Source organism: Eublepharis macularius, chromosome 4 (assembly GCF_028583425.1).
Source record: "Eublepharis macularius isolate TG4126 chromosome 4, MPM_Emac_v1.0, whole genome shotgun sequence".
Lineage (NCBI taxonomy): Eukaryota > Metazoa > Chordata > Lepidosauria > Squamata > Eublepharidae > Eublepharis > Eublepharis macularius.
In genome coordinates, this window is record NC_072793.1 from 183,653,079 (window position 1) to 183,723,931 (window position 70,853).

The 70,853-nt window shown below is 46.4% G+C and overlaps 4 protein-coding genes across 4 annotated transcripts in view; all 4 read right to left on the reverse strand.

Moving 5' to 3' along the window:
• The window catches only part of LOC129328012 (zinc finger protein 501-like), a 7,979-nt gene extending 4,206 nt beyond the window's left edge, over positions 1-3,773 (reverse strand). The window contains exons 1-2 of the mRNA XM_054976755.1: positions 3,755-3,773; positions 2,773-2,855 (exon numbers count right to left, since the gene is read on the reverse strand). Of these exons, the coding sequence (XP_054832730.1) occupies positions 2,773-2,855; positions 3,755-3,773 (102 nt within the window). The remainder of the gene's footprint in view (positions 1-2,772; positions 2,856-3,754) is intronic.
• A 4,354-nt stretch (positions 3,774-8,127) lies between these two features.
• Positions 8,128-13,020, reverse strand: LOC129329140 (zinc finger protein 501-like). The gene has a single exon (XM_054978579.1). It carries the CDS (start codon positions 13,005-13,007, stop codon positions 11,874-11,876), a length of 1,134 nt encoding a protein of 377 aa, XP_054834554.1. The 5' UTR covers positions 13,008-13,020; the 3' UTR covers positions 8,128-11,873.
• An 18,057-nt stretch (positions 13,021-31,077) lies between these two features.
• Positions 31,078-44,044, reverse strand: LOC129328013 (zinc finger protein 345-like). Its single transcript, XM_054976756.1, has 6 exons — positions 43,923-44,044; positions 38,810-39,233; positions 38,521-38,623; positions 37,549-37,631; positions 36,467-36,593; positions 31,078-34,078 (listed from the first exon to the last, which is right to left on the reverse strand). Exons 1-6 carry the CDS (start codon positions 44,042-44,044, stop codon positions 32,490-32,492), a joined length of 2,448 nt encoding a protein of 815 aa, XP_054832731.1. The 3' UTR covers positions 31,078-32,489.
• A 2,388-nt stretch (positions 44,045-46,432) lies between these two features.
• LOC129329130 (zinc finger protein 85-like) lies at positions 46,433-60,964 on the reverse strand. Its single transcript, XM_054978566.1, has 5 exons — positions 60,916-60,964; positions 59,015-59,097; positions 54,425-54,551; positions 53,523-53,621; positions 46,433-49,818 (listed from the first exon to the last, which is right to left on the reverse strand). Exons 1-5 carry the CDS (start codon positions 60,932-60,934, stop codon positions 48,092-48,094), a joined length of 2,055 nt encoding a protein of 684 aa, XP_054834541.1. The 5' UTR covers positions 60,935-60,964; the 3' UTR covers positions 46,433-48,091.
• Between the last annotated feature and the right edge of the window lie 9,889 nt (positions 60,965-70,853).

Consider the following 70,853-nt stretch of genomic DNA (forward strand, 5'->3'; position numbering starts at 1 on the left):
CTGGCTCAGAGACAGAGTCCTGCACCTGGGTGCCAAAACTCAGACGAATAGAGTTGGTTTGACCAGGCAGAATATTTACTCTGAATAATGTCAAAATAACCAAAAGACAGCATTGGACTGGAATATGGATTTGGAATCAACCCAGCAGCCAGGCGGCTTTGAACAATTAAAAAAATTCTTTTGTTTTTAATCATTTGAATTTGTATTTCCCATATTAGAAGGTTTCAGAGGGAAGAAGGCGGTAAAGCAAACCAGGTAAAGCTTAAAGAGCTAAAGATGCAAATTATATTTGTAAAGGTGAATAATAATAACAACAACAACATTCGATTTATATACCGCGCTTCAGGACAACTTAATGCCCACTCAGAGCGGTTTACAAAGTATGCCATTATTACCCCACAACAATTACCCTGTGAGGTGGGAGGGGCTGAGAGAGCTCCAGAGAGCTGTGACTCGCCCAAGGTCACCCAGCTGGCTTCAAATGGAGGAGTGGGGAATCAAACTCAGCTCTCCAGATTAGAGTCCCGTGATCTTAACCACTACACCAAACTGGAATGTTAAAAGGATAAAGCTTGTCACGTATTTTGACTTACTTTGGGAAGAGTTTTGCTGAAGCTCACCTGTTGGGTATCTAACTGTTCTAGGTGGTCTCATTTTAAGAGTTTTTCCATACAGGGGTTGTTATTAAGGAGACAGAAAAGGAATGTGATTTGGATTGGAGGAAGATTATGCATCAAAACTGCTGGAGAGGCAACTTCATTCTATTCCACTTCATTTTCATCCCATTCTGTTAATTTTTGTTGTTATAATGTATGAATGTATTGTAATTATAATGTATGACTTGTTATAATGCATGTATTGTTGTTATAAGGTGTGAATAGTGATTTATTGGACAGCTGTGTGAGTCATTTATTTATTTAGTCATTGAAATATTTATATGCTACCTTTCCACATAGATCCAAGCATCTGATAAAATGGTTAAAAACTTTCCAAACAAAGATTGAGATTAACGTCCCTCCCTCTCACCATTAAAAGACCTCTGCCCTTCACACCCCCTCAAAAGCTAGGACAACTACGCAAGACTTGCAGCGCCTCCTGAAGATCGCCAAGGAAGGGGCTCCCCACCCCCCCTCATGGAGCCCAGTCCACGGAGCAGGAGCCACGATGGAAAAGGCCCGGGCCTGGTTGATGATTTTTATCTGTATTTTGCCTTTTTCATTACTCTTCGATTGTTTCTCTTGAGGATGCTAGTCAGATTCATTTTATATCTTTCCACTTTCACTATGTCTCCCTTTGTACTTAACTACTTCATTTGTTGGCAACTTGGAAGGCAATCATTTTTTTTTCTTTCCCCACAATATGCCAACATTTTCATGGCTGACTTGGAGCAGTGCTTCCTCATCTCCACGCACTGAGATCCCTCTTACACCTGAGATATATGGAGGACATTTTTATAGTCTAGACATGTGGGAAAGAAGCACTCCAGAAATTCCACCATGACATCAGCGACTTCCTCTCTACCACCACTCAATCCACACAAGAAGCACATTTTCTAGACCCCCCACTATACAAATACTGGATGGAAGCACAAGAACCACGTTAGAGCAGAAACCTGCGGTAAGGAGAAGGCCCTGTTCCCCCCAATACAGAGTCAAACTTTGGTTCAGCCCCATGTCTTGCAAGCAGTCTTACCAGGCCTGCTTGCTGAGAAAGGCACAGCCTTTGCTAATAAGCTGCACCTGCACGGCTTTTCCTTCCTGAGAAAGTGGCCTGGGGAAGCCCCCGTGTTCGGTGACGTTCTCAGCTCCTGCCACCCTCCCTAAACTTTCACACTGAGGCAACGTCCAATGAAGAAACGAGCCCTGATTGGTTCCTTTCAGTGGGATGAGGCCCCCTCCACTTTGAAGAAGCCTCTCCGTTTTAGGCACTTTACCATTCCACCACTCTCCACCATTCCAGACCAGTCTTGACCAGTTATGCTACTCTGTAGGCATTCAAGCTGGCATGAATGGACTTCGGCAAGACCAACCAGCTTTGGAACCAACTCAGAGAATGTTTAGTCAGTTAGCCAGCAAGTAGAATTTATCCAGTTAGAACATAAATAGACTAGCAAGCCGTTACTTGTTTTCTGCCTTGCCTGAATGCTTTCATGAGCGGTTTTTGCCTAGCACATGCTCCTATCTTCTTTCTCTAATAAACTCCTATATTTTACCAGCCTGTGTCCCCTGTTGCTTGCTAAGGGGGTACACACACTCAAAAGAACCCAGGAAGCCAGGGGGCTTCAAACAAGCGACCAGAGCTCTTAGAGGCCCCTAGGGGACCTGAATGGCCAGAGAGCCATCAGGGACGGGGGATGAGAGCCTCGGGGTAGATACACCTGCTGACTGCCAAATGTATCTGCATGTCTCCAGCCACCATCCGAAGCAACCAAAGAATCCATCGTCCACAGCCAAGCTCTATGCTACACCCACATCTGTTCCAATCCCAGTGACAGAGAGGCCCACCAGCAGCACCTACAACGGATATCAATCAATCCAGCTTCCTATACTGATTTATTTACAAGAGTTTGACATTTTTGCACCAGCCCTCAGCATTGTAAAATGGGATTCTGCCAGGCAGCTAAGAAGAATCTCTCTCTCTCTCTCACACACACACACACAGTAGGGTTGCCAATTCCGGCATGTGAAATTCCCAGAGATTTAAGTGCAATGTCTGGGGAAGGAGAAGGAACCATTCCTGCCCTGTGACACACACTTCCTCCCCTGCCCTTACCTGAGCTGGCTTCATGGCGGCTCTTTTCACTTCACCACATGGAGGAGAGGGTGGAGAAGGCATCAGGGGGGCTTCTGGGCTGCCTGCGAAGGTGAGAAAGATGACTGAAAAACTCTTTAAGCTACACAAACATCTTCTGCACCAACGTCAGTGAGGCTCTCTCTGGATTTGCCCAGCCATCTTCCCTCCCAGCCACCCGTTTTGCTTGGAGGAAGGTCCTCCCTTCCTCATCCCTCCACCCACCTCCCCTCCTGGTCATGTTTCCTTCCAAGCTTGCCAGATCCATTCCTGGGCACTGAGGAATCTCCGGTCCTGCTGGAAGCCACACCAGTCCCTCCTCCCCTCTGAGAGACCCTCTGGCCTGCCCCACCCCTTGAGGAGAGGCCAAGAAGGGGGAGAGGCCCTGAGGGGCTGGGACGGAAGTGGGAAAAGTCCAGCTGCGGACCTAGCGACTAAACATGTTTCTTTGCATGATGGGAAAACTCCTTCCTGCACGCAGAAAACTAGCTTGCAAAGGAGAAGTTGCGTCTCTGCTTGTCTGAATTAGGTCAGAGACTGACCTCTTCTAGGTGTGCCGAGTGGGGCCTGGTCTTTTTTCTTCCAACCAGCACCTCAAACTGCTGGCCCTGAAAAGATCCTGAAACTCTGGATCATAACCCTGGAACACAACTTCTCCCCCTCCCCGATCTCCCACCCCTCCGGCTGCTCTGCAGCCTTGACCCGTCGCCCCTTCCCCAGCCTAAAAAGGCAAACAGGACCCTTTCCTATTTGTCCCTCCTGCAGGTCTTTGTTCCCCAGCTCTTCTTTGCAGATTGCACAGAGTGGCTCTTACTGAGGCTGCAGGGGGACCCCAGGGCAGGGGGAGGCGTAAATGGAAGGGAGGGGCTCTCCCCCAAATTAACACCCCCCTCCTTTTGCTCCTCCTTTGCATTGCACCCCCCCCCCCCCATATCTCCTCCCCGCAAAGCCCCTTTGAGCTCACCGGATTCACTTCCAGCCATGCAAGCAGCAGCCGAGAAAGAAAGAAAAGACTTCTGCAGGAAACGCTCCCCCCTCCCATGTGCCTCTCTAGGAGTAAAGACTGCCTTGTTTTAACCCTTGGAGAGGCTCTCTCATCATGAAAACTGATTGAGGAGAGAGAAAGGAAAGCGGCCTGCGGGGCCTAGGGGGCTGCCTTGCTCCCTATGTTCCCCCAGGGCTGCTTCGCTCATCTGAACAGGGTGTCCTGCAGGTGCCAGGCTGCACATGGGCGAAATCAACAGGGCTTTCTCTGTGGTGGCCCCTACCCTGTAGAAGGGCTTGCCTGAGGAGGTCAGGAGAGCCCCCATGCTCCTGGCTTTCTGCAAACTATGCAAAACTGAATTATTCAAAAAGGCTTTTTACTCAAATAGGAGGGCTGTATTGTAGGGAGGGGGTCTCAGATGCCTTGCTGATGAGTTAGGGACCATAGACTTCACCACTATGTTGCTTTAAATATGTACTCCTATGTACTACCTGTGCTTCGTGTTGTGTAATGTCAGTCCTAGAATTGATTATGTTCTGTTTCTGTATTTCTTCTGCTCTGTATTGGATTCTTGCTAAGGCTATGTCTTTGTAAACTTGCATCTATTTTTTTTCCTGAAAATACTAGGTTTATTCACACCCCATTAAACTTGCATCTATTTACCGTATGGCATTGTTTATGGAAATGCCCTTGATGCTGTATGGAAATGTACTTGATACGGATTGTACTAATCTCATACTGTGTAATCTGCCTTGAGTCTCACTGAGAAAAGCGGATTATAAATAGTTGGAATATATGTTGCAAGGTCTGACATTCATTCATTATGGGGTTAATGTGCTTAGCTAGTGTTTCTGTTATTTGTGTTGACCTGGAAGAACACCTGGCTCAGAGCCAATAATCTGATTCAAAGCCCTGGAAACTGAGAGCCAAGCTACAAGTGACGCCTTACACAGATTGGACACTTGTCAGTTTGCTTCAAGTTTTGATGGGAAATGTAGGCGTCCTGGTTTTACAGCTTGGCTCTCCATTTCAGCTGCAAGACCAGGATGCCTACATTTCCCATCAAAACTTGAGGGAAGCTGACAAGTGTCCAACCTGTGTCAGGAGTCACTTGTAGCTTGGCTCTGAGATGAGTTTGTAAACTGTTATCGGTCATTAGGTCAGGTGACTTCCTTCCCAAAAAGTCAAGAAGAAGAAAAAGAAGAAGAATCTCCATTATCCATACCTTTTAAAGTTTGTACTCCATAGTGCTGAGATGTAGCTTATTTTGTAGGAACCCCATGTACCTTTTTCCTTTAGAAGTAAACTGTTTTTAAAAGTTAAAGTTAACCCATTTTCCCCAACATAAATAAATATCTAATAAATGGGGCATCCTACATGGAAGGGTCAGGTGATACTGTGCCTATTTGGATGGGTCAGTGGAAGATTAGAACTTTCCCTCTTTCCGAGTCTTGGTTTTTGGAGTCTCCAGGAAAATAAGCCTCAGAAAATAAAGTGAGGAGCCTCAAAATTGGCCTCTCAAAATGAAGGGCAGAGATTAGCCATGGAAGCAAAGAGTTGACTGTGCAAGCAGCACAGATGTGGAGGGTGGAAAGTATCTCCTCTGTGGGAAAATGCAGATGTTTAACCACTTCCCTGACCTATAAGAGCCTGTGTGGAGCAGAGGTTACAATGTCAGAGTAGAGTAAAGCAAATCCCGGTTCAAAGATTAATTCTGCGACCGGAAGTTGCTGTCTGGCTTTGGCCTACCTCACAGGGTTCTTGCAAGGGAGGGAGAAGAAGGGAGGCCACTTTGGCTCCCCACAGGAGAAAAAGCCAGAGTGTGACCTTTTGTTATAAATCTATTATGGCCTACAGTTTGTTTGGAAGGGATGATCTCAGAAGCCATTGCTTCATCTAGTGTTGCTGCGATGAGTCAGAACTAGGGTTGCCAATTCTGGGGTGGTAGATTCCTGGATATTTGGGGGTGGAGCCTAGAGAGGGCAAGGTTTTGGGGAGGGAGGGACCTCAGCAGGGAATCCTGCCATAGAGTCCGGATTACCAAGGAGCTGCTTTCTTCACTGGAACTGCAGTCAGGAGATGGAGAGTGGGAAGGGCAGCCATGGAGGAACGAGAAAAGATCCTCAGGGATAAGAAAGTGGTGCCAGGGATGACGATCAAGAATAATTCCTGTTGTTCTTGCACTTTATTTATTTTTATTTATTTATTTGTTTCAAATTTGTATTCCTCCCTCCCCGCAAGCAGGCTCAGGGCAGATACCAACATATTAAAATACAATTAAAAATGCACATTCGTTAAAAACTATATATTTAAAACAAGATGGTGGACAGCCTTCACAAGGAGGGTTTTCTTTTTCCAGGCTGGCGGAGGCCCAGCCTCAGCCATATGCCTGGCGGAACAACTCTGTCTTGCAGGCCCAGCGAAAGGATAGTAAGTCCTGCCGGGCCCTGATTTCAGCAGACAGAGCATTCCACCAGGTGGGAGCCAGGACCAAAAAGGCCCTGGCTCTAGTCAAGGCTAGGCGGGCCTCCTTGGGGCCAGGGACCACTAACAGCTGTTTGTCCCCTGATCGGAGTGTCCTCTGGGGAATATATGGGGAGAGACGGTCCTGTAGATACGCTGGCCCCAGTCCGCACAGGGCCATATAGGTCAATTCCAGAACCTTGAATCTGATCCGGTACTCCACTGGCAATCAATGCAGCTCACGTAAGAATGGTGTTATATGTGCCTTGTTTGGCACTCTCATAATAACACGCACTGCTGCATTTTGTACCAGCTGTAATCTCCGGGTCAGGCTCAAAGGCAACCCCGCGTAGAGTGAGTTACAGTAATCTAGCCTAGAGATGACCGTTGCTTAGATCACTGTAGTTAAGTCACGGGTTGACAGGTAACGGACAAGTTGCCTGGTCTGCCGCAGATGGAAAAAAGAGGACCTGATAACCGCTGTGACCTGTGCCTCCATTTTCAGGGAGGCATCCAAGATCACCCCCAGGCTCTTAACCCTTGGAACTGGCACTAATGGTGCCCCATCAAGGGCCGGGAGCCAGAGTCCCGAACCTAATCCCTCATGGCTCAAGTACAGGACCTCTGTCTTCGTCGGGTTCAGTTTCAGCTGAGACTGCTTCAACCAACCAGTCACGGCTGCAAAAGCATGTTCCAGGACATTTGGGGCTGAACTGGGCCAGCCGTCCATCATCAGATACAACTGGGTATCATCTGCATATTGATGACACCCAAGTCCGAAACTTCGCACCAGCTGGGCAAGGGGGTGCATATAGATGTCAAACAATAAAGGGGAGAGTATTGCTCCCTGTGGGACCCCACACACCAAAGGGTGGCAGGATGACAATTTCTCCCCAAGCGCCACCCTCTGTCCCCGACCATGGAGAAAAGAGACAAGCCACTGTAAGGCAGTCCCTCGTATCCCCACATCGGCGAGGCGGTGAGTCAGAAGATTGTAATCGACTGTATCGAATGCTGCCGACAGATCCAATAATATCAGCAGCGCCGAGCCGCCTCAATCCAGATGTCTACGAAGATCGTCTGTGAGGGCGACCAGCAATGTCTCTGTCCCATGTCCCAGACGGAACCCAGACTGGAAGGGGTCTAGGGCTGAGACATCCTGCATTATGGGCAGTTATTTTATGTATGTATGTATGTATGTATGTATGTATGTATGTATGTAATTTATGTTCTGCCTTTCTCACTGAGACTCAAGGAGGATTACATAGTGTGAGATTAGTACCATCAGTAGCAAAGCACAAGGGCCGACATTTCCATACTGTGTCAAGAACATTTCCATAAACAATGCCATAGGATAACTGAATCTAAGTTTACAAAGACATATCATTACCAAGGATCCAATATGGCGCTGAAGAATTGCTGAAATAGAACATAATCAGTTCAAGGACTGACGTTAAACAACATGAAGCACAGGTAGTATATAAGAATACATATTTAAAGCAACAGGTAATATGTAAGGCAAGTGAAGTCGATGGTTCCTAACTCATTTATGAGATATCAGGGACCTTTTCCCTACAATACTGCCCTCCTGGTTAAGAAAAAAGCCTTTTTGAATAATTCGGTTTGTCATTTTTGTGGAAAGTCAGGAGGGTGGGGGCTCCCCTGACGTCCTCAGACAGGCCATTCCATAGGGTAGGGGCTGTTAACTGGTATTCTATAACCACCCAACAGCTCCTGCTTGCGAGAGGGGAATCTTTTCTAGTCTGCTCTGAGAGTGTACGTCCGAGTAGAAGGAAAAGGAATCAAAAACAACTAATTCAGAGAACTATAGAATTTATTTAGAAGAAATCTCTTTAAAAATTGTAATACAAAGCTCTAAGGAACAGAACTGTAACATAAGGGAAAACGTGTAATGCATAAAGAAAAATTCTAGAACTTAACTTTATTTCTAACAGTACTCGTCCAGCAAAAGCAAAGGTAATAACATTTGAATTATATATTGTCATGGTATAGCATAATGTCTCACCAATCCAGGAGATCTGTATCGCAGAGAAAGATGCTTAGCTTTCTGTCTGGGGCACTTGCAAGCCAGGGGCTCGTGTTTTTCTCAGCTCTACACCCATCTTTTATACCCTCTTGGGCAAATCTGCCCACCTCTCTCATCCAATCGGATCCCTGGGATTTATCTCATCTTTGGCAAGGAAAGTACCACAATCAATAACATTTTGCAAAACAATTGTAACCTTACTGAATTTCCTTTGTTATGGGACTTGACTCGCCTGTGGTTATATAACTTCCCCTTTTCCCAGAACTATTTTTCCCTCCTGGGTCACTTTAACCCATCTTGGAATTTCCTAAAACATATCACTATCCAACTATGTTTCCATTGCAGCATCCCAAACCTTGTCCCTTAAATGAATAACATCTCTTAACTTAGCCATTACTTATATAACCATCTATCCTGACTACCTTATATGGATATGAACGTGCCTGATACATATATACCTCTGTGTGCATGTGAATATTCTTCTATATGAATACATGATCCTAAGAGCACTAAGAACTCATATCAGGATGAATAAATGAAATAGCAGTTTGAATAAATACTTGAGAGCATTAAACTTGAGAAATAATACTTGAGAGCGTTGCGAGAGTACTAAAGGTTATAACTGATTCCCCTATTCTAAATAGTGAACTAACCTCTTCCCTTTTAAGTTCAACTATTAACTTCATCTGAAAATCCCTGTACTTTCCTTATGAGGAATCATGTTTCCATAATCTCTCTAATCTACCCAATACAACATGAATATACAGCATCTTAAACCATCTGCAGGAGGAGGAAGCAATCTACTAAAGTTGTCCCCCCCCCATCAGTCTTCCTCTCAGCCTCAGTCACCAAATTGAGTAGGGGTCTTAAAGTAAAGATTTGCTAAGGTCAAAAATGGAAGTCTGCATCCTTGCTTCAGGAAAAAGACAGCACGAACTCTCTGTGAACTCTTGTTATTCTGAAAATTTAGCTCAAAAGGAAATCATAAACCATGTCAGCAAAAAGGAAATCATAAACTGTGTCCGACTGCCAAAAATTCAAACCACTCCATTGTGGTCAAGATTCTTCATGGCCCAACTGCAACCCAAACTTTCCAGATCATACTGCCTCTGGCTTTAATAATTGCCAGTGGTTTTGGCAGAACATCTTGTCTTTTAAACAAAGGCTGTTGTGAAATATCAGAGTTCAAACAAAAGGCTATTACAAAACCCCTTTCTCCAGCAAACATAGCTCTTTAACCGTGTGTCAAAAGGAACATGGATTCGAATAGGCCCAAAGCCCGTGTGCAGGCTGCTGTTGATTTCACCCATGTACAGGCTAGCACCTGCAAGAGACCCATTTCAGATGAGTGAAGCTGCCATGGAGGGGCATAGGGAGGGAGGTGGTCCCACAGGTGCGCCTGACCAAGGCCATGAAGAGCTTTGTATATAATAACCAATACCTTAAACTGAGCACAGTAACTGGTAAGTAGCCAATGGCGTGACTGTAGAATGGGAGTGATGTTCAAACTCCTGCTCGCTCCTGATAATAGTTGATCCACAGCAGTTTGCACCAAATGGAGGCACCTAGTTAACTTAGATGGGAGACCAATGTATAGAGCCATACAATAGGCACGTTTTTTAAATAAGAGACAGAATTTATTCCTTGTTGGAACTGTTTTGATGTTACCGTAGCATGGATCCAGGTGGCCAGGTCAGCTGTGCCAAGATAAGAAGCCGTCTTCCAGGCTAGAGTGAGACTGTAGTAAGCATTTTTTGAAGCTGCCTTAACTTGTTTTTCTAGTAGTAGCACGGGATCCAGTATAACCGCTAGGCTCTTCACTGAGTCTGCAAGGGTCAAACAAACTCCATCAAAAGTGGAGAGTACAATGTTTTTCAGTGGTTCACTTTCCAACAAGCATCACTTCAATCCTGTCTGGGTTCAAATTTAATTTATTTTTCACCCATTTCACTATGGCTGTCAGGCAGCGATCTAAGATTTCTACTGCATCCTGAGGGGACCTGGATAGTCAGATATAGAGTTGGATATCATCTGATTTTGATGACATCCAACTCCATAGCTGCAAATGAGTTCTCCTAAAGGTTTTGCGGTTGGGCGGGGTTGTGATTTGGACATGTGTAGCTGCTGCTCCAGCAGATTTATTTTATTGCTATTTCTCTGTTAAATACTTGTTATCTTAGTTATTCAAACATTTATAGGCTCTCTTGAGGCTCTAGCTCTTAGTTCTTTAATCTTGGTTTTTGTTTTGATAGCAGCTGACCTTGCTCGGCTTGAGCAATTACCCCCCGCTCCCCATCCTTTCTGAGATGCTGAACCATGCCTCCTTTTCTGGGCTGGCTAGTAGGGAAGGAGTTTGATTTCTCTCACTTTTTCTAGGTGGCAAACTTGTGTACTCTTTGCTGTTTCCTTTTAACTAGTTTGCTCTTCGTTCCTTTAGTCTCATTTCTGTTTTCGTGCCTAGCCGACTGGTGCTTTTAGTGGCCATTTTAGACTGTTGCTGTGTGTGAGTTTCTGCTTTCTTTCCTCAGCCTGGTTGTGGGAGGTTTTTATTCTATTTAATTGATTTCACGTATCTTATTGTTTGATTCTGATCGGGTGGGTGGTGGAGCAAGGGAAAGTAGAGAATAAGATTAATAGGGTGTAACTACTCTAATTAGTAAGACCTACTGCATCCTAATTACACAGCTGATAGCAATATTCAGCTGCATTTATTTTTCTAGCTGAATTGTGATAACTCTAGTAAGTGGAACCTTACACTACTGCTGTGTTATTATAATATTTTAACTTGTCTTAACAAGTAAACCTAAAGGTTTTATGTAGAGATGGAATAACATGGGAGATAAGGTTGCGCCCTGAAGAACTTGGGACAGAACCTGGAGATAGCTGATTTCTGACGGCAACCCTTTTGAGTCTAAGGCAGTCCAACGCGCATCCTTTGATGCCCACTTCTGTTTCTAAATGCCTCAAGAGGATGCATTGGTCTACTGTGTCAAAGGCTGCAGACAGATTCAGGAGGAGCAATAAGGAGGCGTGGCCTTTGTCTATGTTCAGACAGAGATCATCCACTAATGCTACTAGTGCTGTCTTTGTCCCGTGCCTTGGTCTGAATCCAGACTGGAAAGGGTCTAGAGTGCTAGAGTTTTCCAAGAAGATCTGGAGTTGGTCAGCTACTACTTTCTCAATCACTTTGCCCAGAAAGGCCAGATTAGCGACTGAATGATAATTGACCACATCAGTTTTGTCTAGAGATAGTTTCTTAATTAGCAGATAGATAGCTGCCTGTTTGAGTGGCCAAGTGAAGGTGCCCTGAGTTAGAGATTGATTTACATGAATACAGTTATGCGGTCTCTCATCTGTGTAAATTCTTTGGTGGGAAGTAAGGTGTATACTCGCATTGAACCTTTTGCCACACTACAGGCATTTATATTTCTTATCACCTCCATGAATTTTTTGGTGGAAAATAAGACTTCCAATATCACTGAAGCTTTTTCCTCATTTCAGACCCTTATATGATTTCTATCTTGTGTGAAGTCTGTGATGGAAGTTAAAGTCTCTATTGGTCCAAAGGCTTTTCCACACTCCAGGCATTTATATGGTTTCCCCTGAGTGAATTCTTCGGTGGGCAGTAAGGCTTTCACTACAACTGAAGCTTTTAGCACAATCCAGGCATTTGTATAGTTTCTCCCCTGCATGAATTCTTTGGTGGGAATTAAGGGCTGAACGGTGTTTGAAGCATCTCCCACACTCCAAACATTTATATGGTTTCTCCCCTGTATGAATTCTTTGGTGAACAGTAAGATGTGTACTCCCTCTGAAGCTTTTTCCACACTCCAAGCATTTATATGGTTTCTCCTCTGTGTGAATTCTTTGGTGAACAGTAAGATGTGTACTCCCTCTGAAGCTTTTCCCACACTCCAGGCATTTATATGGTTTCTCCCCTGTGTGAATTCTTCGGTGGATAGTAAGGTATCCACCCCCACTGAAGCTTTTTCCACACTCCAGGCATGTATATGGTTTCTCCCCTGTGTGAATTCTTTGGTGGTCAGTAAGCTGTCCACTCCGTCTAAAGCTTTTTGTACACTCCAGGCATTTGTACGGTTTTTCCCCTGTGTGAGTTCTTTGGTGAGTAGTAAGCTGTCCACTTTGACTGAAGCTTCTTCCACACTCCAGGCATGTATACGGTTTCTCCCCTGTGTGAATTCTTCGGTGGTCAGTAAGCTGTCCACTCCCTCTGAAGCTTTTTCCACACTCCAGGCATGTATATGGTTTCTCCCCTGTGTGAGTTCTTCGATGGGAAGTAAGGCTTCTACTCTCTCTGAAGCTTTTTCCACACTCCAGGCATGTATATGGTTTCTCCCCTGTGTGAATTCTTTGGTGGGCAGTAAACTGTCCGCTCTGACTAAAGCTTTTTCTACATTCCAGGCATTTGTATGGTTTCTCCCCTGTGTGAGTTCTTCGGTGGACAGTCAGTCTTCTTTTCTCACTGAAGCTTTTCCCACACTCCGGGCATTTATATATTTTCTCCCCTGCATGATTTTTTTGATGAGCCGTTAGAGTATGTTTCCATCCAAACATTTTTCCACACTCCAGGCATTTAAATGTTTTCCTTGTATCATGGGTATTCCCATGCATAGTCGTAGTCGTATCTGATGTTTCAGAAAATCCTTCCGCACCTCCTGGGCAATCATTGTTGTCTTTGTATATTTTCTGAAGGGGTGGCATTTCTTGAGAACTGTCACCTTGGAAACCATCACAATTTTCCCTCTCATTAAGTGGGTTTGTTCTCTCCACGATGCCCAATGTATCACAATATTCAATGTTCTCTTCCACATCTGAATACGTGTGTTCTCTCTCCATCACTGGATATTCAGTTGCCACCTCCCACACAACATCTGCGGAAAGAAAGAGAAACCTGGCATAAACACACATACAAAAAAGCCTAGAGCTAAACCAACTGACATTGAGAAGGGAAGAGTTCAAAGGACTGATGTCTGAACACTTTCAAGCCTATGTTGGGAATGCGAGATGGTATTGACCGATCCCTTGTTTGTGACAATGAAATAGAAAACAGCATTTTACTGGGACAATGATTGGCACAGATTTCCTTTTTTGATGTGAACTTCAAGTCAGAGGGACTGACTCAAAATGCAGCAAGAAGACACTAAGTTTGTACTCAGATAATGGACTGGTTGAATCTTTGCTCTTCCCAGGTCAATGGACGATGATGGAACTGGGGCAGTGCTGAAGGCCGTGTGGATTTTCTGCCTGAGCTATCTGATCCTCAATCTTCAATCTAGCTATAACTGGACAGATATGTCCTGCTGTCCTCAGAGGGGTACCTCACAAGTTCAGAACAAATCTTGATCACCATCTCTTTCCTTTTAGTACAACAAAGCAGCGGTGCCCCAATCAAAGTCTTCAGTCCTAGCACCTCTTTTTTTAGCAATACATCATAGGAAGAAAGCAGAAACAGGGGTCCCAAAACAGCCAGGATTGGGCCTCTGACAGGTGGTGGATCACTCTCCCACTCAGCAGTGGTCCGATCCTGACCATTTGGGGCCCCTTTTCGGCCCGTTTTTGCCATCGTGGGCCCAATTTCATCCCTGAATGGCCAGAATTGGGTCCAAAACATCCAGGATAGGTGATGTCAAGGGGTGTGGCATATGCAAATCAGTTATAAGAACATAAGAGAGGCCATGTTGAATCAGGCCAATGGCCCATCCAGTCCAATACTCTGTGTCGCACGGTGGCCAAAAACCAGGTGTCCTCAGGAGGTCTGCCAGTGGGGAAGGGACACTAGAAGCCCTCCCACTGATTGCCCCCCCCCCCAAACACCAAGAATACAGAGCATCACAGCCCTAGTTAGAGAATTCCATTTGTACCTTTTGGCTAATAGCCACTGATGGACCTCTGCTCCATTATGTTTATCCAATCCCCTCTTGAAGCTGTCTATGCTTGAAGCTACCACCACCTCCTGGGGCAGTGAATTCTGTGTGTTAATAACCCTTTGGGTGAAGAAGTACTTCCTTTTATCCGTTCTAACTCGACTGCTCAGCAATTTCATTGAGTGCCCACGAGTTCTTGTATTGTGAGAAAAAGAGAAAATACTTCTTTCTCTACCTTCTCTATCCCGTGCATAATCTTGTAAACCTCTATCATGTCACCCCTCAGTCATCGTTTCTCCAAGCTAAAGAGCCCCAAGCACTTTAACCTTTTTCCATCCCTTTATTTGTGCCTTTCCTAACCTGCGGTATGTATTTCATCTGCGCTTCTAGGATTGTGGCTTTAAATAGTCTCCAAGGTTCCCCAAGGGTTTTGACCCTTTTGACTTTTCCTTTCAGTTTCTTCTTCACATGCCCCCTCATCTCGGAGAACTTACCCCTATTAAAGTTAAAAGTGGTTGTGTTGGTCTTTTTGGGCAACTCCCTATTTATGCAAATGCTGAACTCAATAACATTATGGTCACTGCTCCCAAGTGGTGCAACCGCTTTTACATCTCTCACCAGATCTTGGGAATTACTTAGGACCAAGTCTAGGATCACCTCTCCCCTGGCAGGTTCTGCAACCGTCTGCTCCATAGCACAGTCATTGAGAGTGTCTAGAAATTCAGTCTCTTTCTCCTGAGTTGAACACATGTTGACCCAATCAATGTGTGGGCAATGAAAATCACCTATTACTACACAGTTATTTCGTCTAGCCGCTGTTATCCTTATTTCTTTCATCATGTTATAATCATCCTCTGTCTTTTGATCTGGTGGGCAATAACAAACTCCTAATGCTAATGAAACACTTCTGGTGATGTCAAGGGACATGGCGTATGCTAATGAGTTATGCTCATGCGTTCCTGAAGCTCTTTTTCTATGAAATGACCCTTGACTACAGGCACAATATAGTAAATATAATTTCTGGACTTGCATACAAACTCAGGAAATGAACAAAGGCTGCTGACTGACTTGAATCTTGAAAACCCTGTGTAGCTGATGAATGACTCTAATCCTTGAGTTCTGGAGCGAAGAGTTAAGCTAGAAAAAGCTGTGCCAACAGCTGGGCCCAAAAACTGTTAACAGAAAAAAAGACATGGCCTGTTATCCTACCCGCCTCAAAAATCGAGGCTAACCAACAAAATAAAGTCTTTTCAGCCCCAAAGCTGGTCACTCGTCATAAACATCCTGCCCTATCTGTCCTCGTCCATCACAACCATGGTTGGGGGACCCCATCAGCTTCCTGCTCCAAACAATCGGAAGAGGGGAAGCCTACTTAGGGGTGAAAAGATGCTTGGGAAGTGAGAGGTGCCTATATGACTTGCTGGATTTTACTTAAGCAAATATTTACAGTTCAGGCCCTTCAGAATCACTCACAAAATTGCTCTGTGCTGGTGGATGGGGGAGGAAGGAAGGTGCGCGTATGAGTACATTGTCTGGAGCTGCTTTGCATAATTTCTCTGCGGTTCAATTCCTGGCAGCTCTAATTAAATGTATCTCAGGGATAACAGGGCTGGGAAACGGCCTTGCCAGAGGAGCCACTATCTGGACAGATCTCAGCTCAGCTTTCAAAAATGGATCAGAGAGGGGAGAAGGAGGGTGCTGCATGTTTTCACCATCTACAGAAACCATTTGAGGCTTCATAAGCATTTAAGCGCTACTGAGCAGAAACAAGTTTGAAGATAAGAACCTGGAAACCCCCCCGTCCTTGGAAGGAGCCACAAGCAACACAGGGACCCACAACAGACCTAGGCAGCCTCCAGTCACTCCCTCCTCTTCATCAGAGATAAGCAGCTCCTCCTCTTCCTCCAGCCTGGATACGAGGTCCGGTGTGGCAATCAGAGGTCCTTTCATCAGAAAAAGAACCCCAGAAAATTATTATTGTTTCTTGTGCTCGTCAATTCAGCAACTCCAAGGCAGGTTCACACCAAACCTCCAGAAATACACAACAGGCAGGTAAGAGGGGCTAATGGGAAGGGGGGGCGGAGAACACGAGGGGCCGAGAAGCTTCCATCCACTATTGGCAGTTATGCGCCTGCTCCCAGCCCAGCTGAGACAGAAAAGCCAGCTGAGAACTCAGTTAGAGGCACAAAAGCCGGCAGCCTTCCCTCTGCAGCCACATCTCAGCACAGGTAAGGCAGGCCTGCCAAACCTAGATGGCCCAGGTGAGCCCAATCTTCTCAGATTTAAGCAGGTTTGGTGATGGGAAACCAACCAACAAGTCCAGGGTTGCTATGCACAAGCAGGCACTGATAAACCATGTCTTGCCTTCAAAACACCCTCTTGTTGTCTTAAGACACTTGCGACTTGTCGGCACCATACACATACACACACAGACACATACAAGGCAAGGCCCAGCCTGGAAGGAAGTCCTGCTTTGACCTTCCTACTTTCCCAAAACCTGGCACTTCTTGGCACCTCTTCTGATGCCCTCTCAGGTGGTCCAAAGAGTGCTAAGCAGGGGCTCCCTCTCTGTAAGGAGAACCCAGAACCCTTCCAATTTCAGAGGAAGCATCAGGGAGGCGGGCAGCAATCAGCCATCGGACCCAGAGCACAAAGCTGCCCATGTCCTTCCTCTTTAAGGACCCCTCCTCAGCCCCTCCTTAGGGCATGACAGAGACAGCCTGGGAAAAGAGATCCTCACCCAGGGAGGCCACGTTCCCAAAATTCTCCAGCATGACTTCCTTGTACAGGGCTCTCTGCGCTGGGCTCAGCAGGCTCCACTCCCCCTTGGAGAAATACACGGCCACCTCTTCGAAGGACACCAGACGCTGGAAGAAGAAGAGAGGGAAAAATAAAAAGAAGAAACTGAGGAGGTGTTAGCAATTTATGGACCAACGTTTGGCTAAATCCTAATTGTTAGACTAGACATTTTTGAAAGTTTTGGGGTTCACTTCCAACCTTCCATTAAGGCTTCCTGGGCCTGAACAGCAGGCTGTTCGCATGTATAGGCCTTGCTAGGCCCAAATGAAAGCCAGCTCTTCAAGAGGACACCTTGGCTCAGAGACAGAGTCCTGCACCTGGCTGTCAAAACTGGACAAATAGAGCTGGTTTGACCAGGCAGAATATTTACTCTGAATAATGTCAAAATAACCAAAAGACAGCATTGGACTGGAACATGGATTTGGAATTAACCCAGAAGCCAGGTGGCTTTGAACAATTAAAAAAAATTCTTTTGTTTTTAATTATTTCAATTTGTATTTCCCATATTAGAAGGTTTCAGAGGGAAGAAGGTGGCAAGCAAACCAGGAGAAGCTTAAAGAGCTAAAGATGTAGATAATACCTATAAAGGCGAATGTTAAAAGGGTAAATCTTGTCACATTTTTTGAACTACTTCAGGAAGAGCTTTGCTGAAGCTCACCTGTCAGGTATCTGACTGTTTCAGATGGTCTCATTTCAAGAGTTTTTCTATACAGGGGTTGTTATTAAGGGAGATGGAAAAGGAAAATAATTTGGATCAGAGGAAGATTATGCATCAAAACTGCTGGATAGACAACGTCATTCTATTCCACTTCATTTTCATCCCATTCTGTCAATTTTTGTTGTTATAATGTATGAATGTATTGTTATTATAATGTATGAATTGTTATAATGCATGTATTGTTGTTATAAGGTGTGAATAGTGATTTACTGGACAGCTGTGTGAGTCATTTATTTATTTAGTCATTGAAATATTTATATGCTACCTTTCCATATAGATCCAAGCATCTGATAAAATGGTTAAAAACGTTCCAAACAAAGATTAAGATTAACGTCCCTCCCTCTCACCATTAAAAGACCTCTGCCCTTCACACCCCCTCAAAAGCTAGGACAACTACGCAAGACTTGCAGCGCCTCCTGAAGATCGCCAAGGAAGGGGCTCCCCACCCCCCCCTCAGGGAGCCCAGTCCACGGAGCAGGAGCCACGATGGAAAAGGCCCGGGCCCTGGTTGATGATTTTTATCGGTAATTTGCCTTTTTCATTACACTTCAATTGTTTCTGTTATGGTTGCTAGTCGGATTCATTTTATATCTTTCCACTTTCACTATGTCTCCCTTTGTATTTATGCATTTCATTTGTTGGCAACTTCGAAGGGAACCTGTTTTTTTTTTCTTTCCCCACAATATACCAACATTTTCATGGCTGACTTGGAGCAGCGCTTCCTCATCCCCACCCACTGAGATCCTTCTTACACCTGAGTTATATGGAGGATATTTTTATAGGCTAGACATGTGGGAAAGAAGCACTCCAGAAATTCCACCATGACATCAGCGACTTCCCCTCTACCACCACTCAATCCACACAAGAAGCACATTTTCTAGACCCCACTGTACAAATACTGGATGGAGGAACAAGAACCGTCTTAGAGCAGAAACCTGCTGATCGCCGAATGTCTCTACATCCCTCCAGCCACCATCTTAAGCAACCAAAGAATCCATCGTCCACAGCCAAGCTCTACGCTACAGCCACATCTGTTCCAACGCCTCTGACAGAGGCTCACCAGCAAGATCGATAACAGATAGTTTGGGGATTACTGACGTAGTAAGGAAACAGTGAAAAAGCCCGAACAATACCAACAGATAACCTATTAGAAGAACAAGAACAGAATGCCCCCTGGTGGCCACATGCGGCTCTTGGCTGAAACCTGATCAACACGTAATTACTGCCCTGAAATCCACTCTGGACAATTATATTCCTCTCTCAAAGGCATTGGGAGGCAAACCTTTTCTTGCCCATAGAAACCCCCTAAACCTTAAACAACTTCTCACTCACAATAACGGGCTTCCTAACATGGACACGGACTCTCGGATCTGGGCCTGCCATTAGCTAAGATCCCAACTCTGTCCCTGTATTCACCCTAACAACACAATCTCTGGACTTAACACCACCAGCCACAGCATCTCTGGTCCAGTCGTTGTTTACTTTCACATGTTATCTAAGCCACCAAGTGACAACAATGCTCTTCCACTCTCCAGATCAGACAAACAGGTCACTCTGTATGCAGAAGAATAAATGGACATAAATCTGACAGGAAAAATTGCAACACTCAGCAATCAATGGGAAAAAATTTAGATCTTTCAGCACATTCCACCACTGACCCAAGAGTGGGTGGCTGTGCTCAAACAGAGAAACTTTAAAGGGGAGGGGGGATGACAATGTGAGATTGCAGAAACTGAGTTCATTCACAAATTCAGAACAACGGAGCTCCCAGGACTGAACAGAGACATGGGATTCTTATCTCATCACAGAGGCTAATTTTCTGCCTCACATTTCATGTTGTACCTCTGTTACCCCAGGTTAAGGCCAATTGCCAATTTGAGGTCAGGTGGCAATTTTCCCCAGACCAGTTTGGCTAGAGATCCTGATGGTGTTTTATCACTTTCTGGTCATGGAGGAAGGGTCACTGGGTGTGTGTAGGGTGGGGAAGAGATATTTGTGAATTTCCTGCATCTTGCAGTGGGTTGGACTAGATGGCCGTAGAGGTTCCTTCCAACCTAATGGACTCTAAACCACGGTTGTCTACTGCAGAACAACATGGCCAACCACCTGAAACTATCAATCCATCCAGGTTCCTATACTGATTTATTTACAAGAGTTTGACATTTTTGCACTGGCCCACAACATTGTAAAATGGGTTTGTGCCAGGCCTTCTAAGAAGAATCTCTCTCCCACTTTCTAACACACACAAACACCTTTTCCGAATCATTCAATGTCTACTCCTTCAAAAGAGTTGCCAATTCTGGCAAGTTACATTCCTAGAGATTTAAGGGCAGTATCTGGGGATGGAGCTCAGCAGGGACACGATACCATGGGCTCTGCCCAGATCACTCTATTTGGGAGATCAGTTGCGATTCCAGGAGAAGTCCAGACTCCACCTGGAAGCTGGTAACCAGTACTGTTTCATTATCCCTGCTGGGGCTTCTTTGCAGATGTAAACCAAGACAAGCTGTGGCCAGAACTAAAGGCAAAGAGCCCCCCCCCCCAATCCTCTGAGCCTGGGAACTGAGAAGGAACCGTCCCTGCCCTCTGACACACACTTCCTCCCCTGCCCTTACCTGAGCTGGCTTCATGGCGGCTCCATCCACTTCACCACATGGAGGAGAGGGTGGAGAAGGCATCAGGGGTGCTTCTGGGCTGCCTGCAAAGGTGAGAATGAAAGTATGGAAAACCTTTATGGTATGCCCACATCTCCTGCTCCAGTGTCCTCAATGAGGCTCTCTATGGATTTGCATCAGAACAGAATTCAGTGTACTGGGTTTGCTCAAGGAACGCTCCTGAGTCTTTACCCAGTCATCTTTCCCCCCAGCCCCCCCTTTTGCTTGGGGGAAGGTTCCCTCTTCCTCATCCATCCCCCTCCCCGCCTGGCCATATTTCCTTCCACGCTTGCCAAATCCACTCCTAAGCACTGAGGAATCTCCGGTCCTGCTGGAAGCCACACCAGTCCCTCCTCCCCGTTGCAGGCTCCACTGGCCTGTCCTACCCCTTGAGAGGCCAGGAAGGGGGAAAGGCCCTGAGGGGCTGGGATGGAAGTGGGAAAAGTCCAGGAAAAGTCCAGCTGCGGACCTAGCGACTAAACATGTTTCTTTGCATGATGGGAAAACTCCTTCCTGCAGGCAGAAAACTAGTTTGCAAAGGAGAGGTTGCGTCTCTGCTTGTCTGAATTAGGTCAGAGACTGACCTCTTCTAGGTGTGCCGAGTGGGGCCTGGTCTTTTTTCTTCCAACCAGCTCCTCAAACTGCTGGCCCTGAAAAGATCCTGAAACTCTGGATCATAACCCTGGAACACAACTTCTCCCCCTCCCCGATCTCCCACCCCTCCGGCTTGCTCTGCAGCCTTGACCCGTCGCCCCTTCCCCAGCCTAAAAAAGGCAAGCAGGACCCTTTCCTATTTGTCCCTCCTGCAGGTCTTTGTTCCCCAGCTCTTCTTTGCAGATTGCACAGAGTGGCTCTTTCTGACGCTGCAGGGGGACTCCAGGGCAGGGGGAGGTGTAAATGGAAGGGAGGGGCTCTCCCCCAATTTAACACCCCCCCTCCTTTTGCTCCTCCTTTGCATTGCACCCCCCCCCCATATCTCCTCCCCGCAAAGCCCCTTTGAGCTCACCCGATTCCCTTCCAGCCATGCAAGCAGCAGCCGGGAAACAAAGACCAGACTCAAGCAGGAAATGGCTTTCCCCTCCCCCTCCTATGTGCCTCTCTAGGAGTAAAGACTGCCGTGTTTTAACCCTTAGAGAGGCTCTCATCTTGAAAACTGATTGAGGAGAGAGAAAGGAAAGGGGCCTTGGGGCCTAGGGGGCTGCCTTGCTCCCTATGTTCTCCCAGGGCTGCTTCGCTCATCTGAACAGGGTCTCCTGCAGGTGCCAGGCTGCACATGGGCGAAATCAACAGGGCTTTCTCTGTGGTGGCCCCTACCCTGTAGAAAGGCTTGCCTGGGGAGGTCAGGAGAGCCCCCATGCTCCTGGCTTTCTGCAAACTATGCAAAACTGAATTATTCAAAAAGGCTTTTTACTCCAATGGGAGGGCTATATTGTAGGGAGGGAGGTCTCAGATGCTTCGCTGATGAGTTAGGGACCATAGACTTCACCACTATGTTGCCGTACATATTATTCATTGCTTTGAATATGTATTCCTATGTACTACCTGTGCTTCATGTTGTCTAATATCAGTCCTAGAACTGATTATGTTCTGTTTCAGCAATTCTTCATCCTTGTATTGGTCTCTTACTAACGCTATGTCATTTAAACTTGCATCTATTTACCCTATGGCATTGTTTATGGAAACATCCTTGATGCTGTATGGAAATGTACTTGATACAGATTGTACTAATCTCATACTGTGTAATCCGCCTCGGTGAGAAAGGCGGACTATAAATTATTGGAATGTATGTTGCAAGGTCTGACATTCATTCATTATGGGGTTAATGTGCTTATTTAGTGTTTCTATTGTTTGTGTTGACCTGGAAGAAAACCTGGCTCAGAGCCAATAGTCTTACCTGATTTAAAGCCTGGGGGGAACTGAGATGAGTTTTTAAACTGTTATTGGTCAATAGGTCAGGTGACCCCCTTCCCAAAAGGTCAAGAAGAACAAGAAGAATCTCCATTATCCATACCTTTTAAAGTTTGTACTCCATAGTGTCAAGATGTAGCGTACAGAGTTTTTTATTTTGTAGGAACCCTGTGTACCTTTTTCCTTTAGAAGTAAACTGTTGTAGAATAAATAGACGTCTGACTCTATTGATTCAAGATCCATTGCAACTTTGATTTTAAACAATTTTAACACATTTTCCCCAACATAAATATCAAATAAATTGGATATCCTACATGGAAGGGTCAGGTGATATTGTGCCTGTTTGAATGGGACTCTAGAAGATTAGAAATTTTGTTTTTCCCCTTCCAAGTCTTGGTTTCTGGAGTCTGTAAGATGCCCTGAATATCAGAAGATGTCCTGGATATCAGAATAATAAAAGCAGGGGGTTGGTTTCATTTTTCTCTTTTCCCAGTTCGAACCTGGGCTTCCCCTTTCCTTTCAAAGGTCCCTCAAGACTTCTGGCAAATGACAGCAACATTTTGCAAAGAAAGAATTCTGATGAGCACACATGTATTTAACCCCCCCCCCCCGCATCCTGCCCCCTGTAGAAATACATCACCTCCTCAAAGGTCTACTGGTAACTGGTATTCCCTGGGACAGCCTGACCTCTCTCCCAGGGGAGATACTGGAACAGATATTAATTAATTAATTACATTTATTTGATTTATACCCCGCCCTCCCCACAAATGGGCTCAGGGCAGCTAACAACATTCATAAAACACAGTGAATCAATCACAAAACCATAAAATCAATAATAATCTTTAAAAAGTCATTAAAATAGTCCAAGGGCAGGCTATTTAAATAAATATTTGGGAGTTCGTCTATGGGCATAGCAGATACGTGTCAATCTGCAAGCATCAGGTGGACCACATGGTGATAGGGGGGAATCAGCATGGATTGGTCTCCAACACGTCCTGCCAGACCTGTCAACAAAGCATGGGGGTCCGACACCTCTGCCCAGGGCAGGGGGGAGCACGAACCTTTGTTAAACAGAACTTTACAAAACTGCCAATGAGCGACTGCTCTCACATTCACCTCAATAGCTGCCACCAGTCTTTTTAGTCTATCCCAAGGCACAGGAGCAAAAGGACAAATCTCCAGGCCTGTCGGGAGAGTGGGGTTTATGGAGAGGTGAGACCTCAGTGGTGTATAAAGCCACAGAGTGCCCCCTCCAAGGGTGCCATTTTCTCTTGTCTCTGTCGACTAGAGATGGGTTGTGATTTTGAGTGATCTCCAGGCCACACCTGGAGCTTGGAAACCTCAGAGAGAGTTCTAGCCCTTCCAAGAATGCCACTGAACAGGAGGAAGGAGAGAATGACCCATGTCGCTCTCTAGCCACCTGCTGCTTCCTGCTGGCACCTCTTGCCTTTCCTTGCACAAGTTATTGCGTATTTCAGAATGTTCTCTTCACTCATGAAACCCTCCTGGGAATCTTAGCAGTTCTGATGGAATTAAAACTGATCTCCAGACCACAACGATCAGGAGGACCACAGAGTCTAAGAGAAATGGAAGTCCTAGAGTGGCTACAGAGAGTGGACAGTTTATGGCATTTCCTTTATGGTATACCATAGAAACTAGGAGAAATGATGGATGGTCAAAGACACTCAAGGCTATTAGCAGGTTGGGGATAGAGAATGGGAAGAGATGGCTGTTGGCTGGCATCCTCCAATAAGTCTTCAAACTGGATTTTCCTCAACACAGAAAAAAACAGGATTTTGAGAAGATTCTTTCTTTTTAATGTTGAGTGAACTGAGGCAAAAAAGTTTACAATTTGAATTTGATGGTTGTAACTTCGGTCAAAGGGGGCAGGTGGAGGAGATGACCTTTGACCTGGATGGGACGTTACACAATGTGACACCACATCTGTGCGGTTCTCCCAACTCCAGGGGCTGCCCCCAAACCTCCAGGAATTTCCAAAGCTGCTAAATCAGCTTCGCTCACCTGAGCAGAGCTCCGGATGGATGCAAGCCACATTCCAGATGCATCAGCTCTTACCTATCAATCTGTCTTTGGAGGGATGGGTGGGAAGCATTCAGGTGAGCTGGGTGATCTCATCTCCCCCTCCCCACTGGAAAATGCTGAATATCTTGCTAACACCCTCAGAAAGCTCTTTCCAAACTGCTAAAACACGGCAAGTATCTTTGATCCACTATATTTGGGGCTCTCAAAGCTTGAATTAACCAGTTCCTTTACAGATTTTCCAGCCTCAGAGAAAAAATAATCACAACAACAGACTCAGCTTATATATATCTCTGCTTCTATACATGCAGGATGGTTCTTTTCCTTGACCTGTCAATTTGGACATTTGGATCCAGCCAGAGTAAAGAAGTGGCCAGACTACTGTAACACACTCTTCATGGATCTGCCCTTGAAGACGGAAATGCTAGTAGCCGCAGAATGTTAGAACATGATTACTATTAAAATTTTGACAAGGAATACATATTATACTTGCTGTTTAGTTTTCAGGTTCTATTCCAGTGCTGCTATACTTCAGGGCCTGTTCCCATATATCCACAGGGCCTTCTTACACAACATGATAGGCTGCAACAGCTCCGCTCACCTGAGCAACGTTAACATGGAAGAGGAATGGCTACCTGTACAGAAGCATTCTCTCTTGAGGCCCCTGCAGAGTGGAATAGGCTGCCTGTTGAAGTCAGAAAAGCTCCCACAACTGTATTCATTCCATACAAAAACACCTTTTATAAAATGGAAACAATGGTATTCTCTTTATAAAGCTACCCTTTTGAGGAGAAAAGGGATGTCGTGTTAATCTACAAAGCATTTAGTCAGTTTTTCTGAATTATATATTGTGCACATATATACTATTGAATTCACTTCTAATTTTATAATGCAACTAGCTTGATACGCATAGTTCGCTACAGTATTTAACTACTTTAAATCCAGTTATAATACATGTATATGTGTAAAATTCCTTTACCTGATTTTTATCTCAGAGCACAGAGTACCACAACTGAGCAATCAGAGAGAGGGGTGCAAGCAGGCAGGAGCCTGCTAGCCACACAGGAAAGCCAGGCCCCACAGGGAGATTGGCAACCCTGGGGAACTTTGAGGGGAAGACTGGGAGATGTATTTTACCTCAGGACACATTCAATGACTCCCAAGGGCAACTGCATACTGTTTAGAATGTGTGAGGTGAGGCCCAATTAGGCTGCATATGCAAATGACCTCTGTGTTCCAACTGTCTCTGGGCAGGGGATGCGGTATGGAATGTTGTGAGCCTCAAACAACCCACATATACAAATGACCTTGAAAAGCTGGCCCAATCAGGGAAGAGTGGCCAAGTTGGCAAAGGCGGGGCAGGCAGCAGTCTGCCAGGCACATAGGGAAGGTGTATCCCTTTGGCAAAACACATTTTACCCCTTTTTACCCCCCTTAGAAGGTGAATTTCTTAAAATCCCTTCTTAGTGGGTATTTACATCATGAAAGGAACGTTCTCCCCAAATTTCATGTTTCTAGGTCCAGGGGTTTGGGCTGAGCGATGATGAGTCTGTAAGTCAGGACACTTGTCTTGATATAAATTTGTTTTGATGCAATGTTCTCCTACACTACAGAAAAATCTAGTTTTTTTCACAGGTGTGAGTTATTTTAATGGGAAGCAAGGTTGCTAATTTGAATGAAGATATCTCAACATTTCAGGCTGTCTCTTGTGTGTGAATTCTTTGATGAAAATTCAGTCTCTCCATCCTCCCAAACCTTGTATCACACTCCAGGAATTTATATTTTTCTCCCCTGAATGAATTTTTGATGGGTAATAAGGTGTGTACTCTGGATTAAGCTTTTACCACACTCCTGGCACTTATATTGTTTCTCTCCTGTGTGGATTCTTTCATGGGAAGTATGTTCATCCTTCTGTTTGAAACCTTTCCCACATTCTAGACACTTATATGGCTTCTCCCCTGTGTGAATTCTTTCATGGGTAGTAAGACTTCAACACTGACTGAAGCTATTCTGACACTTGTACTTTTTCACCCTATGTGATTTGCTGAGAGTAAGTAAGGGAAGTAAGGGCTGTGTTTGAATCTTCGCCCACAGTCCAAGCATTTATATGATTTCTCCCCTGTGTGAATTCTTTGATGGGCAGTAAGGGTTCCACTCTGGCTGAAGCATTTTCCACACTCCAGGCAGTTTGTTTGTGTCATTTATATTCCGCCTTTCTCACTGAGACTCGAGGCGGATTCCATAGTGTGAGATTAGTACAATCAATAGTAAGCACAAGGGCAGGCATTTCCATACAGTGTCAGGAACATTTCCATAAACAATGTCATAGAGTAAAGGAATCCAAGTTTACCAAGATAGAGCATTAGCAAGGATCCAATACGGGGTTGAAGAATTGCTGAAACAGAACATAATCAATTCTAGGACTTACATTAAACAACATGAAGCACAGGTAGTATATAGGCGTACATATTTAAACCAACAGGTTAATATGTAAGACAACGTCATGGTGAAGTCGTGCCCCACGGGTCAGTAATGACTTGGTGCTTGTACAGGGGACTACCTTTTACCTATACTGAATTTCACCTCCCATTGTGCTGCCCAGTCACCCACTGGGAAGAAGTCCTTGCATACCAACTTCCTTTCCACTTGTGCTTTCCCCATCCTGGACAGTTTGGTGCCATCAATAAACCTCCCTGTTCACCCCTCCCCCCATTAGGAATAAACTAAAGAGCGGCGACCCCAAGAACCGCCTGCTCATTTCTCTTCACCAACTGTTAAGTTTAAGGAGAGCGGGATTCAAAGCAATACAGTTGTATTCTGGAGCAAGAGTGCAGTTTTCCCATATTGGTGCATTTTTAAATTGATATATAGAAAAATGTATCCTCAGTTAAGAGCCTGGGGTTTATACTGGATACAGCACTGACTCTAGAGAAGTAAGTAAAGGCAGGTACAAAAAAGGCCTTTCCCTTGCCACTGCTGGCCTTGCCACAAAGATCAGTTCTTCAGGAGGACCCACAGAGTCTATGAGAAATGGAAGTCCTAGAGTGGCTACAAAGAGTGGATGCTTATGACACTTCCTTCGTGGTTCACCGTAGAGACTAGGAAAAATGATGGGTGGTCACCAGTCCATTTCCAGGATCAGATTGCCAGTTGTTTGGACAAACAGCACAATGTCAAAAGCTTGGAAAAACCGTCATGCGGGTACAAGGTCCAAGAACCCTCAGCAGTTGACTGTAGCTCTCTTATCTTGAGCTCTAATCTATATAGGTATTTAAATCTTGGATCATATTGGGGGCCTGTGATGATGAGGGGTGAGCATCTCTTGCCCCCATCTCCCCATACCGTTTCCTCTGGCAGACCCATAGCATCTGCCCTTTTATGGCTACCTTCTCTTCCACCCTCCAACCAGCCTAACTTTATGTGTACCCCCGTCTCCTTCCATCCTTTTGACAACGTCTTCCCTTTTCCTTTAGTACCTTAGGGTGCAATTCATCCAACCCTGAGGACCTGATTACATTTGAAGTAGATTCCTATCCTACGCTGCAATTCCCCCCCTTCCTCGTGTGTTCTCTTTTTACCAGGATGAGCACAGTTCCCCGTGCCCAAGAAAGCCAAGGCAAAATAGGAATTGAGCAATTCTGCCCTCTATCACCTGTTAAAATCTCTCTTTCCTTTCCCCACAGGGGCCAGTCATTTCCTTATTCTTTTCCTTGTTATGAACATAACCGAAGAACTCTTTCTTGTTGTGTTTAGCTTCTCTCACTAGGAGATTAGAATGTTTCTGTCTTTGACCATTTTTATTTGTCTCTGTGTATCTGTACATGTGTGCAGGGAGGAGATATAAAGCTTGTTCCTCATACAGACAAAGGGCGTGATTCTGCTCTACCAGACCTGAGCAAATCTTTCCAATCAACAGGACTGGGCATACAAGAATTCATCGTCTGCAGCCAAGCTCTGTGTTACAGTGGCATCTGTTCCAATCCTGCTGACAGAGATTCTCACCAGCAGAATCGAAAACAGACATTTTTGGAACTGCAGTACCCACTGGATTAGAAAACAGATCGACAAAGGCAGAATGATACTAAGGGGTAACCTGCTACAAGATAGGCCCAAAGGAAACAACTACAGACCAGAGTCAGGTATCGGAAGAAGGCACTTTATTTTGTTTGTGGTTTTTTAAATTACAAGTTTTTATATGCAGCTTTTCCTTTGGCTCAAGGCAGCTTCTCAAACACCATAGAAGCCCATAAAGAATGACAGAGAAAACACCCGACTGCCCACAAGCATACGTCACTTAAATACCAGGAGGTACACTTAGCTCCAGAACAGAGAAAAAGAAAGAAAAGGTGCCCAGATTCCTCTTAAAAATGACCACCTTTTATTTATTTAGATATTTGTACCTTGATTTTCTCCCAAATGAGTACCCGTAGCAGCTTACAATATGGTTCTCCTCTCTTTCATTTTATTCTCATCACAACGAAGCTGTAAGGTAGATCAGGCTCAGAGAATTATAAACATTGATTTATTTAGATATATAACTGTAGGAAAGACCGGAGGAAAACACCGAAGCACTCTTCAAGCTTTCAATGACCGCTGCATAAAGCTCACAGCCAAGGCAGCGTGGGTGGGGCAGATGCAAATCGGGAGACGTACCCCCGCCTCAGTCCACAAGATACTATAAGTGATTAAGATCTTAATAAGGTGAACTCATCACTTCCAGTCTCTGCTTTTATATGGCTTAAATAATGCTCAACTGAACTCATTCTGTTTGGGGGGCAAGATGTGTGCTCTGCTCTTATTGTAAGGTTTGTAGGGGTGTCCTAAAAAAGAAGAAGAAAGAAATCTTTAAATTAAGGTATATTGGAGAAGTAGCTGGGATGCTAAAAATTGTCCAGCATTTGAAGGGAATGAAAGGCCAGGATCTTGATGGGACTAAAGGGCTTCTTAGAGATGCTTTGCAGAAAGGGAAAGGGAGCAGCCAACAGTGACCTGGGATGTGAGTGAGAACCACGTGAAGACTGATGCGAGGGCATTCACGCAGGCTGCTCGTGGGAATACTTGTCAATTACTGTGAGACCTGGCCTGTGTTACTTCCCTGGGATAGAACTGCGCCCTAAAATCACAACTCCTGAATGCCCCAGGCAGAGGTCCTCCTGTGACCACAGCAACGTATCAGTGCCCCCTCGCAGGGGGATTCTCAGGAGGATAATAATAACATACTTTGTTAACCGCTCTGAGTGGGTGTTAAGTTGTCCTGTCTTGAAGGGCAGTATATAAATCAAAGGTTGTTGTTGTTATTATTACCCTGCATGTTTAATTACCAGAAGCTTAAAGTTGTTTACAATAACACGGATGATTTAAGATATTATAAACTATAAACCACGAACTGGCAGTGTAAAAGACAGTGAGCCAGTATAAAAGACAGTGAGCTAGTATGACTGGAAAAACCTGCCAAGTGATAAAATGAGGATCCAACTGTTCACTATAACAGTATTAGGTTAAAGCACCCCCCCCACACACACACACAAAGGGCAACTAAGCAGAAGGGTTTTTTAATCATTTCTATCATTCAAGAAACCTGGACAGAGACCCCCATACACTCCACCACCTGGCCCAATTGCAGAATACTGGAAAGGGGCCGAAAGAGCAGCTAGGTCAAGAGAAGGCTTCTTAAGAAAAGGACACATCACAGCTTTGACTGCTTCTGGGAACACTCCTTCTCTCAAGGAGGCTTTTTTGCAACTTCACCTTGTCCAGAAGACTGATTCCCTTCTGGTTCTTTTAACAACCAGGAAAGATCAAGGTAGTGGGTTTCACTCCTCCCGGGATCTTGCTCCCACCCTCCAATTCACAGGGTGAAGAGCACCCATCAAGTTCAGACAAATAGCACCTAGGCATGTAGGTGTGAAAAGCCAGCGCCACCAATGTATCTAATACAGCACTGGGAAGAGAACAGATGGGAAGCAGTTTTCTCTGTCAACGTTTAGCCAAATGATTCCAGAGAGAAATGGTCTTAGTGTCTCGTAACAAAAACAAAGTGGTGTCTTGAGAAGACTAACAACATCTGACAAAGCTTATGCTGGAATTAAATGGTTAGTCCTTAGGGTACCCTAAGGATTTGCACCCAGTTTAGAGAACAGCATTGAGCTTGGCTCATGAGGAGGTATCTTCACATGCAAAGATCTCCTAACTGGTGTATTGTCGAAGGCTTTCACGGCCGGAGAACGGTGGTTGTTGTGGGTTTTCCGGGCTGTATTGCCGTGGTCTTGGCATTGTAGTTCCTGACGTTTCGCCAGCAGCTGTGGCTGGCATCTTCAGAGGTGTAGCACCAAAAGTCTTTTGCCAAGACCAAGGCAATACAGCCCGGAAAACCCACAACAACCATCTCCTAACTGGGTCTGTTTAAAACAACCTCTCAGGGGGAGACTTCTTTCTTACAGCATAATGAAACAAGATGAGTTCTGGCATCAGATCATTTGGCCAGCAAAACAGAGAACTTTTTTAAGTTAATGATTTTATTAAAATAAACCATTACTATTTTGTACAGATGCTAAGTGATCTTACCAGTATAGGAAAAAAATGCATGCAATAAAATCAGGTTTAGCAACGTTTCTCAAACTTAGTTAATTCGTGAACATAAAGGCGAATCTGATTTTAGCTGATTGGCAGACTGCGATGTAAAGCTTTGAGGGCCCCTCCTCTAAGAGGTATCTTACCTAGCTGATTTACGGTAACCCCTGGTGGGGGTTTTCAAAGCAAGAGACTAACAGAGGTGGTTTGCCATTGCCTCCCTCTGCAACACTCGTCTTTGGAGAGCCGGGTTTGATTCCCCACTCCTCAACTTGAAGCCAAGTGGGTGACCTTGGGCTAGTCACAGTTCTCTGGAGCTCTCTCAGCCTCACCCGTCTCACAGGGTGTTTGTTGTGGGGGTAATAATGACATACTATGCAAACCAGTCTGAGTGGGAATTAAATTGTTCTGAATGGCAGCATACAAATCAAATGCTGTTGTTGTTGTTATTTGTTGGAGGTCTCCCATCCAATTACTAACCAAGTTTGACTCTGCTTAGCTTCCAAAATCAGATAAGATTTGGTTTGCCTGGGCTATCCAGGTGATTAACACCTTACATTACACATTTTACAGAGCAAGTGACAGGGACAGATGAATCTTTCCAATGTTAACAAGTGATTTATTTTCTAAATAAAATGATTCATCCACAAAGGTAAGCAACAGGTGCGCTGAGGTATCTTGGAAACGCTCCTTAAATTCTCAAAGCAAAGTTATAAGGCTAAACGTGGTACTTGTTTGTAAAGAAGAAAAACAATACTTCTGGTGTTTCTTCAGCTACATACTCAACAATCAGGCTAAGAGGTCGTCCTGTGCTTTTCCTGACTGGCTGCTGAACCTTACGAGGATTATGAAACTACATCAAATAAAGATTAACATGCATAGATATGATAAGAATAATGACTATGTGGCAGGGCCACTCATCTGCTGTTGACATGAATGCATGTGAACCTGCTTTCTACCGAATCTACCGAATCAGACCATCCATCCACCAAGGTCAGTATTGTGTGCTCCAACCGGCAGAGGCTGTCCGGGGTCTGAGGTGCAGGTCTTTCACCTTGTCTACTGCCTCTTGCTTTTGACAGGAGATGCCAGAGATATTCTGCATGCAAAGCAGAGGTTCTTCCATTCTGCCACATCCACTTTCTTTAGCCAAAGAGTTGCAGGGGGCCACCAAAATATCGTCCATTTTTGCGAAAGGAGATAATGGCAAAAATGTCAGGATTCTTTCTGATCAGCGCTCGTATGCTTGAAGCTCGAATCATGTATATGGTTTCTTCCTTCTTTGATGTATCAAAAAAGGGTCCAGTCTTTGAAGCATTCATTTCCCTTGCGTGACTCGTGTGATGTCTCATAAATTTTAATTGCCCAAAAAAGCAATTTTCAGTTACCAGAAATTAATAGAAGCTCTCACTGATATAGGGCTTTAATAGGATGTAAGCTGCATATTCTGACTGAAACTCACTCCACACCCCAAGTATTTTTTCCCATATGAGTTCTATAATGGATAGTTTGAGTACATTGTCGACTAAAGCTCTTTATCTTTTCTAAGTGTTTATATAGTTTCTAGCCTGCACATTCTCTGATAGGGCTGTCACACTAGGTGAATCTCTTTCCACACTCTTGAGCATATTTATGGCTTCTCTCTTGTGTATGTTTTCTGATGAGAAGCAAGGTTGGCCTTTTTACTGAAGCTCTTCCCACGCTCCAAGCACGTAAATGATTTCTCCCCTGTGTGGGTTCTTTGATGGTTAGTGAGGCTTGCCTTCTGACTGAAGCTCTTTCCACATACTGAGCATTGATAAGGTTTCTCCCCTGTGTGGATTCTTTGATGGTGAGAAAGGTGGCTCTTCTGAACGAAGCTCTTTCCACATTCTAAACATGTATATGGTTTCTCCCCTGTGTGGATTCTGTGATGATAAGCAAGGCCTGAATAGGCAGTAAAGCTTGTCCCACATTCTAAGCATTTATATGGTTTCTCCCCTGTGTGGATTCTTTGATGGTTAGTGAGGGTCAATTTATGACGGAACTTCTTTCCACATTCGAAGCATTTATACAGTTTCTCGCCCTCTAAGTGGGTTCTTTGATGGCTAGTCAGCTGGGCCTTCAGAAGAAAGCTCTTTCCACACTCTGAGCATTGATATGGTTTCTTCCCTGTGTGGATTCTTTGATAGTCAGTAAGACAGTGGATTCTTTGATGGTTATTAAGATAGTTCTTTTGGCTGAAGCTCTTTCCACATTCTGAACATTTGTACGGTTTCTTCCCTGTGTGAATTATTTGATGGTTAGTAAGGAGGTACTTTTGACTGAAGCTCTTTCCACATTCTGAACATTTGTATGGTTTCTTCCCTGTGTGAATTATTTGATGGTTAGTAAGGTGGTACTTTAGACGGAAGCTCTTTCCACACTCTGAGCATTGATATGGTTTTTTCCCTGTGTGGATGCTTTGATGGTTAGTAAGAAGGACCTTTAGATGGAAGCTCTTTACACATTCTGAGCATTGATATGGTTTCTGCCCTGTGTGGATTCTTTTATGTTTAGTAAGATAGCGCATTTGACAGAAGCTCTTTCCACATTCTGAGCATTGATGTGGTTTCTCCCCTGTGTGGATTCTTTGATGGTTATTAAGATAGCTCTTTTGACAGAAGCTCTTTCCACACTCTGAACATTGATATGGTTTCTCTCCTGTGTGGATTCTTTGATGGGAAGTAAGGGGGGACCTATATCTGAAGAGCTTTCCGCAATCTGAACAGTTATAAGATTTCTCTCCTCTATGTTGGGAAGGAAGGGTTGAGCTACAGCTGAAGCTCTTTCTGCCATCTGGACATCGATTAGGTTTCTCACCTGTGTGCCCTCTTTGTTCTTGAATTAGGTAGTCCATATTCTGACCTTTTTCACACTGTGAGTGTCCATGTGGCATCTCTTGGGTGTGGAGTTTCTCATGTATAAGAAGGTTTTGGCCCAGGCTGAAGCTCTTCCGATATTCTGACCCTTCCAAATGATTTTCCTGATTTTGTATTCTCTGATGTGAGCTAAAGCTTGAGTTCCCAGTTAAGATTCTGGCACACAGACTGAAAATTATCTTATTTCTTTTGTAACTTTCTTCTTGGACTGGAATTTCAGGGGAACTGGCATCTTCGTAAACACTGGATTTCCTTCTCCATTTTGACGTTGCTTCAGTTCCCCTCTTATGCTCTTCTTCCGTTCTCTTCCTCTCATGCTCTGCAGAAAAGAAAGAAAAAGATGGATGAGGAAGAAATTGATTGTCTGGTCATTGGATAAACAAAATTAACTACTTTTTAAAGAACAATTTTTTAACTTCTATAAAAACTTAACAACAATCAGATATAACAATAATAGTGCCAGGTATACATGTAGCTTCTACAAAAGCTCTACAAATATCTAAAAATAAATGGACTGCCATTGGTACGTGCATGTCACATGTTCAAATGCTGATAAAGTTGTGAGGTCCCCAGTCCATCTAATTACAGGTAACAGAAGTCTTTTAGCAATAGTACGGGCATGGAGGGTCCATTTTTCCTGACCATTAGTTAGGCTCCAGGAAATGGGCAAATAGTTTAGAATAGCACAGATATCTTCCAAAATTGATGAATGTTCTAATATAAAATTGATTTGAGTAATGACTTCTTCCCAAAGAGACCGAACAACTGGACATGTCCAAAGCGTGTGCTTGAGAGACACATGCTGTAAGTTACAACGCCAACAATTAGAGACTGTACTTAATCCTTTACTAAAAATGCCCTGCAGTGTCCAATATACCCTAAAAACAATTTTTTGCTGGGTAAGTCACAGCTTAAGATCCACAGAAGTAAGAGGCACAGAACTTAAGGCCATATCCTGTTGCTTTGGCAAATCTACACAACCTAGCTCCTTATTCCATTCAGCCCTGAGAACCTGCAGATCATATTTATTAATAGGCATCAAATATCTATAAACAAATATCGTAGGTCTTGGTTTCTACATTCATTCAATTAGTTTCCAAAAGTGAGGAAGACTCTGAAACACTCTGTCTGTGGATGACAGCCCAGCCCAACTCCCCTGGAGTCACCTGAGCGGCCTTCCAAGAGGCCAGGGAATACAGCTGAGGCAGCAGGAGCAGCCATGGCAGGACAGCTATCCCCACCTCACCCGAAGCACAGCCCCAGACACTGCCGGCAAAGAAATGGGTGGAGCTGATGGCTGCTGAACTGGCAGAGGCCTCACCCAAGTACTACAGGCCCCACCCAGGCCACAACCCATCCCTTGGAGTGGCACCAGCCCAGACTGCTAGGGTGGGGCTTCCAAAGGAAACGCAGACACAGCAGTGGAGCTGCACAGGCTAATGGAGCCCAGCCAGGCCCACCCTGTGAGACAGTGCTAGAGGGGCAGGGAGGGGCAGAGGATGGGGGAAACCCCACGAGAGCCCCAGACAGGCCAGTGGTGCTGGTAACCACCCTGGGGGAGGGCAAGTCAGCCTCAGACAGGGTAAAGCATGGGGGAGGAGAGGGGATATCCCTCAGGATGGCCGTATAAAAATGGGCTTGGACAGGAGGCCAGTGAGAAGTAGCTGGGAGTGAGGAAGAATCAGAGGGGGAGAGAGACGGAGAGGGAGGGACAAGGAGATAGAGAGGTGGGGAAAGCCGATCCAGTGGAAGGAGAGAGAGTGAAAGGTACTGTAAACCTCATTCCTCCCCACCTCATTTCGGAGGCCTACCCAAGCCAGGCTCGTCGCGTAGACCAACCTGAAGGGTGAGCACCCCCCCTTCAGGTGCTGACACCCCCAGCATGGAGCATCTCAATGTTGCAGGGCCATATTTGGATGCCAACAAATGATGCAGTTCTAAATATCGCCGTTCAGGAAAAGTTTGCGACTCGTAGCAACCATCTGCCTAGCCCGGCAATGAGTCATGTGCTTGGAGCGCATGGGGGAAAGGGTTATGATATGTCCCCATTCATCATATGTCCTTTAATAGCGAGAGGGTCTGGCTTGACTGCTAACGGCCCAAGCTACTGCCCAGGGAAAGGGAACTTAGAGGTTATTCCCCATATCTATGCTGCCACCATTTAATTTAGATACATTGGCCCATTGGTGCTGATCGGAGCATTTGTGTGTGGGTGTATTTGTGGGCCCGTGTGTGTGTCTTAGTTCCCCTCAGCTAACAACGTCAGGCCAGCCAGAATTAAAACAAAAACAACAACAAAAAAGTACTTTTCTTTACAAGATGGAGCACCGGAGTTAACGATTTTTAAACTTATAAAGAAATGGTTGTTAAACAGGAAAGGCTTCAATGGATCAAAACAGGTTCAACTGCCTGCTGCCTCCTGTCAGCAGCCCCCAAACCTCCCCCTCCTTTTCTGGCCCTCCCATCAACGCTCACTCCCGTTGGCCCCGCATTCTGCCCACTCCCATTGGCTGTCCCTCAGCAGGGGTGGAGCTGGAGCCAGTCCTATCCAACACAGTTGTTGCTAGAGGTTTAAAGAGCTCCAGACGATTAACTGACAAAGAGATTTTCATTACATAAATGAAACACAAATGTAGCGCGCATTGAGCCAAACTGATGGATTCCTACTTTCTGTATTGATCAAGTAAAGGCAAAAAGAAAGCCATACCGAGAGAAGCCACGTTCCTGCGATTCTCCTCCATGACTTCCCTGTACAATGTCCTTTGGTCTGGATCCAGCAGAGCCCACTCCTCCTGGCTGAAACGGACAGACACCTCCTCTAGAGTCACCGGACCCTGCAAGAAAGAAACATTTTCTCCTTACAAATAATGGCACACGCCAAAAACAGTCTTGTAGTGTGAGAGTAACAACAACAACCGCAACAACAATAGCAACAGCTGTGCTTCCATACCACTTTGCTAGATAGATTAGTGCCCCACTCACAGCAACATAGTCAGTGTTATTATCATCCCTACGAGACTGGGCTGAGAGGAGGGGCTGACCCAAGGCCACCTGCTGACTTCATGGAAGGAGTGGAAGTCGAACCAGCAGAATCCTGGTTCACAGCCCAACCACAGCCACTGGGCTACTAGGTAGGTAAATGTAGTCCCCTGTGCAAGCACCAAGTCATTACTAACCCATGGGGGGACATCACATCATGATGTTGTCTTGGCTGGTTTGCCATTGCCTTCCTCAGTCATTTGCACTTTACCCCCAGGAAACTGGGTACTCATTTTACCGACCTCGGAAGGATGGAAGGCTGAGCCAACCTTGAGCCAGCTACTTGAACCCAGCTTCCGCCGGGATCGAACTCAGGTCACGAGCAGAGCTTGGGCTTCAGTACTGCAGTTTACCAATCTGTGCCACGGGGCTCTTCCTACAGCTTTCATAATACCTGTGCTTATTTACCGCTCTACTAAATATTAATGCTCCACTCAGAGCAGAGAACAAACCCCGTGTTAGTTACATCCCCACAATACAGGTGGGGAGACGGGATGAGAGGACTGGGAGGCTCATCCAAGGCCCCCTGCTGGCCTCGTAACAGGAGTGGGAGTCGAACCAGCAGAGAGCTGATTCACAGCCCAGCCACTTAACCACCAGGCTACAGCAGATCTGGAGGAGCGAAAGCTTCTTCACTGAATCAGCCCTAGCCGGCCCCTTCGACTGAAAGAGAAAACACGGGGTCTGGCTGGCCCAAGAAGGGGCAGAGGATCGAGGCCCCTGAGATGCCCCCAAGGATTCCTTCCCTACCCGATCTGGATGCTCAGGGGCCGCCTGACGTCCACCACCAGGTCTCAAAGCTCCAGATCCTCCCAGCCGTGTCCTTCCATCACCTGTGAGACAGGAGGGGAGGGGAGAAGAGTCAGATCCTGCAAACTGCTTGGTCTGGATGCACGTTTTCTTAGGCGTCAAAGGCTGGAGACCTGCATACTTCAAAGAGCCTTTTCTTTCTCATGTCCCTGGGGCAGAACTGGGGTTGCCAGCCTGCAGGTGGGGTCTGGAGGTCACTCAGAATTACAGCTGATATTCAGGCCATAGAGATCGGTTCCCTTGAAGAAGATGGCTGCCTTGGAGGGTGGACTCTATGGCATTATGCCCTGATGAGGCCCCTCCTCTTCCCTCCCCGTACCCTGCCCTCACCAGGCTCCACCCCCTAAATCTCCAGGAATTTCCCAACAGCCCCACGAGCGCCACTCCATTGAGCCCTATGAAGCATGGAGGCAAACAGTGGCTACCTCTGCCCAATGTTTCACCCCCTCCCGGCCTACCCAACCTTCAGGGGGTTTTTAGCTCTCTCCAGCCTCTGTTAGTCTCTTGCCTTGACACCCCCCCAGCAGGGGTCGCTATGTCAGTTTTGACTTCATCCAGAGAGAGCCGTGTTAGTCTGTAGTAGCAAAATAGTAAAGAGTCCAGTAGCACCTTTAAGACTAACCAACTTTATTGTAGCATAAGCTTTTGAGAACCACAAGTCTCTGCATCAGATGCATTGCTATGACTTGACGGCACTTTCCACCCCCACCCGGTTTGAAGTTCAAAAGGCTGCTCTGAGGGTACAAAGTTTTATACTTCTGAAAGGAAATGCATTCTGAACCGGAAGCAGAGGCTGGATCTCAACGTCTTTTCCGTGCCAATTCTAATAGCAGCCCAGAAATGGCCGCCTTGCTTACTGTGGGGAAGGAAGGAGGCCGAGAGGGGGAAGGTGCAAGAGAAACCCTTACCCACCTCCATCGCTCTCCTGTGTGGCCCCCCAGAAGAGCGGCCTCTGCCTCGGATCGGACGGCCCCTTTTCTGCCTTGTAGAAACCAGCAGCCTCTTCTGACAGCCCCTGGAAGAGAAGAGAAGGAAGGGGGAGAGGAATTAGGAACGGAAGAGGAAGCATCCAGGAAGGGGTGGAGAAGGGAAGATTGGCAGGCTGATTTCTTTAAAGGCTGGGCATTTGGGTGTGGGGGGGGGGGTGGATTTTTAGGACAGACTTTTCCATATTTTGCAGTTGTGCATGAAAGTATCTCACCTGCTGGTCATGATTCTCACTCTCTGCTTGGCTCAGCAGGAAGCCTTCTGCCAGGGCCACTGCCTGGGAACTGGTCTGCGGACGGCATTCCCAGACCCAGCTCTCCATCTCCGGGGGCAGGACGGCCAGGAACTGCTCTAGGACCACCAGGTCCAAGATCTCCATCTTGCTGTGCCTTTCCGGCTTCAGCCACTGGTGGCAAAGTTGGTGGAGGCGGCTGCAGACCTCTCGGGGCCCCTCGACCTCCTGGTAGCGGGCGTGCTGGAAGTGATGAGCCTCTCCTACTGACCTGGTGGCATCCTCATCCGGAATATTTTGCACAGACCTTTCCCAGAATTCCCCACTGATCGCTGCCTCTGTGGCCTCAGGGCCCCATTCTGCTTTTGACCCAGCTGAATTCTTTGTTTCCATCTTGGCTCTGGAGCTGTGGAGGCAGAAGGATCTCTGTGCTCTGGTGCTATAAAGTTCCTTTTGAATGCCACAAAAAGCAGAATGGGCCCCGAAGTCCTGCAAAGGCACGAAGACACCTTGCTACTAAAGGCAAGGAAACTCTGGAATAGCCTGCTCTCCCTCCTCTGTTAATTTGTGTATCCCCTTTTTAATCTAGCAAATGACAAGAAGGGATGTACTTTAATTTATGATCTGAAAATAGTAACTGGATTCACAATTTGAGAAAAAGAAAGGTGGCAAGTGGACAGTACAAATGTATAATATATCAAAAAGGAGTTAAATCACGTAACAGACTGCCAGCCCAAGTCCATTTTTATTGAATCTTCATCAGAACCTTTCTGTTTTGTCCTGTTTATTCAGACCACTTTTTTTTAAAGAGAGCCCCTTAAAGCAAAAAAACTCACATACAAGAAGAAAATTTCCAAGTTCAAATCAAGGAGACAAAAAAAGGTCTCTTGTCTCTGCTGTATAAGATGCAGAATAACATCAGCCCTGAAATTGCTAACGCTCATCTTAAAGAGACAAAGCCAACCAGGGCAGTTTAAACAGATGAAGCCAAATCCAATCTATTATTCATGCCCTTTGCATAAATTGTATCCAAAGCGTAAATCCAAAATACTTGCTTGCTTATTTATTAATTTATTATTTATTAAGGCCATTTATAGCCCGCCTTTCTAACTGAGGCGGATTACATAGAGTCAGATTAGTACAATCAACATCAAGGACATTTCCATACAATACCAAGCACGTTTCCATAAGCAATGCTGTGGGGCAAATATACAGAAGTCATAGCTTTAGCAAGAACCCAATACAGAGTTGAAAAAATCATAGAATCATAGTGTTGGAAGGGACTCTCTAGGGTCATCTAGTCCCACCCCCTGCACAATGCAAGAAATTCACAAATACCCTCCCCACCCCGACTGCCCCAGTGACCCCTTCTCCATGCCCAGAAGATGGCGAAACACCTCCAGGATCCCTAGCCAAACCAGCCTGTGAAAAACCGCCACCCCACCTCAGGGTGGCAATCGGCCTTACCCTGGGCATGTAAGAAGGGCCGCGAAATCCAAGCACTGATGCAACCCCTTCTGCCCGCCCCCTCGCAATCTGCCCAGGCTCACAGAATCAGCCTTGCTGTCCGATGGCCATCCAACCTCTGCTTAAAACCCTCCAAAGAAGGAGAGCCCACCACCTCCTGAGGAAGCCTTTCCCACTGAGGGACCACTCTAAACGTCAGCAACAACTCATTTGATTTAATTTCAACCCGGTGGTTCTGGTCCGATCTTCTGGGGCAGTGGAAAACAACTCTGTGCCATCCCTTATATGTCAGCCCTTCAAGGACTTAGATCCAGAGGAGTTAGCCATGTTAGTCTGGAGGAGCGAAACAGTAAAGAGTCCAGTAGCACCTTAAAGACATAAAGCACCTTAAAACAAAGTTGGTTAGTCTTCAAGGTGCTACCGGACTCCTTACTATTTTGCTTCAAGTACTTGAAGATGGTTCTCCTCTCACCTCTCAGTCGTCTCCCCTCCAGGCTAAACATCCCGAGCTCCTGAATGCTGAAGCAGAACGTGGAAGTCCTGTTTGGGGTACTTATCAGGGACTCCATCCTTGCTCGCTTTGCACACCAACCCCCGAGCTTCCTGCAGTCACCATATTTAATGGTAGTTGGAAGGAGCAGCTTTGCGGGTGCCCTGGAAGGCCCAAAAGACCAATAAGCGGGTTCCAGATCCAATCAAGCCTGAATTCTCCCTAGAAGCTAAAATGACCAAACTGAGGCTATCCTACTTTGGACAGTCATGAGAAGACAAGACTCTCTGGAAAAGTCAATAATGCTAGGAAAAGCGGTAGGAAAAGAGGAAGACCTAAAACGAGATGGCCGGATTCGACAAAAGAAGCCACGTCCTCCAGTTTGCAGGCGAGGCGGGGGTGGGGTGGGGGTCCCATTTGCCTCCGGGCGCGGTTGCCAACCTCCAGATGGGGCCTGGAAATCTCCCGCGATGGCCCCGGAGCTCCAGGCGACACAGAGCAGCTCGCCGGAGGGAATGGCTGTCCTCCCCCAAGTCTCGGGGGAGTCCAGAGTTTGCAACCCCAGGCAGGCCCCCGTAAGGAGATTTGGGGGGGGGGCTTTTGAATCCGGCCCCCTAAGAGACGCCTGATCTCGGAGGCGCCTTCCTGGAGGCGCAGGGTCCGGCCTCGGGAAGCAACGCCCAGGTCGGCCTTCTGCTCCCTCTCCGCAAACCTCAGTCCGTGCCCGGCTGCGCGCCCCAAGCCCCCCGCCCGGGCCGCATTCCTCACGGCCCCGGCCCGCTTTTCGCCCCCTTGCCTCGCACTCCCTCCCCGCAGATGCACTCGCAGCTCACCCGGTCCGGCCACGGGCTGCTCCCCTCCTCGCGAGAAAAGCGCAGACTCTCTGCAAAGAGCGGGAGGGGAAGGAAGCGCCCCCCCCCACCCGCCCTTCCAGGCAGGCGCCTCCCGCGGCTGACCCGCCCCAGCCCCGCCCTTGCGAGGGGGGCCCCGGTCGCCCTTCGCGGGCTGGAAGGGGGACGCCGGGCGCGGCGCTGCTGCGGATCTAAGAGACATTTGGGCGATCGCCCGCCCCCCTTTCCAGCCCCCCCCCCCCCCGCAACACAGCAATGCAGAGAACTGAATGCTAAACAGCTCGACATCGGGGCCGCTCCTCCGCCTCCGATCTCTCTGCAAAAGGGGCTTTGCGTTGACTTTGGGAGGAGGAGAAGTGGATTCCGGCCGCAGGATCCGGCCCAGAACAGGCGCGGGTTTTTCTAGGGAGGGGCCTGGCAGAGATTCTCCAGGCGATTCTCCAGGCGGGCCACCCCAAACCCAGCGACTCCTAACGCACCAACGGCGGCCCCGTCCTAACTAAAGATTAACCGCATTGATTGCACGAGAGTCCGCCCAGCCCTTCAGAGAGGCGGAGGGGGAGATCAATTCCCTCTTATGGGGAAGGTTTCCAAGTGGGAGGAGCGAGACAGAGAAGATGGAGGGAGGGTTGCCGACCTCCAGAGGGGGAGAGCCTGGAGGACTCCCGGATTGCCGCTGATCTCCGGGACAGAGGGAGCAATCCCCCTGGGCTGCTTTGCAGGGTAGGCCCTCATGCATTGTACACTGTTGAGGGCCCTTCCCTCCCCAAACCCTACCCTCTCCAGGCTCTACCCCACAAATCTCCCGGGATTTCCCAACCTGGAGCTGGCAACCCCAGTTTTTGAGGTGAATTCCATCATGAGTCTTTCAAGAGTAAATTCTCTGTGTGAAGGAGAAAGATAAAAGTTGAGTTAGGAAGGCCAAAGCATCAGTCTTTGGAAAATTCCCCATAAAGGATAAGTAAAGTGCATTATTCAACGTGTGTGGAAACGGCCATAGTCTAATCAATTGATAATTAAATGACAAATGATAATTAAAAGATAAATGATAATTAACTGATATGGGCACAAAGTTGATAGTCTGATAAAACACATTAAAAACAGCCAATTAAAATTTCTGAAAAGGGGGGTCTTGTAGAGCTGTTAGCAATTAGAGTGAGTAAGGAAATCCAAGTCCTTTGTTTAGGCCAGGATCTCTTGAAGAGGTTAATTTCGTCATGGGTTCTAATTCACTATGTTCATGGCACATATTCTTTTTGAAGGGGTCTTTGGGGGGGGTAGAACTGTGAGTCTTCAAGTCTGTACTAGTATGTTCAGGGATATTTAAAAAGTTCCCCTACCAGAAAATATGATTTGTGTCCATTGATTTTCTCAAGCAGAGACCACAATGTTTGCCAAGTGCAGACAGCGTCCATCGCAAGGTTTGGTTCCTGGGTTTATGTTGCTGTGGGGTGGTCCATGGTAGTTGCTGAGAAACCGTTTTAAGTTGAGGGCTGCCTGTAAACAAGGAAAGACCTACCTGAAAGGCTTGTGAACGAGAAATATCCCTGGGCAGGAGAGGCCGATGGTCACTGATAGTACATCGATGTGGTTTCAGCTGTGAGCTGTAGGTAACAACTGGTGGTGTTCAGTTGTTGCCTCCTTTGGGTCTGACTTGTAGTCCACAGGCCAAGAGCCAAAAATTGACGTATCTGTATCAGCTAAGTGGGCAAAAATTATTCGTGTGTTTCTGGAAGGGGTATGTCTAGGTATTATATTTTGATGTGATAGCCTGCTGATTGATATCATAAGCTTGTTATGATATCATCAAGGGGGTTAGCACCAATTTCCCCTACCTTTTCTAGTTTGAGCTGTAACTCATGAACCAAGTTACCCATTTCAAATTTTAAGGAAGCTGGAAAACTACTAAATTCCCCCATAAATAAACAATGCTAATGTGGCAAACTGGGGCCTCTCCCTTCTTCTTTCCTTAACTGGTAGACCCTGCTCTGCCTACCCCTCCCTTGCCTAGACTAGCACCTGGAGGAGCCATCTCACTTTTCTGTCTCTGGGTAGTTGCTGCCACCACTGTCCCTGTAGTGGGTTCAATTTCAGCAGGACAGCCTCCTAACCTCCCTCCTAGGCAAGAACTTGACAGGTACATAAGAAGCTAATCAATCATCACAAAAAAACCACGTGCAATAAACCTAATTTCTTAAACTTTGCTAAATACAAGAAGGCAAATCAGATTTTAACGGACTGGCAGAATGGTAGGCAATATCTGGACTCCCCCAGCAAACACAGCTGCCTTATCCACAGTCCTCTCTGATAAGGTTTCTCCCCTGTGTGAATTCTTTGATGGGAAGTAAGGTGTATACGCAAACTGAAGCTTTTCCCACACTCCAGGCATTTATATGAGGCATAATTCATCCGAAACTAAATATAGGAACTGCAAAATTGCCCCCTCGATTCAGGATGATGTTTGAAGTTTCTCTTCTCAGAATTGAGGTAATGGGACCAATTGGCCCATCTTATCACACACACACCCGTATGCTATTTGCACGAGAAGTGACAGATGACTGTGGCAGGCAGAATTCCTCAGAAAATAAAGTGAGGAGCCTCAAAATTGGCCTCTCAAAATTAAGGGACTCAGACCATCCTGGCAGAGATTAGCCATGGAAGCAAAGAGTTTACTGTGCAAGCAGCACAGATGTGGAGGATGGAAAGTATCTCCTCTGTGGAAAAATGCAGATGTTTAACCACTTTCCTGACTTATAAAAGCCTGTGTAGAGCAGAGGTTACAATGTCAGAGTAGAGCAAAGCAAATCCCGGTTCAAAGATTAATTCTGTGACAGGAAGTTGCTGGCTGGCTTTGGCCTACGTCACAGGGTTCTTGCAAGGGAGGGAGAAGAAGGGAGGACACTTTGGCTTCCCAGAGGAGAAAAAGGCAGATTGTGACCTTTTGTTATAAATCTATTATGGCCTACAGTTTGTTTGGAAGGGATGATCTCAGAAGCTGTTGCTTCATCTAGTGTTGCTGCAATGAGTCAGAGCTAGGGTTGCCAATTCTGGGGCGGGAGATTCCTGGATATTTGGGGGTAGAGCCTAGAGAGGGCAAGGTTTTGGGAAGGGAGGGACCTCAGCAGGGAATCCTGCCATAGAGTCCGGATTACCAAGGAGCTGCTTTCTCCACTGGAACTGCAGTCAGGAGATGGAGAGTGGGAAGGGCAGCCATGGAGGAACGAGAAAAGATCCTCAGGGATAAGAAAGTGGCGCCGGGGATGAAGATCAAGATAATGTTGTTCTTGCACCTTTCTTAGAGGAATCTCACTTTCGTGGAAGGGGACATGTGCAGAATCTGAGGCAATTTGTCTCAGATTCCACCTGGCCCTGCGTATTAAGGGCTGGTGATGGATAAAAACTCTATGGTGTGTCTGGGGAGACGTCTGAGGCACTAAAAGAGTCACGCCCTGCTCTGGTGTTCCTCCATAATGAGTCACATGACCTAAAAATGCTGCTCTGGCCACTAGCTGCTAACGTATCTGAGCCATTTTCTAAAAGCCAAATATTCTGTAATTAGAATTTTTGAATTAGAAAAGCGTTTCTGAACTTCAGCTCTGAGCCTGAGGAGGTATGTTTCGTTTTCTGATACACTTGCTGGAAAAAGTCACAAATCTCTTCCGTTGTTGGGCACCACATGAGACAAATTCTTAAATCCATCTCCTGTTTAGGGGTCTGTTGCACCATCCAGCCCTGTGAGAATTTTCTGAATTAGCTAAATTGCGAAGACTCCTTGTCAGATTTGTGGAAGATACATTCTCTTAAGAGAGACCTGTCTTTCCAGCACAAAAAAATGAAGAATCTAGGCACCAGATCTTTAACCCACAAAACAAGAAGAAATCTTCACGTTAATGTTTTATTCAAAATAAAACATATCTCACTTCATTAGGCAAGAACTTGAAAGGTACATTCAGATGTTAATTAATCCTATCATCACAAAAAAAACTCCCATGCAATAAAAATTTCTTAAACTTCAAGTAGTTAGCAGTTTAAGACAAAAATGCAACTTTAACTGGCAGAATGCTAGGCCATGTCTGGACTCCTTCCACACACAGAGTTCTCTCACCCACCATCTTCTCTGATTGGAAGCAGATGCCCTTTACATGATATTTTACCATTATTATTTACACATTTGGAAAACATCTCTAGAACACAGTAGATTTCTCAAAGTAAAGTTAATAGGTTAAACTTGGCACTTCACTGAAAGCCACAAACCTATGGTTTCTTCTGCAAGAGTAATCAACGCACAGGATTAAAAGCTGTCCTGTCCTTTTTCTGACCAGCTCCTGAACTATGAAGGTTAAGAAATTAGGTTAAAACAGAAATATATCTTGTCGAAGGCTTTCACGGCCGGAGAACGATGGTTGTTGTGGGTTTTCCGGGCTGTATTGCCGTGGTCTCGGCAATACAGCCCGGAAAACCCACAACAACCATAGAAATATATCTGATCAAAATCACAGAGACTGTTCAGTGGACCACAGCAGAAAGGGAGGAGGCGAAGCATAAAGATAGTGGGAGCCTATACATCCAGCTCCATTCTGAAAAACATTTTACAGGTGCCATGAAAATACCAGAGAAATACTTTCACTCATTCGGGTAGAGACTGAGCAGTTTATTTTATTCCATTTATCTACATTATTGATTGTCCACCTTTCTCATGGAGAATGAAGGTGGATTCCATAGAATGAGTCAATATAATTAGCAGCTGGGATGTTCAGCAAACAACGCGATAGTTTTGTACCTGTGCAACACTGAATAGTTCAGTGTTGCACAGGTACTTGAAAACCATAAGAGTGAGAGCTTTGCTGACTTCTTCAGGCAGGCCCTTCCATCAGGTGGGGGCTGAGACAGAGGATGCACGTAAAGTGGAAGCTGTTTATTTTGCCCCTTTGAAGGGTGGCACCTGCAGAAGGCCCTGTTCAGATGAGTGAAGCTGCTATGGTGGAGCAGAGGGGGCGAGGCTGTCCCACAGATAGGAAGGGCTTTGTATGAGATTGCCAAAACCTTGAATTGAGCCCAATAACTGATGAGTAGCCAACCAAGTGATTGCAAAGTAGGAGTAATATGCATGCTCTGCCTAGAGGTCTGTGGGGTTCAGCACCGATTGGAGTCTCCAAGGGGAGACTATGGAGAATGCATTACAGTAGTCAAGTCTCCATGTTCCCATGCCATGGATCCAGGTGCTGGAGTCTGCTGCGAAGCTGCGGGGATTTGCAGATTCTAGAACTATCATCAAACCGCCCAGCAACATCGTCTGAAACAACCAAGAAAGAGACCGGCATTGATGCCACCCTAATCCAGCTGCATCCTCCTGCCCCTCCAGTTCCCACAAATCCACAGGGCCTCCTCACACAACATGAGCTAAAACACCTTTGCTCACTTGAGCAGAGTTCGGGATGGATGCAAGTCACATTCCAGCTGCATCAGCTCTTACCTAGCAATCTGTCTTTGGAGGGGTGGGTGGGAAGCGTTTGGGCAAGCTGAGTGATCTAATCTCCCCCTCCCCACTGGAAAATGTTGCATAAGCTGCTAACACGCTAGGAGAGCAACCTTTCCTAACTGCTAAAACATGACAAATTTCTTTGATCAGCTGTATTTGATATTCTCAGGTTTGAATTAACCAGTTCTTTTACAGCTTTTCCAGGCTCAGAGCAGCAACATGCACAACAGCTGACTCAGCTTATATCTCTCTCTGCTTCTATGCATGTGGGAAGGCTCTTTACCTTGACCTGCCGATCAGGCCACGTGGATCTAGCCAGAGCAATCAAGTGGCCAGACGACTATAACACATTCATCACGGATCTGGCCTTGAAGACAGAAACTCCAGCACTATAGAATGCCAGAATATGCTTACTATTAAAATTTAGGCAAAGAATACATGCTACAGACACTGTTCAGTTTTCAGGTTCCATTCTAGGTGCCGGATGATACTTCAAAATATTTCAGGGTCCCCTGCGTGATTTGATTGATGGGAAGTAAGGGCTGAACTGCATTTAAAGTTTCTCCCACACGCCAGGCATTTATATGGTTTCTCCCCTGTGAGAATTCTTTGATGGGAAGAAAGGCTTCCACTCTTACTGAAATCAAAAAGAGACCAGTAGCACCTTTAAGACTAACCAATTTTATTGTAACATAAGCTTTCCAGAATCAGAGTTCTCTTCGTCAGATGAATGCTCTTTTTGATTTTGCTGCTACAGACTAACACGGCTAACTCCTCTCACTCTTACTGAAGCTTTTTTGACACTCCAGGCATTTGTATGGTTTCTCCCCTGTGTGAATTCTTCTGTGGACAGTACGTTATCCACTCAGAAGCTTTTCCCACACTCCAGGAATTCATGTTTTTTATCCCCTGCATGATTTTTTGGGTGGAAAATAAAGCTTCCAAGGTCACTGAAGCCTTTTCTGAATTCCAGGCCCTTATCTGATTTGCTTCCCCATGTGAATTCTTTGATGGGATGTTAGGGTATCTTTTCGTCCAAAGGCTTTTCCACATTCCAGGCATTTATAAGGTTTCTCCTCCGTGTGAATTATTTGGTGGTGAGTAAGGTTTCCACTCTGACTGAAGCTTTTTCCACACTCCAGGCATTTATAGGGTTTCTCCCCTGTGTGAATTCTTTGGTGGACAGTAAGGTGTCTATTATCCCTGAAGCTTTTTCCACACTCCAAGCATTTATAAGGTTTCTCCCCAGTGTGAATTCTTTGGTGGGAAGTAAGATGTGCACTCCGTTTGAAGCTTTTTCCACATTCTAGGCATGTATATGGTTTCTCCCCTGTGTGAATGCTTCGGTGGGCAGTAAGTCTTCTACTCTCACTGAAGCTTTTTCCACACTCCAGGCATTTATAAGGTTTCTCCTCTGTGTGAATTACTTGGTGGTGAGTAAGGTTTCCACTCATTCTGAAGGTTTTCCCACACTCCAGGCATTCATATGGTTTCTCCCCTGTGTGAATTCTTTGGTGGGCAGTAAGGCTTCCACTCTTACTGAAGCTTTTTTGACACACCAGGCATTTGTATGGTTTCTCCCCTGTGTGAATTCTTCGGTGGATAATAAGTTCTCCACTCAGACAGAAGCTTTTCCCACACTCCGGGCATTCATATTTTTTATGCCCTGCATGATTTTTTTGATGGGAAGTTATAGTATTTTTGCATCTAAAGGTTTTTCCACACTCCAAGCATTTATAAGGTTTCTCCCCTGTGTGAATTCTTTGGTGGTAAGTAAGGTGCCCCCTCCGTCTGAAACTTTTCCCACACAACAGGCATTTATATGGTTTCTCCTCTGTGTGAATTTTTCGGTGGGCATTAAGCTGTCCACTCCGTCTGAAGCTTTTTCTACACTCCAGGCATTTATATGGTTTCTCGCCTGTGTGAATTCTTCGGTGGGCTGTAAGGCTTCCACTCTCACTGAAGCATTTTCCACACTCCAGGCATATATATGGTTTCTCTCCTGTGTGAATTCTTTGGTGGGCAGTAAGCCTTCCACTCTCATTGAAACATTTTCCACACTCCAAACATTTATATGGTTTCTCTCCTGTGTGAATTCTTTGGTGGGCAGTAAGGCTTCCACTCTCACTGAAGCATTTCCCACACTCCGGACATTTATATGGTTTTTCTCCTGTGTGAATTCTTCGGTGGGCAGTAAGGTTTCCACTACAAGTGAAGCATTTTCCACAATCCAGGCATTTATAAGGTTTCTCCCCTGTGTGAATTCTTCGGTGGTCAGTAAGGTGACCCTTCTGTCTGAAGCTTTTCCCACACTCCAGACATTTATGTTTTTTATTTCCTGCATGATTTTTTTGATGGAAAGTTAGAGCATGTTTCCATCCAAAGGTTTTTACACAATCCAGGCATTTAATAGTTCTCCTTGTATTATTGGTGTTCAAATGCATACTTGTCTCTGGTATTTCAGAAAATCCTTCCACGCTTCCTTGGCATTCATCTCTAGTGTCTCCTTTGGATATTTTCTGAAGGGGTGCGATTTCTTCAGAATTGTCATCTTGGAAAACATCACAGTTTTCCCTCTCATTAAGTGGGTTTGTTCCTTCCACCACGCTCACTGCATCGCAATATTCAATGTTCTCGTCCACATCTGAATACATGTATTCTCTCTCCGTCACTGGATATTCAGTTGCCACCTCCCACACAGCATCTGTGGAAAAAAAGAGAAACCGGGCATCAACACACATACATAGAAGTAAACCAACTGACATTGAGAATGGAAGACTTCAAAAGACTGTTGTCTGGACACTTTCAAGCCTATGTTGGGAATGCTTGATGGTATTGACCAACGCCTTGTTTGTGGCAATTAAATAGAAAATTGGTTTAAACTGGGACAATGACTGGTGCAGATTTCCTTCTTTGACGTGAACTGCAAGTTAGAGGAGCCAACCCAGAATGCAGCAAGAAGACACTAAGTTTGTACTCAGATAATGGACTAGTTGATTCTTTGCTCTTCCCAGGTCATCGGGGGATGATGAAATTGGGGCAGTGCTAAAGGCCGTGTGGATTTTCTGCCAAAGGTATCTGATCCACAATCTTCAATCTGGCCATAACTGGAAAGATAAGTCCTGCTATCCTCAGAGGGGTAACCCCAAAAGTTCAGAACAAAATCTTGATCACCTTCTCTCTCAGTACAACAAAGGAGCAGGGGCCTCAAATAGTCTTCAGGTCCAGCACCGCTTTTTTTAATAATAAAACATGGGAAGGAAGCAGGAATGGAGAGAAAAATAAAAAATCCATCGTACATTCAACAAGGGAACCCAACCTGGGGAAGGACTTCACTCTCCCTTCACCTCCAGTTCCGCCCCTGGCAGGCACAGGCCCCCTGTGGATTCTCAGCCTGTGCTACATCCAGCTCAGCTCAGAGCTCCCCTGCTAACTCTGTGGCTCTTTCATCCAACACCCCAGGAGCCTCCTGCACTCCCCCGTGAGAGAAATGGCCCTTGAGAGAGACGCAGCCCTGCTCGGAAACCAGGACAGAAGTTGTTCCAGTGATGGAGATTCGCTCATCTCAGCTGAAATCCCTCATGACTCCACCCATCCCTGCACCCAGTTTCCTGCTCCGTATTTCAGAAACCAGAAGCAGCTGCCAGAACTGAGTGACATAAGCAGTGTGAGAAAGAAACAAGGTTAATGGGGAGGAAGCCAAGTCATGTGTTCCAAGCTAATTAGCTTTTTCACTACAAGCTCAATTTATTTATTTAATTCTTTATTTATTTTATTCGATTTATACCCCGCCCTCCCCACAAATGGGCTCAGGGCAGCTATATAGAAAATATAGTTTCAGGACATGGATACAAACCAAGAAAAGGAACACAGAGAGGCTGTGACTGACTTGAATCTTACAAACCCCGTGCATCTGATGAATGAATCCAGTCCTTGAGTTTTGGAGCAGAAAGTTGGTAGAATCAGCTCGGCCAATAAAAAAGTGTTAATAGAAAAAGTCATGTTAGCATCACAACATGTGCGATGCGAAAGAAAGAGGTGGCTTACAATTACCAAATTTGAGACTATACCATGAAGCGATACGTTTGACATGGTTAAGAGACTGGGTAAACTTATCTAACTGTAAGTTGTTAACTTTGGAGGGCCATAATAATCTTTTTGGGTGGCATGCATATTTATGGTATGATAAATATAAAATGGATGGTATGTTTCAGCATCATTACGTAAGGAAAAATGTTTTTCGGTTTGGCAAAAATATAAAAAATATGTAGAGGAGAAAAGACCATTATGGATTATCCCGGCAGAGTTGATAAAACCACATACAGAATATCAAGGTGAAGACTGGATAACGTACAAGGACTTACTGTTGATAGAAAGAGATATAGTTAAAATGAAGAAAAAAGAAGATTTAGCTTTTAAATATGGATGGTTACAATATTTACAAATTAAAGATTTATTTGAATCAGATAAAAGGAGAGTTGGTTTTAGAACTAGAAATTCAGAATTAGAAGAACTTCTGTTAGGAGAGGGAACAAAGATAATCTCTAACGTTTATAAATTGTTATTGAAATGGTAAACGGAAGATGAAGTGGTCAAGATTCAAATGGTGAAATGGTCTTTAAATGTTAATAAAGAGATTACAATGGAGGCATGTGGGAAAATACTATGAAAACATCTACATGTGTAAATCTAAAAGAAAATAGATATAAGATGATGTATAGATGGTACTTAACACCGAAAAAGCTAGCAAATATGAGTAATGTTATGTCAAACAAATGTTGGAAATGTAAACAAAATGAAGACTCTTTCTACCATATGTGGTGGACTTGTGATAAAGCGAAACAATTTTGGTCTAAGATGTACATGGAAACGCCGAAAATTATGAAGGGCAATTTGCCAAAAAAATCCTGAAATGTTTCTGTTAAGACTTAATATGGAAAATGTTAATGTAGCGGATAGAACATTATTATGGTATATGATTGTAGCAGCTAGTCTACTGTATGCGCAATATTGGAAGCAAGAGGAGAGACCAGAAGTTGAAGAATGGATACAAAAACTGTTATATATGGTGGAAAGGGATAAGTTGACCACAAAACTGAGGGAACAAAGTCCAAATGAATTTTTAAGGGATTGGGAAAAACTTAAAGAATATGTGGAAAATAAATGGAATGTAAAAGGTCAATTGTGGTCTATGGATAACTATTGATGTGTGTAGGATAATGGGGTAAGCTATATGTAAGAACTTTACCTTTGAAAATAAGGAGAAATAATAGAGTAGAAGGAAGAATTTTAAGAATTAAAAGGGTTTTAGTGCTGTTGGGAGTCAAAGGAAAGGGAGGGAGGGTGGGAAATGTATACGTTAATTGGTAATTGTAGAGTAATTGCTATAGAGAGAAAAATGAAGTTGACTTTATATGTAATAATTATGTTGAGCTACCCAATAAATTTTTTTTAAAAAAGAAGAAGAAAAAGTTGTGTTAGCCAGCCCGCCTCCAAAATCCAAGGGTAACTAACAAGATAAAGGATTTCAGCCCCAAAGCTGGTCACTCATCATAAAACATCCTGCCCTATCTGTCCTCGTCCATTACAACCATGGTTTGGGGGACCCCAGCAGCTTCCTGACTCCCTGCTCCAAACAATCAGAAGAGGGGAACGATGGTTGTTGTGGGTTTTCCGGGCTGTATTGCCGTGGTCTTGGCATTGTAGTTCCTGACGTTTCGCCAGCAGCTGTGGCTGGCATCTTCAGAGGTGTAGCACCAAAAGACAGAGATCTCTCAGTGTCAGTCTGGAACTACAAACGTCAGGAACTACAATGCCAAGACCACGGCAATACAGCCCGGAAAACCCACAACAACCATCGTTCTCCGGCCGTGAAAGCTTTCGAGAAGAGGGGAAGCCTACTTAGGGGTGAAATGATGCTTGGAAAGCTACCATTGCCTCCGCAAGATGATGGATTTTCCTTAGGTAAATATTTACAGGTCAGGTCCATCAGAATCACTGTCAAGAGTGCTCTGTGATGGGGGAATGGGGGAGGAGGGAAGGTGTGTGCACGAACACATTGTCTGGAGTTGTTTTGTGTAATTTTTCTGTGGTAAAGCTCATGCTGTCCAAGTGCAAGGTCTGTGGTTCAATTCCTGGCAGCTCTAATTAAATGTATCTCAGGGGTAACAGGGCTGGGAACGGCCTTGCCAGAGAGACATTTTGTGGAAGAAACAGAGCTCAGTTTTCAAAAATGGATCAGAGAGGGTAGAAGGAGGATGCTGCGTATTATCATGATCTACAGACACCATTTGAGCCTTCAAAAGCCTTTATGTGCTTCTGAGCAGAAACAAGTGTGAAGATAAGAACCGGGAAACCCACCAGCCCTTGGAAGGAACCCCAAGCAACACAGAGAGACAAACTACAGACCTAGGCTGCTACCAGCCAGACCCTCTTCTTCATCAGAGATAGGCAGCTCCTCCTCTTCTTCCAGCCTGGATACGAGGTCCGGTTTGGCAATCAGAGGTCCTTTTGTCAGAAAAAGAAGTCCAGAAAATTATTATTGTTTCCTGTGCACATCAATTCAGCAATTCCAATACAAGTTCACTCCATACCTCCTGAAATGCACTACAGGCAAGCAACAGGGCTTCGTGGGAGGCGGAGAACACGATGGGCCGAGAACCTTCCATCCAGTATTGGCGGTTCTGCTCCTGCTCCCAGTCCAGCTGAGACAGAAATGTCAGCTGAGAACTCAGAAGCACAGAAGCCGGGGGACTTCCCTCTACAGCTATATCTCAGTGCAGGTAAGGCAGGCCTGCCCATACCTAGATGGCCCATGTTAGCCTGATCTCTTCAGATCTAAGCAAGTCTGGTGCTGGTTAGCTGCTGGATGGGAAATCATCCAAGAAGTCCTGGGTCACTATGCACAGGCAGGCACTGATAAACCATGTCTTGCCTGGAACTCCCTCTGGGGTTGTCTTAAGCCAGTTGTGTCTTGACACCAAATTACATACAAACAGCCACACCCAAGACAAGGCCCAGCCTAGAAGGAAGCCCTGCTTTGACCCTCCCACTTTCCTCAAACCTGGCATCTCTTGGCATCTCTCCTGCTGCCCTCTCAGGTGGTCCAATGACTGCTAAGCAGGGGATCCCGCTCTGTAAGGAGAACGCAGAACCCCCCCCTCCACATCACAAGAAGCCTCATGGAGGGGGCAGCAATCAGGCATCAGACCCAGGGCTCACAGCCTGCCCACATCCTTCCGCTTTAAGGACCCCTCCTCAGCCCCTCCTCAGAGCATGATGGAGACAGCCCAGGGGAAAAGGACCCTCACCCAGAGAGGCCACGTTCCCAAAATTCTCCAGCATGACTTCCTTGTACAGGGATCTCTCAGCTGGGCTCAGCAGGCTCCACTCCCCCTTGGAGAAATACACAGCCACCTCTTCAAAGGACACCCCACCCTGAAGAAGAAAAAGTGGAAAAATAAAAAGAAGAAGAGGAAGGAGGTGTCAGCAATGTACGGACCAATAGATGGCTAAATGCTGTTAGACTGGACCTTTTTGAAAGTTTTTGGGTTTGCTTTGCACCCTCCTTTAAGGCTCCCTGGGCCTGAACAGCAGGCTGTTCGAGTGTATAGGCCTTGCTAGGCCCAAAGCAAAGTCAGCTCTTCAAGAGGACACCTTGGCTCAGAGACAGTGTCCTGCACCTGGCTGTCAAAACTGGACAAATAGAGCTGGCATACAACAGATGCTACGATCAGCAAAAGACAGTAGAGACCCCCTCACCTCTGCAAGAGTATACCGTATACCCTGCAGCTGTGGACAAGTTTACATCAGGACCACAAAGCGTAGCATCTAGACAAGAATAAAAGAACATGAAAGACACTGCAGACTTGGACAACCTGAAAAATCAGCAGTGGCTGAACATAGCCTAACTCAAACAGGGCACAGTATCTTATTCCAGGACACCAAAATACTGGACAACACTTCCAACTACTTTGTCAGACTGCACAGGGAAGCCATTGAAATTCACAAGCATAAGCAAAACTTCAACAGGAAAGAAGAAACCTTAAGAATGAACAGAGCATGGTTTCCAGTTCTGAAAAACACCAGGCTAACAAAACACTCCACACCCGACAATAGCCCTGCAGAGAAGATTAGCACATCAAGCACCAATCCATATGCAAAAGAACCTCCTCAGGATACAGTGAAGCCTCCCGCCATTAGCATTCCACACCCTGGGAAACTCTTACAGGATGACTCAGCTCAACCCAACCCCTCCTGAGTAGATATAAATGACCTGCCACATCTTTTCCACACTGTGACACTGAGAGATCCCTGTCTTTTGGTGCTACACCTCTGAAGATGCCAGCCACAGCTGCTGGCGAAACGTCAGGAACTACAATGCCAAGACCACGGCAATACAGCCCGGAAAAACCACAACAACCATCGTTCTCCGGCCGTGAAAGCCTTCGACAATACATAGAGCTGGTTTGATCAGGCAGAATATTTACTCTGAATAATGTCAAAATGAACAAAAGGCAGCATTGGACAGGAACATGGATTTGGAATCAACCCAGAAGCTGGGACGCTTTGATGAATTAAAAAAAATTGATTTCTTTTTTAATCATTTGAATTTTTATTTCCCATATTATATTAGTCAAGTTTTCAGAGGGTGGAAAGCAATGAGCAAACCAGGAGAAGCTTAAAGAGCTAAAGATGTAGATAATATCTGTAAGGGTGAATGTTAAAAGGGTAAATCTTGTCACATATTTTGAGCTACTTCAGGAAGAGCTTTGCTGAAGCTCACCTGTGCGGCATCTGATTGTTCCAGGTGGTCTCATTTTAAAAGTTTTTCTATACATGAGTTGTTATTAAGGAGATGGAAGAGAAATGTTATTTGGGTTGGAGGAAGATTATGTGTCGAAACAATTGACTAGCCAATGTCATTCTATCCCACTTCATTTTCGTTCCTTCCTTCCTATTTTGGATCTCACTGTAGATGGTTACTAAAGCCATTCTGTCGATTTTAGTTGTTATAATGTATGAATGTATTTTTATTATAAGGTATGAATAGTTATAATGCATATATTTTTGTTATAATGCATGAATAGTGAGCTACTGGGCAGCTATGTAATTCATTTATTTATTTAGTCATTGAAATATTTATAGCTCACCTTTCCACATAGTTCCAAGCATCTGATAAAATGATTAAAAACTTTCAAAATAAAGACCAAGATTAAAGTCCCTCCCTCTCACCATTCAAAGATGCCTGCCCTTCACCCCCCCCTTCCTCAAAAGCCATGACAAATAGGCCAGGCTTGCAGCACCCATTGAAGATCTCCAAGGAGGGGGCTCTCTCGTTGCCCCTCCTCTCCTAGTCCAAGGAGCAGCAGCCACTGTGAAAAAGACCCGGGCCCTGGTCGATGATTTTTATCTATATTTTGCATTTTTCATTCAGCTTCAATTTTTTTCTTTTTAGGGCACTTCAGATTCATTTTATATTTTTCCACTTTCACTGTGTCTCCCTTTGTATTTATGTATTTCATTTTTTGGCAACTTGGAAGGCAAACTTTTTCCTTTCTTTCCCCACAATATGCCAACATTTTCATGGCTGACTTGGAGCAGCGCTTCCTCATCCCCATCTATTAAGATCCCTCTTACACCTGAGATATATTGATAACATCAGGGCTTTTTTTCAGGGGGAACGCAGGGGAACGGAGTTCCGGAACCTCTTGAAAATGGTCACATGGCTGGTGGCCCCGCCCCCTGATCTCCGGACAGAGGGGAGTTGAGATTGCCCTCCACGCCGCTGAGCGGCACAGAGGGCAATCTAAACTCCCCTCTGTCTGGAGATCAGGGGGCAGGGCCACCAGCCATGTGACCATTTTCTCTGAGGGCAACCCACTGAGTTCCACCACCTCTTTTCCCAGAAAAAAAGCTCTGGATAACATTTCTTATAGTCTAGACACATGGGAAAGAAGCACTACAGAAGTTCCACCACGACCTCAGTGACTTCCAATCTACCACCAGTCAATCCACACAAGATTACCAAATGTCTCAACAAACCATCCATCGTCCACAGCCAAGCTCTACGCTACAGTCACATCTCTTCCAATCCCTGTGACAGAGATTTTCACCAGCAGGATATACAACTGGTATTTTTGGAATTACTGGTATAGTGTCAGTCCTAGCCGGTCCGTCCCTGGCAGGTTGATCCCCCAGCCTGTACATCAAGCAGGCAGCTGCACTGGTTAAGAGCTTTATTGAGAAGGGAAATCATATACATTGGTAATAGCTAGATTGGCTGAAGTAACACTTCAAACAGTATGCCTCTTGATATGAGGTAGAAAAGCCCGCTTTTCATTTGAGCGGGAAGTTGTCTGGAGTCTATGGGAATATTTAAGTGTTATGTCTAGATAAGGATGAGAAAAGGATCAGTGTCCGCAACACAGCAGATCATATGTAACAAGTAACAGTCTCAGAATAATACGGCTTTGAATACACAGACAAATATGGAGTACAGCATCAAGCAAATGAACTGAGCAAACCATACAGAGCTAGGATCAATTACGTGGCATAAATGCAACATACTGTCAGTTGTTTAGGGCATCAGCATATTAGATAGCACAAATGCAGGCAGCATATATGACATATAGTAAGGAAACAGATTGGAAAAATCCAGAACAATACCAAGAGATCACCTATTAGAAGATGGGCCCAAACAAGAACAGAACGCCCCCTGGTGGCCACATGCAGCTCTCGGCTGAAACCAGTTCAACACCTCATTACTGACCTCCAATCTACGCTGGACGATGATACTTCTCTCTCACAGCCATTGGGGGGCAAATCCATTTCTTGCCCACAGAAACCCCAAAAACCTTAAATAACTTCTCACTCATAATAATGGACTCCCTAACATGGACACGGACTCTCGGACCTGGGCCTGTAATAAACAAAGATCTCAACTCAGTCCCTGCATTCACCCAAACAACACAATCTCTGGACCTAACAACATCAGCCACAGCATCTCTGGTCCATACACTGTTTACCTTCCACCAACGTAAGAGTGGGTGGCAGTCCGCAAAGACAGAAACGGCAAGGGAGGGGGATGAGATTACTGAAATTGGCTTCGTTCACAGATTCAGAACAATGGAGCCTCCAGGCCTGAACAAAGACATAGGATTTTTATCTTACAACAGAGGCTAATTTTCTGTCTTATGTTTCACATTGGACCTCTACATCCCTCCTCCCTTCTTTGCAACACCCTCCAAGCCTTCTGAATGGGATAGAAAGACTCAGGGATCTCCATGTCTGCTTGTACCTGAAGAAGGAAAATTTGTCTCTTGAAATCTTATTCTGCAGAAAATCCTATTGGTCTTCGAGGTGCTGCTGGACTCCCAACCATGGTGGGTCTACTGAAGAACAACATGGCCACCCACCTGAAACTATCAATCAATCCAGCTTCCTATATTGATCTATTTACAAGAGTTTGACATTTTTGCACCTGGCCATCAACACTGTAAAATGGGTTTCTGCTGGGCAGCCTAAGGAGAACACACCCACACCCACACCCACGCCCCGAAACACACACACACACACACACACACCCACACCCCCACGGGTTGCCAATTCCGGCATGTGAAATTCACAGAGATTTAAGGGTAATATCTCGGGATGGAGCTCAGCAGGGACACGATACCACAGAGTCTGCCTTGATTACTGTATTTGGGAGATCAGTTGTGATTCCAGGAGAAATCCAGGCCGCACCTGGGAGATCATAACCAGCAGGGTTTTACTGACCCTGATTGGGCTTCTCAGCAGACAGGCTGTGGCCAGAACTGAAAGAGCCCCATCCTCTGAGCCTGGGGACTCAGAAGGAACCGTTCCTGCCCTCTGGCACTCACTCCCTCCCCTACCTTTACCTGAGCTGGCTTCATGGCGGCTCTTTTCACTTCATCGGATGGAGGAGAGGGTGGAGGAGGCATCAAGGGGGCTTCCTGGCTGCCTGGGAAGGTGAAAAAGAAAGGATGTAAATGTCTTTATACTATGCCCACATCTTCTGTGCCAGCGTCCTCAGTGAGGCTCTCTCTGGATTTGCTTCAGAACAGAATTCAACGTATTGGGTTCGCTCAAGGAAGGCTCCAGAGTCTTCACCCAGCCATCTTTCCCCCCAGCCCCCCCTTTTGCTTGGGGGAAGGTTCCCCCTTCCTCATCCCTCCGTCCCCCTCCCGTCCCGGCCATGATTCTTTCTGAGCTTGCCAAATCCATTCCTGGGCACTGAGGGATCCCTGTCCCTGCCGGAAGCCACACCAGTCCCTTCTCCCCTCTGAGGGACCCTCCGGTCTGCCCCACCCCTTGAGGAGAGGCCAGGAGGAGTGAGAGGCCCTGAGGGGCTGGGACGGAAGTGGGAAAAGTCCACCTCTGGACCTGGCAACTAAACATGTTCCTTTGCATGATGGGAAAACTCCTCCCTGCAGACAAAATAAGCTTGCAAAGGAGAAGTTACGTCTCTGCTTGTCTGAATTAGGTCAGAGACTGACCTCTTCAAGGCATGCCTGGTCTTTTTTTTCCCGACCAGCTCCTCAAACTGCTGTCCCTGAAAACATCCTGCAACTCTGGTTCATTATCTTGGGAAACTATCCCCCTCCCCAATCTCCCACCCCTCCTGCTGCTCTGCAGCTTTGACCCACCGTCCCCTTCCCCAATCCAAAAGGACAAGCAGGACCCTTTCCTATTTGTCCCCCCTGCTCTTTCTGAGGCTGCAGGGGGAGGTTTAAATGGAAGGGAGGGGCTCTCCCTATAAATTAGTAGCTTCTCCCTATTACTACACGTGATCCGAATTCCCATGTTTCCTTAGACATGTGTGGACTCTCTAAGTCGGGTTTGGGATGCTCACCCAGAACCACAACCAATTTGGGGGAATTAAGCTCAGTGTCGAGGGAAAACCGCTTCCCGCTCCCTCAGTCTGGCTAACTTGGAAAATTGACACACTTCCCAATGAGGGGAAGCAGAACATGCGATTTAAGGATCTTTTACCTGGAGAGCTGGAAGGCAAGCACAAAGGGCCTCTAGGAACCACAAAACAACCAGATCTTTCCCAAAGCAAGGATCAGGATGCATTGAGAGAAATATAGAGGGGTTCAGGAACTGAAATGGTACCGCATAGGGACAGTGTGATTGTTGCATTCAGAGGGACAGGTGTATGAAGCGTTACAGAAAAGGAGAAGGAACTCTGTACCTGGGAATGCCACAAGGAGAAGAGAGAGTGGGGGGGGAGAGAGAGATTTAAAGAAGGGGGAAAGAAGAGTTTTTAGAGGAAAGGCAAGAACAGACATGGATTTCCCCTATCCTCAGTACATTGTCTGCGTTGAGAGCCAGTTTGGTGTAGAGGTTAAGAGCGGTGGGACTCTAATCTGGAGAACTAGGTTTGATTCCCCACTCCTCCACTTGAAGCCAGCTGGGTGACTTTGGGTCAGTCACAGCTCTCTCAGAGCTCTCTCCACCCACCTCACAGGGTGATTGTTGTGGGGATAATAATTACATACTTTGTAAACTGCTCTGAGTGGGCCTTGGCTCTAGCATTGCACCCCCATCCCATATCGCCCTTCCTTAGCATAGCCTGAGGAGCGCCTTCACTTAACCTTTTCCAAAGAATTGCATTGCTAGCTCCTGAAATTCCTGCCACAACGAATACAGAGTCAGAGCAGACAGCAAACATCTGGGAGGGGGGGCCTTATAACAGCCCTCCTTTTGCTCGGCCTCAGCTCTTGCATTGCACCCCCCCCCCCATATCTCCTCCCCCCCAAAGCCCCTTTGAGCTCACCCGATTCCCTTCCAGCCATGCAAGCAGCAGCCGGGAAACAAAGGCGGGACTTTTGCACACGGGGAGGGCAGGAAACGGCTCTGCACAAACGCACACACACACATGCCATGTGCCTGTCTAGAACTGCAGACTCTCTCGTTTTAACCCTGGGAGAGGGGCTCCCCACTTGAGAAAGGACCTGGGAGAGAGAAAGGAAAGGGGCTGCCGAGGCAGAGAAACGTCAAATGGCATCAAGTACGTTGGATATCCTACATGGAAGGGTCAGGAGGCTGCTTCTGTTTCTTCTTCTCTTTTCCAAGTTCGAACCTGGGTTTCCCCTTTCCTTTCAAAGGTCCCTCGAGACTTCTGGCAAATGACAGCCACGTTTTGCCAAGAAAGAATCCTGAGGAGCACATTTCTAAAACAAGCATTTTAACCCCCCCCCCTTGTAGAAATGCAACACCTCCTTAAAGGTCTAATGGCGTTCCCTGGGTCAGCCTGGCCTCTGTCCCAGGGAAGATACTGGAGCAGATATTAAAGGGGTCAGCCTGCAAGCATCAGAGGGACAAAGTGGTGATACGGGGAGGTCAGCCTGGATTGGTCCCCAACAGGCCCAGCCAGGCCCGCCTCATCTCCTTCTAGGACTGAGTGACAGGCTTCCTGGGTCACGGGAGGAATGCTGTTGATGTCCTTTATCTGGATTTCAGTAAAGCTTCTGACAAAGTTCTTTATGACGTTCTGATGGGTAAACTGGTGGACGGTGGACTGGATTCTGGGATGGTTAGATGGATGTACAGCGCCGCAGGGCTTGGTCCAGTGCTTTTCAATATTCTTATAAATGATATGGACGAGATCTGAAGGGATTCCTCGTCAAATTTACAGATAATACCAAACTGGGAGGAGCAGCAAACACCCTTGAAGGCAGGGGTTGAATTCAACGAGATCTAAACACAGTCTGAAAAGCAGGCAGATTTGAATAAGATGCAATTTAACATGGACAAGTGCCGGGTTCTTGACCTGGGTAACAAAAATACGAAGCATGTATTCTACGTGAAGGATACACTTCTGGATAGCAATACGTGTGAACAAGACCTTGGGTTAGGTGCGGATGGAAAGCTAAATATAAGCAGTCAGTGAGATGCAGCAGCAAAACAGGCGAACACCATCTTGGGGTTTATCAATAAAGGCATAACGGCCAAATCATGCGATGTCATTGTCCCACTATATGCTACATTGGTCAGGCCATGCCTAGAGGATTGTGTACAGTTTTGGAGGCCTCACTTCAAAAAGGATGTGGACGAATTGGAACGAGTGCAGAGGAGAGCAACCAGGATGCTCAGGGGCCCGGAGACCGAGCCCTGCGAGGAAAGACTGAGGGACCCGGGAATGTTCAGTTTGAAGAAGAAGAGGCTGAGGGGAGACATGATTGCTCTCTTACAGTATTTAAAAGGCTGTCACTTAGAGGAGGGAAGCCAGCTGTTCCTATTGGCAACAGAATACAAAAAACAGAAATGATACTAGTTGGACATTAGGAAAAGCTGAGAGCCAGTTTGTTGTAGTGGTTAAGAGTGCAGGGCTCTAATCTGGAGAGCCGGGTTTGATTCCCCACTCCTCCACTTGTAGCCAGTTGGGTGACCTTAGGACAGTCACAGCTTCTAGGAGCTCTCTCATCCCCACTCACCTCACAGGTTATTTATTGTTGTGGGGATAATAATGACATACTTTGTAAACTGCTCTGAGTGGGTGTTAAGTCATCCTGAAGGGCAGTATATAAATTGAATGTTGTTGTTCTTGTTATTATTATTATTCACATTAAGAGTAATCCAATAGTAGAATCAGATGTCTAGGGACGTGATGGATTCCCCCTCACTGGCAGTCTTCAAGGAGTGGCTAGACGAATCCTTCTTGGCAATGCTTTAGGCTGTTCCTGCCTTGGGTAGGGGGTTGGACTAGACGGTCTGATATATTCTCCAGGTGCCCCGGCGGGAACCCAGTCTGGCAGATGCAGGTTTGGAAGGGACTCACACAAAGGTACTCTGCCAAGACTCTGGGAATTCCTCCCCCAGTGAATATGTTTAGCCCCTTATTGCAGGCCTTCATTTCTTGAAAAAAAATGGAAAGGCCTTTTCATACAAGTGTAAGCAAACTTTTACCCTTGGCCTCAAGATTCAGTCAACTCCTGTTTTACAGACTCCTTTTTAAATTAAATTTAAATTAAAGCTGCTTTGGGCAGTGCACAAGGAAGGCAGTGAAGGGTAATGGTTAGAGTGCGAGAACGGGAGTGGGGAGAGCAGGCTCAAATGTCTTGGCGAGGGAGGGGGGGCAAGGTGACTATCACACAAACTGATTTGGGATTGGAAAACTCTTCGAGAATAACCATGCTGGACATCCTAAGACATAAAAGCCAAACCATGTTGCCGACTTTTTATCCCTTTTATCCCTATATATGCACAGTATGCCGTGCATGTGCAGGGATAGGAAGGGAGAAGGGGAAACAGTTTGCTTCCCCACCACCTCCAGAGGCTCATGGAGCTACCCCTGTTGCGGTGCGACCCAGCCTGGCATGCTGCATGCTGCAACCCGGGCATGCTGCAACCTGGGCATGCAGGTGGTGCCCCGTTGTGTTGCCAGGTGGTGCAGCCTGTTGCAGCGCAACCCAGCCCGGCAGCACGCTGCAATGTGGGGCTGCCCACCCAGCCCGGCAGCACCGCAACACGGGGCTACCAACCCATTGCGGCTCAGAGGAGGAGCAGCGAAGGAACTTGCCAAACTGAGCATCCGCCACTCCACCGCTGCCCCTTTGCCAGTGGATAAGCTGGCCCATGGGCAAGGGGGGTTGGCAGCAGATTGCCCACCCATCCACTTCTCAGCTGGGCAGGGAGAAGGCTTTCTCCTTGCCCAGCTGATCCACTGGCAAGGGGGGACAGTGGTGGAGAAGCCTGCCAGCAGCTCAGCTGGGCAGAGAGAAGGCTTTCTTCTTGCCCAGCTGAGTGGCGGTCACTCCACTGCCCCCCCTTGCCCATGGATCAGGCTTTCTGCCTACACCGTTGCTTTGCGGCCCAGCTGGCGTGGGGCAGCTTTCCCCGCTGCAATGCCGGCCAACCTGTCCTGCGCCATTTTCTAGGGTCCGTTTTTAAAAAAAACGGGCTTTGTCACTAGTCCTACTATATAAAAGGCAAGCTGTATTCCTGGCAACTCACTTCCTACCCTATTGCATCTCCAGAGGGCACTGCCATGGAGGGATTAGGGAAGCCCAGATGAGACAACCCCCCCATCCAACCTGCTGGAATCAGGAGCAAAGCAGGTGGCAATGCCCATCCCCCGTTCACCCAGCCAGGATCAGGGATGGAGTAGGCAGCAATGCCCACCCCCCTTAACCCAGGTGGGATCATGTGCAGAGCAGGTGGCAATGCCTGCCCCCTTGCCTTCACTCGTCCGGGATCAGGCGCGGAGGAGGAAGCACTGCCTGCCTGCCCGCTTTGCCCTTTCTAGATCCCATTGTATTTTTTCGCACAACAGGCTTTGTTTTAGAAGGGAGGTAGAACAGATGCTAGTAGCCCAAATGGAGGATGTTGATTTTGGTACTCTGGGACTTCCTTTAGAGAAAAAGAGACAGAGAGGATGAGAATATGTCTCTCTGTGGCCATTTTTATTTATCTCTGTGTGTCTGTACTGCGTGGGGAAGGGGGAAGATGTAAAGTTGTTTCCTCACACATAGAAAGGGTGGTGATTCTGCTGTCCTGGACCCAACTTCAGCCAAAGAAAGGCTCCACTTTTTTCAGTCCAGGGTATCTGACAAGCCAGGATTTATTCTGCATTCTAAGGCCGAGGGGGAGATTCATACGGAGCCTCCAGTATGTGAGCAGTGTACCACAGAGAAACCACAATTCCATAGCTCTGAAAGGCTTTGCGAAGGCTTTTCTCCTTTTCTCCTCTCCCACCTTCCTAACTGCCTTTTTCTGTTCTTCCTCTTCACATGTTCCCCTTGCAAGAGAAGACTGAGGCAAAGTAAGACTTGAGAGCCGTTCTGCCCTCTCTTTATTACCTGTTAAAATCTCACTTCCCTCTCCTCATAGTGGGCCTTTCACTTCCTTGTTGTTTTCCTTGCTGTGAACCTATCCGAAGAACCCTTTTTTTTTTTTTTTTGAAAAATTTTTTATTGGGTTAGAACATTATTTTTACATTTACATTCAATTTTCCCCAATTTTTTCATCTCTAACCCCCTCCCTTTCCCCCCCTTTTTGTTGACTTCCAACAGCTTTCCCACCCTTTGTCCCCTTTCCCTTATTTTTATTAGCTTCCTCTATCTAAAACAAATATATATTCTCCATTATTCTAAGCAGTACATCCTTGACTATTTTTAACATTGTATGCCCAAACTGTAAGTCTTTGTTTCCTAGATAAACAATTTATCCCATTTTTCAATTTCAAATATTTCTATATATCATAAACCATATAAATCATACATTCATTTATATCAAACAATTTGACTTATTCTCTATATATTGCTCACTCTATCTCTTTGTAATAATTCTATATATCTCTCATCACATAGTCAATCAATTTGACCCATCTATATCTTCAGACATTCAGTTTGGTACAAAACTTACCAAAAAGAAAGAAAATATTGTTAGTTAATCAATCCTTATATTTAATCCTTATAGTTAATTATTTTCTATCTATATTCTGTTTATTAACCTATATATATCTATATATATGTCAATCTATTAGTCTAACTGCTTATTAATTCACATTTATCTCTTCTCCCCCCGGTAAAGTCTCCCCCCTCTACCTCAGTACTTCAGTAGTTCTCAAACTGCCACAGTTTTCCTCCCACCTCCCATTTCTTCTCCAGGTATTGTTTCAGCTTCTCCCAGTCTGTGTTGAACTGCCCTGAGTCCAGATCTCTCAGTTTTCTTGTCATCTTATCCATTTCAGCCATATACATGGCCGAAGAACCCTTTTTTGTTGTGTTCAGCATCTCTTCCTAGGAGAGGAGAGTATTTCTGGCTTTAGCCATAAGTTTTGGAAGGGAGGTGGAACAGATGGGGGATGTTGATTTTGGTACTCTAGAACTTCCTTTAGAGAAAAAGAGACAGAGGAGATGAGAATATGTCTCTGACAGCTGTAATTAAACGCATCTCAGGGGTAACAGGGCTGGGAAACAGCCCTGCCAGAGAGCCACTGCCTGGAAGAAACAGAGCTCAGCTTTCAAAAAATGGATCAGAGAGGACTTCCGGCTTGGGGATCATGGAGGTCTGAAGCAGCTCGGGGAGCTGAGCTGTCCAAGTTGCTGTTTGTCTGGGCTGGTGGGGTGCAAGATCGCCCGCAGCCCCCTGCTTTCAGGCGGAGAGCAGGCAAGAACGCTTGAGACCCAGGGAGTGAGTAGATCTCGGCTGAGGGGGGGGGGTTCTGAATAAAGGGCTCCCTTTCAGCCTTGAGGTCCCGCTCTAAGACGGGTGGCTGTAATCTCTGCAGCAGCTTTGGAGTCATTGAATTGGCATAGGACTGCCATACCCAAGCTTCAGTAACACCAGTGAACTAATCTGAACATCAGAAACAGTGATTACAACCCAGAAAAGAGCCAAAAAGGTAAAGATCGATATCTCTTCTATGATGCTAGATATGGACTGGAAAAATAAAGTAAAAGTGGAAATCAGGCTTTGAAATTGAGTCAAGAGCTAATTAAGTTCACTCCGGAAAGGAAATAACGTGAAAATAAGACTTTTAAAAGTTATTAGAGGAGAAAAGAGACTATTGTTTATATACTTGCGGTTTTGAGAGATAACGAACTGTGGGAACGGAGGAATCATTGCGAGAAGGTAGCTGTGAGATGGGAGAAGGAACAGGAAGTTCGTCAGAAACCATCGAGCTAAGGCGACAGAGGGACCGCTGAGAGGAAAAGGAAGTAGAAAGTAGCCATTTTGGAAGAGGGAAAGGGCATGACTTCAATGTAAAAGGAAGTGTTCCATTTTGAAGAAGGGAAAGGGCAAGACTTCAACCTTAAAACCATAGAGAAAAGACACCCGACATTTTGGATGATATAAAGCACATCACAGAAAAAAAATCGAATTTTAACTGATTAAAATAGCAGAAATAAAATATTTAAATCACGGATTTGAGGAAGAGAGCAAACTCGTGGGAGCGGAGTAAATCAAGCCCCACAATGTCGAAAAAAGACTGGCAATCAGCATTTGATAACTTGGACAAAAAGATGGTGGAAGGTAATAAAGAGTTAAAAGAAACTATGCAAGAGATGTTGAAAGATCTTAAGGAAATAATTAAATCAGAGGTAGCTGAACTGGCGAAGAATATGGAAGATGTTAAGAAGAAATTACAAAAGACACAGCAAAATGTTAAAGAAGTTGAAGAAAAAACAGAAAAATTGGCTACCTCTCTCAAAGTGGAAACTTCAGTGCTAAGCGACAGAATGGCTGTGATGGAGTGTAAATACATGGATAGACAACTTCGTTTTAGAGGCGTCCTGAAGGAAAAACTGCCCAAGAACAGATTTTGGAGATTTTGACAGGATTCTTGAATAAAACACTGGAGGAGATTGCAAGCAACGTGGATGTGGCGTACAGAATTAACTCAAGATTTGCAGCTCAAAAAAATCTACCCAGAGATATGATTGTGCAGTTTATTACAAAGAGAATGAAAGAAGAAATTCTTACCAGGCATTTCCAAAATCCACTGGTAATGTATGGGGAAAAGGTGAGAATAATGAAAGAGCTACCCAAGAGAGTTTTGATGGAAAGGAAAAAATACAGAGAACTTACCCAGGTTCTGAAGGAGTTAAATATAAGATACAGATGGGAGATACCAGAAGGTGCGAGCTCTGAATTTAAATCAACCAGAAGAACCATCAGATCACGACATGAGATGGAGATGTTCTTTTTTGACAATGAAAAAGACTTACCTAAGAGACCTAGAACATAATCATGGAGTGCAAAGTAATTTCATGGAATGTAAACGGACTAACTGAGCAATCCTATGGTCGGCCCCAACACCGGTGCAGCTGCACTGGCGGTGTGGCGGTGGCGCCGGGCCGGATCCTGTGCCAGCAAAGTGTGGCCACAGCGGCGCCAGCAGCAGCACAGAGATACAAATTGGGAGAACCAGAAAGTGTTGTGGGTGGGTTTGGTGCACGGCCGCCGCCAGGCGCAGCCAAAGGGCGCTGTTCCTGACAAGCGGCAGGAGGAGGGGCCAGGAAAGGCACAGCCTATGAGCAGCACGCGATCCTGGCCAGGCCCCAGAGCAGCAGGCAAACCGCGCCCATGCTGGCAGACCACCCGGCTCGTGCGTTGGGCGGGGCTCGCAGTCGGGAAGGAGAGGGGTGGGCGTGGTCTGAGGAGCCTCTCCCTCATTTGCCCAATGCAGCGTCAAGTCCGTGGCGGCTGCGTCCAGAGAGGTTGGCATGGGACTGGCAGGCGCCCTGCCATGAGGAATCCAGGGCAGCAGCCAGTCCCGGCAGTAGGGAACAGCCCCCAAGCGGCGCTGAAGAGGAGGGTTGGCCTGAGGCCGCCACCAAGAGGCAGACACAGCGGGCCCGCCCCCGTCCCCATCCCAAGGCAAAGACCACAGACACCCGTTGCACAGAAATCAGTCTTTATTATTATACCATCCCACCTCCCCCAGCAGACGTGAGGAAGGGGAGGCGTGTAGGAGAGGCAGGGTGTCGAGGGACCATGTGGAGGCAGGGCTGGGCAGAGCCCATTTGGAAGGACAGGCAGCCAGGGGCCCGTCGATAGCCTGGGCGCTGCCTCGCCAGCCCCCTCCCCGCTCACCCCCTGCGCATCCGGCGCCTGTGCGAGTGCATGGTCAGAAGCAGCTGCCCCTCTACCCAGCCTTCCCGGCTGCGGCAACCAGATCACGCGGCCAAGCCCCATTTCGCTGCCCCCGCCCCCCAGGACCCTTCCCCCTTGTCTCTAGAAGCTGTATAACACCCTGGGCTGCGGCCCCGCCTGTCCAGCAGAACACCCCACCCATCCCGGCAGGGCAACGCAAGCGGCCACAGATGCTGAAAGCAGGAGACGGCGCCAGGCTAGGGCAGAGCCACGCGCAGCCTCGGACACACTCCACTCCTCCCAACAACCATGGCATGTTGGCGTGGGAGGCTGGCAACTGCCCCGCGGGATTGGATGCGAGGCGGGGGCATATCCTCCTGCCTGGGATATGGTATCCGCCTGCCTCTACCCCAGTTCATTTGCTGATGGGGCTAGGGTTTGAGTGAGCGGACCGTTTCCCCTGCCATCTCCCACCCCCTTGCAGCAGCACCCCTGGCAACCCTCTCCCTGGCTTATCAGGTGCCAGCTGCTTGCCCTACCAGGGATTGATCACCCTCGGTAGCTCCCCCCTCCCCGCTGACATGCCCTGCCCCAACCCTCTACATGATGTTACTGTGAGGGGAGGGGGGGCAGGGAGGCAGAACGGGGTCTGTCAGATACGTTTGTGGTGATGTGCAGGTGGAGATATGTGACAGGAGTGTTGGGGGAGGGGCAGAGGACGACGTCAGGCTCGCAGACACAGAAGGTAGTTGTTTTACAACTCGTTTTACTGCACTGGAACAAGCGGGTTTGTTTTTAGGCTAGCAAGGGAGCCGGGGAATTCTTCACAGCCCTCCTTCCCGCTCGGCGGGGCGGGGCTGAGATGCAGGCCGCGGCACGAAAGTGCTTCCTGGGCTGCAGCCAACCGTTCATCAGAGATGTTTGGAGAGAGTGGGACGCGGGGAAGCAGCCATGCCCTGGACGTGCCTGTGGGGGAAAAAGACACATGTGGGCTTTGCCTCGTTCCACTAACGAGGCAAGCCCCACACTCCGCCATCTGGGAGGATGCACATAGTCGAGGGCAGCAGCGACCAGCTGGTGCATGATGGTCTGGCGAGGATGCACTCGGCCTTGGCAAGCCTTTACCTTTATGGGAGGGACTGAGCTGGTCACAACAAACACCTGGTCACATGTGGTTTTCAGGGCGACTTCCTCTGAGGCGGCCGGGGCGGCCATGGTTGCCCCCCACCCCTGCTGGGCCTCACCCAAAGCGGCAAGTGAGCGGGTGGGTTCAGGTGAATGGGTGGTTTGCACTAATCTGTGGAACAGTCCCCCCCCACCTCCTCCTCACCTGTCAGCGCTCTGTCGGTCATCACCAGGCGGGAGCGCCAGAGTCAGGGCACCTGCAAGGAAACAGGAGAGGCTGCAGTTAATTTGCCAAGTGTCATTCCCTTCTGTCTTGGAAGGGTTAATTTGTTTGTGCTTAGTTAGAAGCAACTAGCTTGCATGAGTCCAGTTAGATGTTGAGTCATTCTTTCTGTCAGGGTAGAAAGGGAGTTAGGCAGACATTTGCACTTCTTCCCTTTTACAGGAAGTTCCTCCACTTTTTTGCAAAGTCCCCCGAGTGCATTCTGTGCCTGCCACCGTGAATGCCCTCAACCCCCTTTGGTGTTGAAAGGGGCAATGCCACGCAGCACACGGACAGAGGGGCAGAGCCTACGGCCAAGTGCACACTTACCTGGGGGTTTGGGCGGCGCTGGCCAGATGTTTTGTAGGGCGCGTTCGCAGATGATTGGGTGCAGAGGAGGGCTCGTCCACGCCGGGCGTGCACGCTGATTGGTCCCTGGGATGGTTCTCATCCTATGCTCCTTCGGACCATGGGGGCAGGGCGGGGCGCTCGGAGAGAGGGTCGGTTTTTTGCCGTTCCATGGGCGCCTATGGGCTACGCCTTCTTTTTCCGTGGTGTAGCTTTTTTGCGCCGCTGTGGGCGTTCCTGCTTCTGGAGGGGCTTAGGGAGCGGACTAACTCTGGCCCCGCCCTGTTCCACGCCCCCCCTGCATCAACGTGGGGCTCTACGCCACTCCTGCACCACTGCCCGGGTGCCTGTGGCTTGCGCCGGTGCCAGCCTGCCGGCGGGCCAGCACCACGTCCCAGCACGGGCGGAGGGCCACTTACGCGGGCGTAAGGCCCAGA

Excerpts from the sequence above, each read along its gene's own strand:
- LOC129328013 (XM_054976756.1), bottom strand. The coding sequence starts at position 44,044 with ATGAATTATGCCTCATATAAATGCCTGGAGTGTGGGAAAAGCTTCAGT. Across the intron at positions 38,624-38,809 it reads GTGAGAATCATGACCAGCAG|GGGCTGTCAGAAGAGGCTGC; the intron begins GTGAGATACTTT and ends CTTCTCTTCCAG. Across the intron at positions 36,594-37,548 it reads CCCCTGAGCATCCAGATCGG|GGTCCGGTGACTCTAGAGGA; the intron begins GTAGGGAAGGAA and ends TCTTTCTTGCAG.
- LOC129329140 (XM_054978579.1), bottom strand. The coding sequence starts at position 13,007 with ATGCCACCCCTTCAGAAAATATACAAAGACAACAATGATTGCCCAGGA.
- LOC129329130 (XM_054978566.1), bottom strand. Across the intron at positions 54,552-59,014 it reads CCGCCATGAAGCCAGCTCAG|GGTGGGGTGTCCTTTGAAGA; the intron begins GTAAAGGTAGGG and ends TTTCTTCTTCAG. Across the intron at positions 53,622-54,424 it reads TGGGAACGTGGCCTCTCTGG|GACCTCTGATTGCCAAACCG; the intron begins GTGAGGGTCCTT and ends TTCTGACAAAAG.